Source organism: Gossypium arboreum, chromosome 6 (genome assembly GCF_025698485.1).
Source record: "Gossypium arboreum isolate Shixiya-1 chromosome 6, ASM2569848v2, whole genome shotgun sequence".
Taxonomy (NCBI): domain Eukaryota; kingdom Viridiplantae; phylum Streptophyta; class Magnoliopsida; order Malvales; family Malvaceae; genus Gossypium; species Gossypium arboreum.
The window spans coordinates 3,019,727-3,091,815 of NC_069075.1; the positions used below are offsets into that span (position 1 = coordinate 3,019,727).

Here is a 72,089-nt window from a genome sequence, read left to right on the forward strand (position 1 = left end):
AAAGATTGGAGCTGATGGAAGACACCAGATTTAGATACCCTGAAGTGCAGTGAAGCAGGTCAAAGCTGCAAGTCTGGTCTCCTTGAAGTTACAGTGAAGCTGATCGAGGATATAAGATCTTGCCTTTCTGAAGTCGCAGAAGAAAATACCACAAACCTTATCTCACTGAAGCGATAGAAGAGAAGATTGAAGTTGTAGATCTCACCTTTCTGAAGCTACAGTGAAGTAGATCGAAGCCATAAATTTCATATCTTTGAAGTTACATTAGAATAGATTGAAGCTACAAGGCGTATATCATAAGATGCGATGGAGTGAACCAAAGATACAAGATGCGATTGGATTTGAAAAGAGACTAACTAAACAAGAAGAGTTCCAAAGCAAGTCAAGACCTAGCAAGACCGGCAAGTTTGGTCTTCCTTGAAAGTCTTTGCTCTATTATCGTTGCTGCGACAATGAGCAAAGAGGGCAATATAGAAGCCCAAATTGCGGGCCCAATTATATGAAAACCCAACCAAACCTCTAAACCCACTAAAACCCTTAACCCATGACCCATTTACATCTACCCAAACCCAATTCAAAAGCCCATTAAGCCCCCAAAAAAACCTAACCCAAAAAAAAAAACAAAGAAAAAAAAAAAAAGAAAAACCTACCAAAAAAACCTAAAAAAAAAAAAAAAGAAGAAAAAAGAAAAACCTAACAAAAAGATAAAAAACCTAGCCACCTAACCACTTTCCACTTGCCCCATTTTCTCCCATTGTCTACCACCACCACCTACAAAATAGAAAAAAAAAAAATCATGTAAAGATGGCTATAAAAGCCATTCAAAAATCATGTAAAAAGAGAAAGGAGGAGGATTTTACAAGATTGAAAAAAATACAAAATCCTTCAAATTTTGAACACAAAAGAAACATCAATAAAAGGTTGCATCTTTTCTTTTTTCCTCTTCTTTCGAATCTTTTTTTTTGTGTTGTTTTCTTTCTTTATATATACATATATTGTTAAAAAATTTACCTTTTACTACCAGTAGGCGGTGGTGGCATGATAATCAACGATGGTATGACCGACGATCGACCGGTGTGACAGCCCCCTTGGCGGATTCCTTTCCCCCTCCTTCTCTCTTCTTTCTCCTTCTTTTTCCTTTCCCCCTCCTTCTCTCTTCTTTCTCCTTCTTTTTTAGGTATTTTATATATATTATGTATATATTTTTTAATGCCATTAGTTATATATTTCTTATGTATATATTCTTAAATACTATTATATACATATATATATATATATATATATATATTAAATACCATATTATGTATATATATTATTACAAATTATTACTATTGCTAGTATTATTATAACTATTATTATATTAGTGTATATTTTATGTACATATATATATATATATATATTTTTTTGCACATATCATTACAAATTTTTGCACATATCAATAATATCTACAATAAAAGAAAATATTAGGAAACGTACATAAAAAATATAAAATAATGATATAAAATAATGATATGTGCAAAAAAAAAAATATATATATATATATATGTACATAAAATATACACTAATATAATAATAGTTATAATAATACTAGCAATAGTAATAATTTGTAATAATAATATATACACAATATGGTATTTAATATATATATATATATATATATGTATATAATAGTATTTAAGAATATATACATAAGAAATATATAACTAATGGCATTAAAAATATATACATAATATATATAAAATACCTAAAAAAAGAAGGAGAAAGAAGAGAGAAGGGAGGGGGAAAGGAAAAAAAGAAGGAGAAAGAAGAGAGAAGGGAGGGGGAAAGGAAATCCGCCAAGGGGGGCCGGTCACGGTCGATCGTCGGTGGTCTGCCTGTCGTCCACCATCACGGCCATCGCCCAAGTGGTTTAAAAGGTAAATTTTTTAACAATATATGTATATATAAAGAAAGAAAAACAAAAAAAAGAAAAAAAGATTCGAAAGAAGAGGAAAAAGAAAAGATGCAACCTTTTATTGATGTTTTTTTGTGTTCAAAATTTGAAGGATTTTTGTGTTTTTTTTCAATCTTTGTAAAATCCTCCTCCTTCTTACATGATTTTTGAATGGCTTTTATAGCCATTTTTACATGATTTTCTATTATTTCTTTTTTATTTTGTAGGTGGTGGTGGTAGACAATGGATATCAAAAATGGGAGGAAAAATGGGGCAAGTGGGAAAGTGGTTAGGTGGCTAGGGTTTTTTTAGTTTTTTTTTGGGTTAGGTTTTTCTTTTTTCTTCTTTTTTTGGGGGGGTTAGGTTTTTCTTTTTTTTTTTTTTTTGGCGTTAGGTTTTTTTTTGAGGGGGCTTAATGGGCTTTTGAATTGGGTTTAATATTTAGGTTTTGTAATGGGTTTGGGTAGATGTAAATGGGTCATGAGTTAAGGGTTTTAGTGGGTTTAGACGTTTGGTTGGGTTTTGATGAAATCGGGCCCGGGCAATTTGGGCTTTTACAGGATGATCTTAAACAACTTTTATGGGGTGTGGTCGGGGAACGAAGAGGTGTTCCGGCTGGATGGGTGGGTTTTATTACTTGATTGCATTTCATACGCATCTATTTGTATGTTCTAGGTGCTTGACTATCTGACTTTACTCGGTCTTGTCTGTTTGTGAATTGGTGTGCTCGAGTGTTATGTTCTGTTGGGACGTTAATTCCAAGTTTCTTTCTGTCTCAGTGAATATCTGTAAATTTGATGCGATATTGAATTGAATTCCGTGATTTGTTTTTAGTCTTGATTTGGACTCACACTGAGCTCGAGTAGCTCACCCCCTCTTAGTGTTTCCTTTTCAGGTACATTTCTGAATTTTAACATTGGACTCGGTATGCGGAGGTCTCAGACAATCTCAATGGAAAATAAGTTAATTAGTTATCTGTTTGTGTTTTCAATTTCTACTTTGTTATTCGGTTTTGAACTGTAAGGTTTTATAAAACTGTAGTACAAGTTCCGTTTAAACTTTTATTCATCTATTTAATTTCGGTTTTAAATTTAACTGTAATTCTACTAATTGAATTTTAAACGATTCAAGGTTTCGATTCGACGTGACTTGTAAAAATTTACCTACGATCACTTCGGTGATCAATATGACATTTGGAATTTGGTCTAACCTTTTATACCGAGTTTAGAGTGTTACACTTGAATTGATAGTGAAAGAATAAATAAAAGGAGAAAATGTGGAGGCTTAAGATGGGGGAAGGTGGCAATGATACTTCACAGTACCAACAATTTTTTGGGAAGAGAAATTGGGAGTTTGATCCAAATGCAGGCACAGACGAAGAACGAGCTGAGGTTGAAGAAGTTCGTCTTAATTTCTACAATAATCGATTCAATGTTAGCCTAGTTTTGATCTCCTTTGGCAATTACAGGTATATCGTTTTGCCTTGATATAATAAAAAGTATAAAATATTAATCTTGAAGAAAATATAGTTATTGAAGTGATACTATTTCATCAAGCTATCTTTTCACAAAGTTATAGATATGTTTGGTGAGGAAGAAAATTGATATTCAATTTCTTAATTTTATGATTTCAATTAAAATATTATTTATTTTAACTCAAAATTTATAACTTTAGTTGAATATTTATTTTAAGGGTGAAGTTCGCTTTAATATAATTGAATTATTTGAACTTGAGTTTAAGTTTTATTAAACTTGTATATCAAGTTTCGTACTTAAGTTTAAATTCGATTAAACTTATATTTATTTAAGTTCGATGAATTTATAATACGTATTCTTGGATTATAATGTGTTCGTTATTTTGTTTTTTAATAATAAGGTTATTTTATAAGAAAATGTTACAATTTTATTATTATTCATAAATCAAAAGATGATATAGTGTTTCAAAAATAATTAGAATATCAATTTTTGGTTCGTTAATGATACATAACTTTTTTATTTAAAAATCTCATTATAGGTTATGATGATATCTGTTTTTTAACATAATGTTCAAAACTACTTATAGTTTCTTCTCAATCCATAAATAGGAAGATAATGCACTCTAATGTATTTAAACTCACGTCCTCCTACATTGACAACAATACCCTTATTAATTGAGCTAAAATTCAATCGAATATGTTAAATAATAATTTTTAAAATTTATAAATATAATATAGTTATAAGTAATATATTCCAATAAACTATACTGATAATTAAATATTGACGAGAGCAGTGGTATGTATTAATATGTAGAGTATATTTAAAATTAAATTAAAATAAATCTAAAGAAAATTTAAAGTCCAAAATAATTTAAAGATAACTTAGATATAATTTATTGAGAAAAAATGGAACATCAAACGTCAAAGTCTGAAAATAGTGAATAATACCAAAACCTTGGAAAAAGTTCCAGGAAATTATTGCTAGCTGTAAACTGCAGGAGGATTAATATGAATTAAATGCACTGAAAAGTTTTCTTTGAAAAGCAAAAACAATCATCAAATCATACAAAAATAAACAAAAATATGCCCAAATTAGTAAAATACTCGAATTAGGAATTTTTAATAAATATTTTGAAATAGATTTTATATGATATCAATTTATTCTAAATTAAAATAACTAGTATAGTTATGTGTTAAAATTTTAAAGGTTAAAATATATTTTAAATTTTTATATAATTTTTATACTTGAAATTTAGTCACTGTTTTTTAGTAATATAGACTTTTATTTTTTAGATTTAAAATTTGAGATTCAGTTATTATTATTATTAAAATTATTTTATTAAATTTTTAGTATGATATTTTAAAATTACAAAAATTTACTCGATAATCATATAATAATAAAAGTAATATTAAAAATACTGATCAAGACTTTTATTAAAAACATCTATTCAATCTCGTTGTGATATTTAATTTTTTTGCACTTTTAGTTTGACTTTTTTTCTTGTACTTTTAATTTTGTGGTTGAAATTATGGTTACAATTTCAGTACTATTTTAGCTAATTTTTGTTTTCTAAGTAAGTAAACCCCTCGTTCCTACATAATACATTATTTGAATAATATCAATAAATAATAAATTTAAATATTTAAAATACATAAATTACACACTCTACTGTGCACGAGTTTAATAAAAGTAATAAATTTAAACTATAAAAAATAAAGCCATATTAATTATTTTAAATTTAATTTTTATAAAATATTAAATATTTAAAATTTTTAAATAAGATTATTTGAAAGATATATATTATTTATAAATTTAAATTAATTAATTTTATTATTAACTAAAATTATGTAGGTGAATATATCAATAACAAAATTGTTATTTAAGTATAAAATTAAACCAAAATTTAAATCAAATATTAATTTTGATTAATAAATTATGTAGGGGTTGATTTTAAAGAATAATAAATAGTATTTTAAATAATTAAATATAAATATAAATAAAAATTGTCGTATTCAATAATGGCAAGCAGCAGTTTGCCTTAAAGTCTATATATAAGGGGGAGGTTTTTATCATCAAATGGTAACCATATTTTCATTCCTACTTTTTCCATTTAACTACGAACCACTAAATTATTTAGTGATAAACTGATCACTATCACTTACAGTTCCATTCTTGAATTAGTAGTGAAAGAATAAATAAAGGGAGAAAATGTGGAGGCTTAAGATAGGGAAGGTGGCCATGATCCTTACCTTCAGAGTACCAATAATTTTCTGGGAAGACAAACATGGGAGTTTGATCCAAATGCAGGCACAGATGAAGAACGAGCTGAGGTTGAAGAAGCTCGTCTTAACTTCTACAGCAATCGGTTCAATGTTCAGCCTAGTTCTGATCTTCTCTGGCGATTGCAGGTATATCATTTTGCCACGATTTAACAATAAATTAATCTAAAAATAGGATTAATCACGAAGAAAATATAGTTATCTCGTTATCATTCTGTTTCTATTTGATTTTGTTAAAAAGAGTTATTGAAGTGATACTATTTCATTAAACTTTCTTTTCACTTGGAAAAGTTGTAGATATGTTTGGTGAAGAATAAGATTGATATTTAATTTTATGATTTAAATTAAAACATTATTTGTTTTTAACTCAAAACTTAAAAACTTTAATTGAATTTTTTTTTAAACTCGAGCTTGACTCTAAATATAAACTAATATTCGATCGATCTTCAGTTCAAGCTCTATTAAACTTATTTATCAAATTTTGTATTTAAATTTAAACTTAAACTCAATTAAATTTATATGTATTCAAGTTCGATAGATTTCTAATGCATAATTGGGTTGTAATGCGTTTATTTTGACTTTTTAATAATAAGGTTATTTTATAAAGAAAATGTTACAATTTTATTGATTATTCGTGAATCAAATGACGAGATATTGTTTAAAACATAATTACAATATCAATTTTGGTTTGTTAATGATAAACAATCTTATTAATTCAATGTTTAAAATTATCTATAGTTTCTTTCTAAAATAATATGTTTCAACGCACTTAAACTCACGTCTTCCTGCATTAGCAATAAAATATTAAATAATAATTTTTAAAATTTATAAATATAATTTTAAATAATATATATTCGAATCAAATAATCAAATATTGAAGAGAGTAATTCTATGTATTAATATCTAGAGTATATTTAAAATTAAATTAAAATAAATTTGAAGAAAGTCATTATAAATTTTAAGTCATAATAATTTAAAGATAAATTACATATATAATTTATTGAGAATAAAAATGGAACATCAAACATCAAAGTCTAAAAAATGGTGAATAATACCAAAGCCTTGGAAAAGTTCCAGAAAAGTATTGCTAGCTGCAAACTGCAGGAGGACTAAAATGAATTAAATGAACTGAAAAGTTTTCTTTGAAAAGCAAAAATAATCATCAAATGGGATCAAATCAAAATTAAATGTGTAGAAACAAAATAACCAAATAGAGGAACATCTAGACTTCCTGCGAGAATTGTCAACACAATTAAAATATACCTAAACATGTAAATTATTAAATTACTGGAATTAGCAATTACTAAATAAATTATCTTGAAATTGATGTTATATGATATTAATTTATCCTAACTTTTGTATTATAATTTACCTTAAGATTAATAATCAACATTGCCATTCTCAGCTACAAATTTTACGTTAGTTGATTATTTATTTTCACAAATTAAAAGTTTGAAGGTTAAAATATGTTCTAAGTCTTTATATATTTTCTATATTTAAAATTTAGTCTTTGTTTTCATTTTAGGAGTCCTTTACTTTTTGAATTTAAATTTGAGGTTCAATTGTAACCATTGTTAAAATTTTTTACTAAATTATTTGGTGTGGTATTTTGAAATTGAAAAGAAAATTCATTCGATAATCATGTACTGATAGAAATAACATTGAAAACATTGATCATGAGTTTTTATTTTTAAAAAAATCCATTCAATTCTTTATGATAATTTTTTGTTGGAATAGTGTTCGTAAAAAAAAGTTGATGTGAACATTTTGATTGAAATAGTTATAGTATTAATTGTTTAGGCACCAAATTATATCAAAAATTAAATTATATAGACTAAATCTCAAGTTTTAGTATAGTTTATGGGCCAAAATTAAAATTTGGCCATTATTTAATACTATAAGAAATGCGATGCAAATCTAAAAGGAATGGGAATTCTCATTTTATTCAATAAAACGTTTAAGGTATTCAAATTATATATAATTACATAATATTTTAATAAAAATTAAAGATATTAACTATTTTAACTAATATTATAAAAATATAAAGACTAAATTATGTTAAAAATTAAAGTATAAAAACTAAATTTTAAATTTATATATATTAAAGGGATTAAAATTAACCATTTATCAAAAATATTAAAAAATATCATGATGGATATGTAACTTGTCAACAAAGTACAAAAGGAAGTTCCGAACCTTCCTTTTATAGATATATAGATATAAATCTTTTTTAATTCAATCAATTGATTATAAACATAATAGAGTAATAAAACTCACAACTCATGACTAATCGACGAAGCTGCAAAAAGCAACAGTTCAACATATAAAAAATATAACAGTATTGAGACTACACTAATACAAATAATTAAGAAACAACATATTACCAATAAATTTTAAAAAGTGATTCACATTAATATATTTTTCTAACTTATTATAGATAACAATTAATGCTCTATTTTTCTAATTATAAAATATGTGAAGAGATAACGTAGTTTAAATTGTGTTAAATGGGCATTTGATAAGAATTTTAACAAACATACTATACAACTCAAAACAATAGTTAGTGCTCTTCTTAACTTACATATTTTTACATATATAATCAACATTATAATATTTTTAATTTCATTAGTGGAGTTAAGATTTTATTTCATGTTTATCTATTTATTTACTAATATTTTAGATACAGCTTAAGGACACAAAGTAAACTTTTAATCTCGCTTGTGAAGTTAAAATTTTCACTAGCAATTTACTAAATAATTACTGGTATATGTCTATATTGAAAACTAATTATAGGTCAATATCTAATTTAAAAATACATCGAATTAATTAATAAAATTTTATCAATTTTTATTAATTAATAGAATATAATAAAAATGATTTTAATTATATTTTGTGAAAATAATTAAATTAGTTTATCAGATAACATCATGTGCATGGCACATGCCATTGAAACTAATAAATAATTTAAAAGTGTTAGCATTTTGATTTTTTTACTCTATTTCATTAAAAAAATTCGATATCATCATGTATATTATTTTATCATATTTAGTTAGATGGAAAATTAAAATTTAAAATTATTAGCATTTTGATTTTTTTTACTCTATTTCATTAAAAAAATTTCTACTTAGTGGTAACTATTGGGTTACATCATGGTGAAGGGTAAGCAAAAACTAACTCTATTTTAAAAATGGATTTTTTAAATTTCAAGTTAAATAATTTGAGTTATTTAAAATTTCAAGTTCACTTGAATAAATAATTTTAATTAAATAGTAACAATTTGTTTGATTATAGAAAATTAAATTTTAAACTCTAATTAAGCATATAAAAGCATATGATTAAAAATCCTTTAAATTATCAAATTTCTTTTCTAAATAATAAATTAGACTAATCAGTAATTTAATATCTTGGTCAGTTTGCCTAAACTTAGGGACTAGGTTTTGAGAAATCTTGAGAATACTTGGGATAATTTGATTAAAAAAATCAGTTGTAAAATTTAAGATTGTAACACCTTAAACTCGACCTAAATGTTATGACTAGATCTGAAGATGTTACCTTAATTCGTTTATTATTCCAAAAATATTTTCGATAAATCTGATTCTCATTTATTTACGCAAACACTTTTTCATTATAAAATCCTTAAGTTATTGCGTATAAATTCTTATGAAATCTCTTATTTTTGCGGCGAATTTCTTATTTAGTAAGGGTTTTGGAAAATACAATTTGTTTTTAGAAATTTCGATATTTTGCAGTCAAAATAAGTGTAATTTTGAAGAGGTTCAAACCGTTTAAAAAGAAAGTAAAATTCAAAAATCAAAACAGTCCCAAAAACATTCAGAATAGTCCATCAAAACCAAAACATCATAAATCAAATTAAAAATAACATAAATAATTAAAAAATATTTAATCGAGCTCCTGTCACACCGATCTACCTAAGTCTGAGGATTGCTTGAAAGTCAAACAAACATAGGGTGAGCTTCGAAGCTCAGTGTGTTGCATATAATACAATCAACAAATATCATTTCAGACATATCTCATAAATAGAAACAATATCAGAACATATCAATTGTAGATTTTTAATCCTATCTCTATCTACTACACACTATCTTCGATGATTTCAGCACACCATATAGGGTATTAAATACTCATCCAACCTACACAGCACTTAGTGTCGGTATGACACTTTTCATAATATTTGTAGTCTAGTTGTCAAATCATTAGGAGAATAAAAAAATTTAGATTTCAGTTTTTGATTTCAACTTTCACCATTCGCTATTTTTTCGGGTTTTCATCACACCTTGACAAATTTTGATACAAGTACTACTATGTGAAATCCCAAACCTAAAGCGTCAACTAGAGGTCTGCATGGGCTGGGTCGGGCCGGGCCCATAAAAAAATTTAACCCTCTTTCAAGGCCCGAGCCTGGCCCGGCCCGAAATATGGGCCTAGAAATTTGTCCAAACCCGGCCCAAGAAAAAATGGTAGGCCCGAGCCTGGCCCGGCCATATTAATTTTTTTTGCTTTTTTTATTAAATAAAAAACTTTAAAATATAATAAATTAAATACATTTAAAAACATAAAAACAAATATTAAAACAAAAAATAAATAAAAAATGAGACTAAAATAATTCTTAAAATAATACATAGATTAAAAATATAATAAAAAATAATTATATTAAAATTGAAAAATTGAAACAAATTAGAACTAAATTAAGAACCAAATTATATTAATAACAAAATTTTTACAATATCAAAATAACATTAAAAATAACAAAAATAGTAAAGTAAAAGTACTAAAGTTACTTAAAATTAAAAATAAAAAAATTTTAAAAATAATTTAATATTAAAATCGAGCCGGGTCGGGCTGGGCTCGGGCTAAAAAAATCTTACCCGAGGCCCGGCCCGTTTTTTAAACAGGCCTCTTTTTTTGTCAAAGCTCATTTTTCGGGCCTATATTTTTACCCAAAACCTCTCAATTTTCGAGCGGGTCTTCGGGCCGGGCCGGGCCAGGCCTCCCGCCCATGCACACCTCTAGCGTCAACTAAATCACCAATCAAACTATTTTCCAAAATCAATTCATTAAGATTGACATTTCTAATAACAAAGTTACAATGAAAAATTTCGACCTAAATCCCCAAATTAACTTCTTAGTTTCTAGGTCGTCGGAGAACTAACCATCTTGCCAACTTTACTTAAAAACTCAAACAATTAATAAACGAAACCTTTAACCCACAACTAACGAAAAAGAGCAGCCACTTACCACAGAAGAAACTTAAAAGCATTTATGCGATAAATAGATAGTATGATCTCACCTCGATGACGATTAGAATTGCAAAAGAAAAATGAGAAGAACTAAGTGTTGGACGGCACAAGATAAGTATGAAACCAACCAAAGAACATAAAAGTAAAAGAACAAGAACCATGGAACTAGCAAACTGCGGTTGGAAAGAAAGAGAGAAAGAAAGAAAGAAAACTAATAAAAGAAAAACAAATATGAGATTAAGGTTGGAATAAAGCAACAGAACGTGGGAATTTTGGAAAAGAAATTAATTTTAGTTTAATAAAGGAACAATATAATCCCTTTTAATAACTACTCAGATTCCCTCAGAATTTAAATTTACTTCGAACTCTACCATGCAAACGACAGAAAATATGAGACCAGTAAATTAACAAACTCATTCTTGTCAAAACTTGCGCGGAAATTAAACTTAAGTCAAAAGCTCAAAAGCCTATAACTTCAAACACACACAAATCACTTAACCACTTAAACAAATAGTTAATTATAGTAAAATTTAACAAATTAAATATCTAAATTTTTGAGGGGATACAATTATATATATAACGATAAAATGTATCTTTCTTTTTATTTTCTCAATCAATTCACATACTAAAGATTGGATGGAAAATACCTAGAAAGACTCAATATAGCTAAATCATGTTTGTTGAATGCAGTTTCTAAAAGAGAAAAAGATGAAACAAACCATTCCCCAACCGAAAATAGAGGATGGTGAAGAAGTGACACATGAAGCTACAAAAGCAGCAGTGAACAGAAGTGTGCACTTAATTTCAGCTCTACAATCAATACATGGCCACTGGCCAGCTGAGAATTCTGGCCCTATGTTTTTTTCTGCTCCTTTGGTCATTCCTCTTATTCCTTTCCATTTATTCATATTATATATCTATTTATATATTTCTTCTAATTTGCCTTGCTGAAGATCACAAATTTTTATGCAAATCTTATCCTAATCTTTGCAGGTCATGTCTTTATATATCACAGGGCATCTCAATACCATGTTCTCATCAGAACATCGCAAAGAAATTCTCCGTTATATTTACTGCCATCAGGTTATAAATTTGATTTTGTTTTTCCTAAATAAATGAAGGGTATCTTTGTTCTTCATTTGAGTATATATGACATATGATTAGGTGTATATGCATTAAATAGTGGACTAGTATTAATAAATATTAAAACTTGGATTTGCATGGCAGAATGAGGATGGAGGATGGGGATTATACATAGGGGGTCACAGCACAATGTTTTGCACAGCTCTCAACTACATTTGTATGCGTTTATTGGGAGTAGGACCTGATGGTGGCCTTAATAATGCTTGTGAGAGAGGCCGAAAATGGATTCTTGATCGTGGGGGTGTCACTACCATTTCTTCTTGGGGGAAGACTTGGCTTTCAGTATGTCATCTTTTTTTTTTTACAACGAGATTTACCATCAAACTTAATTCTTTTTATATTAAATATATATTTCTATTTAATTTGGTTGTAGATACTCGGTGTTTATGAATGGTCAGGTTGCCAACCAATGCCTCCAGAATTTTGGCTCTTTCCTTCTTATTTTCCCATTCATCCAGGTTTGCAATATTTATTTGTTTGTGGTTAAGTCAAAGTATGTATAATTTTGAGTATTAAAATTTTAGAATTCGGATCATTTTAATATTGAATCATTTTGAATTTTATTATTTAGATATTAAATCGGAATACAACATAAGATATGCAGAGTTAATTGTATATATTAACGATGATGATATTCTAATGCAGCAAAGATGTTTTGTTACTGTCGAGTAACGTACATGCCAATGTCGTATTTGTACGGAAGAAAATTTGTGGGTCCAATCACACCTCTAATTTCACAATTAAGAGAAGAACTCCACATTGAACCATATAATGAAATCGATTGGAGTACAAAGCGGCATTTATGTGCAAAGGTAAAATTTATAATCATAATGTATGACACAATATTTATAATTAAAATGTAAATGAAAAAATGTTTTATACATGGCATGCAGGAAGATCTTTATTACCCTCATACATGGCTTCAAATATTGCTTTGGGATAGTCTTTACATATTTTCAGAGCCTCTCCTTAATTGTTGGCCCTTTAATAAGTTACGAGAAAAAGCTCTTAAAGTAACAATGGATCTCATTCATTATGAAGACGAAAGTAGTAAATATATTACTATTGGATGTGTGGAAAAGGTAACCTAATTCAATTAGAATAGATTTTGAATATTTTATATATATATATATAGTGATTGTTAATTATTTAACTAATTAAAATTTGATAATACATTGGGCAGCCTTTATGTATGCTAGCTTGTTGGGTTGAAGATCCAAATGGAATTCACTTTAAGAAGCATCTTTCTAGGGTTGATGACTATGTTTGGGTTGGAGAAGATGGAATAAAGATGCAGGTTTGCTAATTATAAAAACACTATAAATAAACTTTCCATATTTAATTAATTTCTCTCTAAAAATAATTAAAGTAATTTAGTCCCTATTAATTTCGAGAATCAACAATTAATAATAATTAATCACAATATTAATATTTTTGTTAATTGTACATATTTTTGTTGGTATAATGACAACTTTAACTCTTAAAATTTAGTAAATTTTGAAAGTGAGCAATTAAGGACAATTAATCATGGTGTCAATGTTTCTTGTCAATTGTACATAATTCTGATCGGTATGATAACAAATTTATCCCTCGAAATTTATATATTCGGCATAAAATGTTGTCAGGATGTGTAAATGTTGCGGGCTAAATTTGTTATTATACTAATAGAATATTTGTACAATTGACGAAAAATATTAAAGTTGTGATTAATTATCCTTAGTTGTTCATTTTCGAAATTGATCAAACTTAATTTATTTTGAATTTTTTAAAAAAAAAAGAATCAATTTACTTAATATCAAAATTAAAAGAAATCATAGAGATCTTTTTACTGTATATTTTCAATATTTCACCATGCAGAGCTTTGGAAGTCAAGTTTGGGATGCTAGTCTGGTTCTCCAAGCTATGCTTGCTAGCAATTTATCTAATGAAATTGGACCTACATTGATGAAGGGGCATAGTTTCTTAAAGAACTCACAGGTTTAATGTTTAGGTTTCTTATTCACCTCTATTTTAATTTCTCCAACCTTCTACTTAGAATTGATGGTTGAAAGATTTGGTTGAAAATTTTAAGGTTAGGGATGATCCTCCAGGAGATTTTAAAAAAATGTTTAGACACATTTCTAAAGGATCATGGACGTTCTCTGATCGTGATCATGGATGGCAAGTTTCTGATTGTACTGCAGAAAGTTTAAAGGTAATTTTGTTTTAATTACAATTAAACACAATGCATTTTGATTTTGAAACAAATTTGCAATTGGAAATTATTGCTTAAAAGCCTGTTAATTGTTTTTGCAGTGTTGCCTATATTTTTCAATGATGGCACCTGAAATGGTAGGTGAGAAAATGGAAAGAGAGCATGTCTATGATGCTGTCAATGTTCTTCTATCTTTACAGGTATAGATTGTAATCCAAATACTGACGGAACTAGAAAATTATTTTAGAGAACTAGAAATAAATAATAAATTTTGTAAGATAAAATATGATTTTACCATCATATTAATTTATGATTTGACAAAATTGAAAGAGTTTTTATAGTAAATTTATCATTTTTCGAGGCCAAAACTCATACCTACCCGCTGAATACCAATAATTAATTAGTACATATCATATCATATAATAAAGATATATTAATGTCAAATTATTTTAATTTGTCCTTATATGATAAACATCTTGGTCTTAAGTATATTCTATGATACAAATTATTGCAGAGCAAAAATGGAGGTTTTTCAGCTTGGGAACCAGTAGGAGGTGGATTCTGGTGGGAGGTAATAATTAATTTAATATTTGTACCAATTTTTTAGAAAGTCGAAGGCAGAAAATTATTTTAGAGATAAAAAATAAACGATGAAATCTTAAAGACTAGAATATAAATTTATTATTATATTAATTTATGATTTCATAAAATTTTTAAGAAATATATATCTGAGTTAGCATTTTTAAGAGGCCAACATCACTGCTTGCACTTGTCTTTACTCAGGTGCATGTGTGTATGTAAATTTATTACCAATTAACTAAGAGCAATTCTTCACCTTGAATTATCTTTTCAGTGGTTAAATCCAGTTGAGTTTCTTGAGGATCTAGTCAAAGAATATGAGTAAGATTCGTTTTTCTTTTCCTTTTATTTGGTGAAAAGAGCTATTTAGTTTTCTTAATTTTAATATTGAACAAATTGAACTTTTAAAAAAAAAATTAGAGTAATTTAATCTCCAACAATTTTGAAAGTGAGCGATTAAAGATAACTAATCACGGTGTTAATGTCTTTAGTCAATTATGTAAAAATCTGATTGGTATAATAACAAAATTTAACCATCGATATTTATATATTTTGTTAATTTGATCTTAATTTTAAAATTCAACAAATTTAGTATCAATATTTACACATTTACAAAAAGGATCACAAGTTAAGTTTGTTAAATCATGATCAAATTGATACAATGTGTAAATTATGAGAGCTAAATTTGTTATTATATCAGTAAAATTGATGAAAAATATTAACGCTGTGATTAATTATCTTTAATTGTTCACTTTCAAAATTGATAGGGATTAAATTACTCCGATTTTTTAAGAGGGACCAATTTACTCAATATCGAAATTGAGACGGACTGGAGAAGTATTTTTTACCAATTAATTTCATTAGCCATTCAATGTAATTGGAAGCCCGTTTATATATTTTTAAATCAATGAAAACAAAAGAAAAAGAAATTGTAAATTCCAGGTATGTAGAGTGCACTTCATCTTCAATCCAAGCACTTGTTCTTTTCAATAAATTATACCCAGAGCATAGAAAAAAAGAGATTGAAATTTGCATCAGGAAAGCTGCAAAGTTCATTGAAGATATACAATACTCTGATGGTTCTTGGTAAGTACTTAATAAAACATGAAATTTGATGGGATGGATATATAATTCCTATATATCTGTGTGTGCGTGTGTAGGTATGGAAATTGGGGAATTTGCTTCATTTATGGGACATGGTTTGCACTATCAGGTCTTAAAGCTGCTGGGAAGAACTTCGAAAATTGCTTGGCTATTAGGAAAGGAGTTGATTTTTTGCTTAAAACCCAAAGAGAAGATAGTGGTTGGGGAGAGAGTCACCTTTCTTGTCCCAATAAGGTAATTAATATTTAATATAAATTTCCTTTTTGTTCATATGGTGAAATTATCTATTAGTCCCTGTATTTGTATAAAATTTGAGATTTTATCCTCTTACTTTTACAATTTAAAATCCTAGTCCAATCATTATCGTTGTTGCCAATTCATGCCAAAATTTATTAATTTAACATGTTTATTTTCTGTCGATCATATAACACATCATTGAGGATAGACTAATCAAAATTTCAAGTTGACAAAATTTGACAGAAAAATACTTGTGATTTTAATGATTAGACTGAATTTTTTTTTTTGACTTAACTAGACTGAAATTTTTAAATAAAAAAATTGAGCTTTAATTTGTATCATTTTAAATACAGAGATAAAACCTCAAATTTTGTCAAAATATAAGGACGAACAATATATTTTTACTTTCATATATATTTAATTATATAAATACTTTTTTTGGTCCTTGTTGATAAAAGGTATACACACCCATCGACGGAAAAGAATCGAATTTGGTAAATACTGCACAGGCTTTGATGGGTTTAATTATTAGTGGTCAGGTATGCTCTGCTTACAATTGTCATTTTATATTATAATCCTAATGTGCCCAAATAAAGAAAGGCTTATACATTATTTTTAATTTGATTATTATTATCTTTTTAATTAAATTTGGCCTCAATCTTTTAAAATAAAAATCGAATTTGACCATCAATATTTCAAAAATAGTTAAATTATTTTTTAACGAAAATATTAACTAAAATATTAAATTTTTAAACATGACAACTAGCATTGCAATTCAATTCGCATATACTTCATGCTATTTAAAAAATGAACTTTTATATACTTTTTGAATTTAGATTTTTTTCAAATACTTTTATAAATTTTAAATTATTTGTTGGCCCGACATATAAGATAAACGATATTATGTCAACACAAAATAAATGTAAATTACCATGTCAACATCATTAACAAATTAATGTTTTGAAGGTGAAATTTAGCATTATTCCAAAACTATATATATATTCTAACCTTAAATTTATTGCTACGTTGATTTTCTTTATCACTATACATATAACCATATGTTACTAAATAGGCTGAGAGGGATCCTACACCTTTGCATCGAGCTGCAAAATTGTTGATAAATTCTCAGCTACCAAATGGTGATTTTCCCCAGCAGGTAGGTTTCTTTATGGTGTACCTGCTTCTTTATGTATACACCATTAAGAGAAAAGGGAAAGGAAATGGGATAAAAGTGATAACCAGGCTTTTGTATTAGGAGTTAGATTGTATTTTGCCTTGTTATTAAAAAAATATAGTAAGTTAGTCTTTATATATTAGATCAAGGAATAAACTAATCTTTCTGTTATAAATTTCATCTATTTCTATTATTAAAAATTGGTCCCTGTAAGTTAGAATGAAATATACATGGCATGTAATTGTTTAGTTATTTTATCAGCCACGTCAGTTTTTAACAGTAGAAATTGATAAAACTTTTAACAATAAAGGAACAATTTGTTCTTTGGTCTAATCTATAGAAATTAATTTATCTATTTTTTGAGTAACTGGAACAAAATATAATCTGACTCTTAATACAAAGACTTTCATAATACTATTACTAGGAAATATATATGTATATATATAATATTTTTGTGATGATGTAATTTTTGGATCAAATGAAAAATGGCAGGGACTAGCTGGAGTTTTCATGAGGAACTGTATGCTACACTATGCATTATATAGGAACATTTTCCCACTGTGGGCTTTGGCTGAGTATCGCAACCATGTTTCACCTTCAAAATATGTATCTTTTGAATAAAAAAAAAATCTATAAGAATATTATATATAATAAAATGTGTGAGTATTTAGTATATTAGTAGTGTATTTTTTTATTTCACATATAGTCTTAAAAATTGACATGTATTTCGTTTTTTGTAAATATTTTTTTTAATATTTTACTATATCTTATAGGACACTTGTCAACCTGACAATGTACCAAATAATTTTTCTAATAAAATAGTACAATATATATAATTTTTACATTTTCATTGTATTTTAGTTTATTTCATCTTTGACTTTTATAAATATTTTAGTAAGCTTAATCTCCCTTATTGATCTCTGATATTTCAAATTTTATTTCTGCAAAATGATAAGATTGTCAAGGCTACTTAGAAGTATGAGAAGATGCCTCTTGAGCTGAAGTTCTCCTACAAGTAGGCTTAGCTATGATATTTTAAAAAATATTAGTTCAATTAAAACATTCCTAATTCATTAGTATAGTTTGCTATGATATTATCTATGCACTAATGAGCCAATAAAGTAAGGTTAGCAGCCTTCCACATGCTAGGAGTAGCAACTCTAGTACTATCAAATGAAATTGGAGGGGCGTATTGGTTAGGGTTTCATAATTAATTATTTATCCTTCTTTTAGAAGATTTGGTTATTCAAAAATAGATAGGAACAGTAGAGATTTATTAATAATTTTAGATAAATTAGTTAAGTTATTTTTAATTAGGTTGGGTGATTTAGATTAATTTGATGTTCAAATGCAAAAAAAAAACCCTCTAATTTAGCCATGGCTACTAAACTTGCTAGAGCTTGAGTTCAAACACCAAATGCTACATGCTAGAAATACCTATAAAGGTAACGAGGCTAGGGATATGTTAAGGGGAACTACTAAAGCATATTCAATAAACTAATCTACCCCTTTTATTAAAAAATATCAAGGGAAGAAATGCAGAGAGAAGGGAGAAGGGCTTATTTATAATTGTGATGAACCATATTCTGCTAGACATCAATGTAAATGATTCGGGTCTAAATTTTTAAGAGTTATTCGTAAAAAGAATTTAACATTTATAAAAGCGCTTGAATAAAGATTTTTTACGTTTTTAACTTAATTTGTAATTAAAATTAGGAGAATGCTAACATGTTTAGAATAAAATACATAATAGATAAATCAAATATTGCTTAAAAATGTAATAAAAACATAATTTTAAATTTGATATACAATATTTAAGAAGTCCGTACTTTAAAATAGATTTGACCCTTATTTAACCATTTTGAAAGGTTTGACTTTCATTTAAGCATTTTTGTAAATGTTAAACCCTTTAAATAATGATTTTGAAAAGTTTAATTCTTATATGAACAATCCTTAAAAAGGATGGACCCAATTTGAACATTTAACCAACGTAAAACTAGAAACTGAAACTATGAAAGAACTAGGTTGAGTAAATCTACAAGATTCTGACTTCAACCTTGAGGACAAGCCTTTTCTCCATGGAGTAATGTTGGGGATTTGGTTCTAATTAATTTGATTGGTTTTAATGCAAGTTGATTATGAATCTTAAAATTTCCTTAATAGTTTAAATAAAACTTTCCCGATTAATTATATCCAAAAGAGCATAGAATGCACGTTATAATTTGTCCTTAAAATGATAAATATCTTGTTTTAAGTTTGTTCTAATGATTGCAGAGTAAAAATGGTGGTTTCTCAGGTTGGGAGCCAGCAGGAGGTGGATTCTGGTGGGAGGTAATAACTATTTCAATATTTGGATTAGTCTTTATATACATGTCATTACATTTGCTATCAATAACTTTCACCTTAAATTATTTTTTTAGTGGCTGAATCCAGTCGAGTTTCTAGAGGATCTAGTTAAAGAACATGAGAAAAAAGCTCATCTTTTCCGTTAATAAATTTCATTAATTAACTAATGTAAAAGAAACCAATTTATAAAATTATATATTAATGAAAGGAGAGAAAAAAAACAAAAGTAAACTCCAGGTATGTAGAGTGCACTTCATCTTCAATCCAGGCACTAGTTCTTTTCAAGAAATTATACCCAGGGCATAGAGAACAAGAGATTGAAATTTGCATCAGAAAAGCTGAAAAGTTCATGGAAGATATACAATACCCTGATGGTTCTTGGTAAGTACATAATAAGGCCTTTTCATTTCTTCAAAGCATGAATTTGATGGGATTTCTCCATAACATTGACAAACATAAAATACAACTATATATAGGTACGGATGTTGGGGAATATGCTTCTTTTATGGGACATGGTTTGCACTCTTAGGTCTTAAAGCTGCTGGGAAGAACTTCGAAAATTGCTTGGCTATTCGGGAAGGAGTTGATTTTTTGCTTAAAACCCAAAGAGAAGATAGTGGCTGGGGAGAGAGTTACCTTTCTTGTCCCAAAAAGGTAATTAATATTTAAAGAAGGTTTTCTTTTCTTCATTTAATTGAAAGGATGGTATAATATAATATGATAAATGAATTTAGATTTTTGTTTAATCTGAAATTTTAAGTATGATTTACTTTCCACCACGCAGATATTAATATAGTACAATTTTACACATATACAAATAAATAAATTTATTCCATATGAAAATAATTGAATTGAATTTATTTATTTTTGTAAATGTTTACATATCACATGTGCATTAAATCAAAATTGATATACAATTTTAAAATTTATATCTGTTGAGGGTGGATCAGTTCATTTGGGAGATATTTTCGAAGTGTTATTACTTGAGTAGCCAACAAAACCCCCCAACAATAGAAGGTTTTGTCTTTGGGAAGAGTTTTATCTCCCGTGCTCTTCTGAGAGCTAACATGCCTTGAGAGACTGGTTCGTAGAGCAGGGAGCGCCTCGTTTGTACATGGGCGCACAGCCACCCGCCAAGTGAACACTTTCGACTCTATGAATCAAGCCCTCAAGATATACTAACTCTTAATAGAATACGAGAGGCAAAATTCTCTCTAAGAGATAATACTGTTGAAAGTTAAATTAATTACCTAACTTTCAAAAGAACCGACTCATCCACTACAATATTTTATCTAAATCGCACATTATCTCATATCACGCTTAATTCTCTCCGTAAATGACATATAATTATAAATACTTTTATTTTTGTTGGTTTTTGATGAAAGGTATATACACCCATTGAGGAAAAAGAATCGAATTTAGTAAATACTGCACAAGCAATGATAACTTTAATTGTTAGTGGCCAGGCATGCTTTACGTACAATTAACAATGATTTTATGACTTAATGTACCCAAAAACAAAGATTCTATATATTTTAAAATTATTGGTGTGTTGATTTTCTTAATCACTATAAGATATATGCATACGCTACTAAATAGGCTGAGAGGGATCCTATATCTCGACATCGAGCTGCAAAATTGTTGATAAATTCTCAGTTGCCAAACGGTGATTTTCCTCAGAAGGTAACTTTTTATATTTGTATATAAATCATTAGAAAAATGGAAAGGAAAAGAAATATTTAATTATATTTACTAATTTTGTGGTTTTGGATCAAATGAAAATGGCGGGGAATGGTGGAGTCTTTATGAGGAACTGTATGTTACACTATGCATTATATAGAAATGATTTTCCACTGTGTGGTATTTGGTGAGTATCGCAACCATGTTTGGCCTTCAAAATATATATGCTTTTGAATCATAAGGATGGATCGAGAATTATGTATAATAGATTGGTTAACCTACGATCCGAGTAAAAATAATGATGTAATAAGTTTCTTGAAAACCGCATAAAAATCGATGTAGCTTTGATTGGAATCTAAGGTTGAAGGGTAGATGTTATAGTATCTTGGATTCAAACTTCAATATATGTGTGTGTTTTTCTGAATTTTATGTAAAAAGTAAAAATACTCTTAAATAATGTTTATTACTTTGAAAAAATAATCTTTTAATAATTTAACAACTTGATTAAAAGGGGTTGAGAGAAGGAAGAAGGAAGAAGAAAGAGGAAGAGATCTTCCCTCAAAAAGAAAAATTCTATGAACTACATTTTGTACTCTATTAGACATTAACTTTTGATTTATTCTTAATAAAGTTTGAGTATCTTTTTAATAATTTTACTTTTGTTAATTAATATCTATAAACTATATAAAAGGAAGGTAGCAAGACTATATTTTTCTTTCTTTTTGTTTTTTTTTAATTGTGGAGTGAGAAATAAAGTTGATTGAGATTGAACTCAGTTGATTGAGATTGAACTCAAACTCTCGTGTTTACAATTTAATGTTTTTATCACCAGGTCAAGAGATTGTTGGCATACTCAGACTATCCTTTGGTAAGTATGCTAACTCTATTTTCACATTATAACAAAAGTATAATAGTTTAGTTTTGGTCCTTTTATTATGTCTAAATTTTAATTTTAATTTTTGTACTTTTATTTCTAACGTAATTTAGTTTTTATGTTTCTTTTAATTTTATAAGTTTATAACTGTTAAAGGTCGTTAAGTTATGTATTTTTAAGTGCTAAAATGTAATTTTATCATTTATTAACTTATCTCTTTATAATTTTTAAAAATTAAATTAAAATTTTATCATCTTTAAATAGTAAAATACAATTTAACTATTTACTTGTACAAGCCCAATTTTGGGCCCAATACTCAAAACCCCAAAACCCAAATTTCAAGCCCAAACCCCTAACCCAATAACATGACCCAAACACAAAAAAAAAAGAAACCTAAAAACCCTAGCCACCGCCCTATACTTAACTTTCACCATACTTTCGACCCCCACCATCGCCTCAATGCTAGTGGCACCTCCACCACCGCCTCGCTCCACTACCATTTGCTGCTGCAACAATAGGAGAGAGACAATGTAATATAAAAAAAAAGATTTGTAATGGCTATTTAAGGCCGAATCAAAAACGATGTACGTGGGATTTTGGGGGAAAAAAAATAAAAAGCAATTTTTGATTTTAAACACTAGCAAGAGCAGAAGACCACAGCAATATCAAGAGCAAAAATAGTCCAAACAGAGAATAAACATCTAATAGCCCAAGGTGATTTCATTTAGTTATCATCGTTATTTTCTTTCTTTTAACCTATTTTACTCAAAAATACGATTTATTATAAACATATAAAAAATACAAAAAAAAAGGTAAAAAATATACCTGAGGCGATTTTCGCCATCAGGTGTACGGTGGTCGAACAACACAAGACGGCTGGCCTCGGCTGATCCGTGGCGATCGGTCCCCGGCCGAAATCGCCTCTCCCTCTCTCTCCCTTTTTTTTTCTTTAGCAGCTAAAATGAAATTTTTAGAAGTTTTAGGCTTTTATAGCCTACCAAAACGGCACCGCTTTTGGTGCCTGTGCCAAGACCCAAAACGACGCTGCTTTGAAGCGACCCGACCGATCCGACCCGCTCCACTCGGGATCCTCGTGTTTTCGCTCTTAGGGGTTAATTTGCTGGGTCCTTCCGCTTTTCTATGATTTTCAATCAGGTTTTCCTGTATTTTAATTTGGCCCTATAATTTATTGCACTTTCCAATTTAGTCTCTCTTGGTGCTGCTGCGTTCGATCAAAAGGAATAATTGCTTCCACGGTCCCTCCGTGTTTGCGCGCATTCAATTGGGTCCTTTTATTTTAAATTCCCTTAACTTCATTGTTAATTCACTTTTGTCCATTTTTTTACTTTTCTCATTATTTTATTTTAGTCTTAATATTATTCATACTATTCTATTTCATTCTCGCTATCATTATTATATTTTATTTATTAGCATGGTATTATTATTATTATTATTACTTAGTATTATATACATATATATCATATAGTATTATTAATTTGTTTTAATATTATTATTTTGGTTAATGTATTTGATGACCTCATATGTATTCTTTTAAAATATATATATCTATATATTATACTCCTCATTATATATACCTATATTAACATTGCATTGTGCCTATTCTTTAAGCATTATATACATATATTTTTCTTTTATATATTATATATATTTTACGTACATACTTTTAATATTATCAGTATTCATTTTTAAAATATACGTATATATTTACGTAATATTGTTCATTTTTTGTCACATTGTTATTATTCCGATATGTATACACCATTACTATACCTATTTATTCTTGACGGTTATTTTTACTATTATTCCTAATATATATATTATGTACACATTTTTTAATATCATAGTATATATATATTTAACGCCATATTCTTGTTATACCTATTTTCACCTTTATTATGTTTTATACACAAATATATATATATACTATATAATTTTATTACGTATACATTTCTATATACTACGCATGCGTATCCTTTAATATTATATTATTGTTATTATGTATGTATATATTTCCTTATATATTTCTTATTACTTCTATTATTATGTATGTACCTAAATACATATATGTATATACCTTTTATCATTATTATCATTACCATTGTCATTTATTTTACTATTTTTCTTACATTCGTTTATTTATTTATTCGTTCGCGTGTTCGATTGTTTTATTTCCCTCACATATGTGTTTACATTTACATATTTCTAAGCTTCACTATTGTTTCATTTTTTTAATTGCTTTTTGACGCTATCACATCTATCATTGTGTCGTTATACATATTAATACCATAGCATTTATGTTTCATTATAAATCACGTTTTTACTCAATATATATTAAAATAACCCTTTCATAAAAGTGATATTCCGTATTTTGTAATTCGAGATAATCGTGCCCTAACTTACTGGGTTTCGACTTTTCTCATTTAACCTAAATAACGGAATATATTCTTTTTAAATCATTATACAAGTTAAAAATGCTTATTCTCGAAAATGTGAAGTGTTGTGCCCTAACTTACCGGGTATGATATTTTGTCATCTCGAAATAAGAATTTTGTTCAGAAATAAAGGCAATATTCGGTGTTTGAGAATTCGAGAAAACGTACCCTAACTTACTGGGTTTCGACTTCTCTCGTTATTCTAAATAATCGAATACCCTTTTAATGAAATACACAGATTTCATAAAAGGCAAGCTCGCTCTCGAAAATTTAAGATGTCGTGTCCTAACTTACTGGGTGTGACATTTTATATTTTGAGACGAGAGAGTCTTTAACACTTGAGCTTTTTATAAAGAAGGATCGTATTTTAAAATTCTTTCAAACTTTTTTTAATTTTCGATACTAAGACACTAATTAATCAACTAGGTACCAATTTTGGGCGTATCGAGGGTGCTAATCCTTCCTCGTATGTGAATCGACTCTCGAACCCATTTTCGATTTTCAGAGACCAAAATTATCGTTTAGGTAAATCTTAACTTTTATTAAAATGATTAACTTAAGATGATCCGATCACACCTAAAAAGATTGGTGGCGACTCCAGTTTTTTTTTTCATTTTCATTTTTAAAATCCAAGTCGATTCCCGTTTTTTTAAAAGAAAAAATGGTTACGACAGCTTGGCGACTCCACTGGGGACTTTTATAAGAGAGTCAAGCCACAAGTTGATTAACTCTTGTCTTTTATCGAAAATTAAAATTTGGTTTTGAAATACGATCCTTTCATCGCATTTCATCGCCTATTTTGTGGTCTAAATAATACCGCCACGTTGGTCCGATTCTTTAAATAGTATTGCATATTGCATTGCATGACCGTTGTGGTCACACCTCTTAAGTGGGAGCGAAACTATTCCTTCGTGAGGTTTTCACCTCCGTGCGGGATAGTGGATTGCTTTCGGATACATCCGTATCTATGTCTTCGTGAGATTTTCATCTCCGTGCAGCCATAGGGAAATGTATTCCCCTGAACTGAACTCGGTCTGTATGAGCCTATAATGGGTGAAGATCGAGGAATCTGCTGGTTCAGGTACTCTTATTCTAGAATCAAACCCCATGTAGCGAGCCTTAATAACCCGCCCTAGGTAGAGCCACTCCGAAATCCTAGTGGTTACCCGAGCAAGTGCTATATATATTATTCTTCGCTTGCTTTGAACTGCATAAACCATCGACTTGCTTTGTTTTACTTTCATTTGTATTTGCATGGCATTTTCATCATAAAAGGTGTTGATTCGTGTTCGGTTCCTAAATAGATAGCTTATCATGGAAAAGGGGTTTTTTGATAAAGTAGAAGACAACGCGGCTGTCCGGGTATGGACTGAGACAACACAACAAGAGAAAGGTGATAGTCTTACCAAGGGGTATGTGTCAGAGCTATGGAATTTCACTCGGATCAGCGTAACCCAAAATAATCTCCAAGAATTGAAAGAAATATGGAACCGTGGGACGACGAGTTCAAACAATTATTCTATTGTCATTACGGTGATTTACCTTATCGCTTCGATGTCAAGGTAGACGAGCACTGCTTTGAGCCCTTGCCCAATATTGGAATTCCGCTTACGCTTGCTTCACTTTCGGAAGGTAGATTTGGTACCTACTATAGAAGAATACACGACCTTGCTCCGCTGCCCAAAGATTCAAATAGATGAATTTATACCGGACCGCCAACGCCCCAAAGATTTTCAAAAAACGATGAACATCACGGGATGAGCGAACATGGGTGACAACCCGGATCAAACAAAAGGAGATTGTAAATGCATCCCATGGAGAAACCCGAGGATCTAATCTTAGCGCACCCGACGTGAAAAAAGGGTAGATGTCTTCGCCTTAAGCATCTATGGATCGGTCATCTTCCCAAGGCTTTGGGGCATGTAGACGAGGTCGTTGTTGACCTTTTGACAAAGCTTAATAAAGGAACCACACTGCACCCGCAATCTTGGCGGAAACTTTCAGATCATTAAATGCTTGTAGAAGAAGCGGTGAAGGAGATTTATTGGATGTGCATGACTTTTGCTATCCTGGCTCCACGACCATTTTGGAAAGTGGAAAAGGTCTCATATCGTATCTTCTCGAAAATTACTCTCCATTGAAAGAGTTAGTGGCTACACCGAGGCGAGATGATGTAATGAAGAAAATTGGATGGATGTTCTCCAAAATCTGCAAGAAGAAGATGTTGAATGGAGAGCCCGTGGATGGTCCCCGATGAAATATTATATCGATGCGGAGATTTTGATTGGGTTCCTTGTTGGGAGTGTGGGGAGCCGTCGGATACGCTCCTCTCGCTTGCATTGCGACAATATAGATCCGCATAGCTTTACACCACCAACATACGGGTTGGCCCAAAGGCGAGTTCACGTTCACAGGAATAATTACAAAAGAAAGTTCGCGAGATATCAAATGCCTGGAACCAGACTCGTAAAATGAAGAAGTTTGCTGCAAATCCCATGACTACTCCTGAGTACGACCGATGGTGGAATCAGAGGATTAACGACAACATCCCTACATCAGATCAAGGGAATCCTCAGTCGGTAGAAGAGCACTTGAAAGTAATCCCATCTGAGCTGGAAATCATCAGGCAAGATTTCGAGAGAGAGAGTCTAGAGCTAGAAAAAAGGATCGAGCATTTGGAAGAAGAAAAGATGCAGTTAGGGTTAGACGTCGATGCCCAGAAATTAGAAGTCGAAAGACTCGTAAAGGGAAGAACAAGGTCAAGAGGACTTAGACAGGTTTAAAACGGACTATAAGAAGTGCGAGATCAATAAGAACCATTGGGTTAGGAAAAACATCCCAACAATGGCGACATGAAGTTAGAAAAGAGCAAAGCAAAGCCAACCATGGGAGGAAAAATTTCGCGATACTCAAGCTCGAGAAGGTGCTCTAAAGAGAAGTTTGGTAGAAAGTCAAAATGAGAAAGAAGGGTTAAAGATCCGTATCGAGTTAGAGAGGTTATTATATCAAGATCGCTCAGTAACTCTCGCAATCGAGTTGAAAGCTAGTCGAATAGAATCAAGAATTAAAAAGAATATAGAGGAACTCAAAACAATACGCAAAATCGTGAACTTCAGATAGAGCTCCTCGAAGTAAATAACGAGCGATGGAAGGAGCAACTTCATCAATCCCAAGACCAAGTCAGGAGTAGGGACTACATCATGGGCGAGGCTTTGACTCAAGTACGAGAAGTGGCTGACCACTTGCAAACGTTAGCAGTACAAGCCGATATGCTGAGTTTAAAATACGAGTCAGAGACGGATCGAGGCCAAAAGCTAGCTTGGCTTCTTAGACAGGTTAAGGCCTTAAGTATCAGGGCCAAGCCTTATATGTAATCTATTTTATGTAAAGAAACTTGTTTTCTAGAAAAGTTACTCTAATGAAATCGAATTGGAATCAACGCTGTTTTTGCATCCATCTCATTCATTGCATTCATGCATCAACATTGCATCATACGCACTAAAACTTACAAGAAAACCTAAAAATCATGGCAGTTACCCTGGAACATCGTTACGGTACAAGAGGGAAAACAAAAGCAATGGATCAAAGGTTAGAAAGATTGGAACAGATGCAAAAAGAGATGTAGGATCAACTACAAATACGTATGCAAGAACAGCTGGCCAAAATCCAGCAAGATGTAAGGGACCAGATGCTGGAGTCCCAAAGGAGTATGATGGATCAATTAATGCGTCTATTGGCTGGTGGATTAGAAAAAGGGAAAAGCCCCATAATCAATAATGGAGATGACAACGAAGATCCCGTCTACCCTCCGGGGTTTGTCCCAGCGGACGTTCAGACACAACCTGATGTGTACCCAAGAAGGCCATCAGTCACTATCAGGCCTCAACCATTTCAAACCGGTGTCTCAAGCACAGATGAATTATCAGACTGGTTCGGGCTCTAATCCGGGGGATAATCCGACCAACCCTGTGGTCCTCAATCTCGATGAAGTAATAGAAGCAGAAAAGACAAGGGTAGAACTCCCGAGAGAGCTTGAGGAAAGATGTAGATGGTTGGAAGAAAAATTTAAAGAAATGGAAAACACCGACTATCGTGGTGGAATCGACGCTAAGGAATTAAGTTTGGTTCCAGACCTGGTACTCCCTCCCAAGTTCAAGACCCCAGAATTTGAGAAATACAACGGGACTAGCTGTCCCGAAGCCCACATCACTATGCTCTGCAGACGCATGGCAGGCTATGTCAATAATGACCAACTATTGATCCACTGTTTCCAAGAAAGTCTAGTTGGAGCCGCTTCTAGGTGGTACAACCAACCGTAACCATATCAGTTCATGGAGGGATTTAGCGCAGGCTTTCATGAAGCGATCTGAACCACGTGATGTACATGGCCCCGATAGAGTCACATTACGTAACATGGAGAAGAAACAAAATGAGAGTTTCAGGCAATACGCCCAAAGATGGAGAGAGGTAGCAACGCAAGTTCAACCACCTCTTCTGGAGAAAGAAACGACCATGCTCTTTATCAATACGCTGAAGGCTCCATTCATTAACCACATGCTTGGGAGCGCTACTAAAAGCTTCTCAGACATAGTAATGTCTGGAGAAATGATAGAGAACGCGATAAGATGTGGAAGGATTGAAGTAGGGGAAAATGCTAAGAGATCAACCCCGAGAAGGAAAGAGAACGATGTGAACAACATGAGTATGTATAATAAGCCAGTCACCATGAGCCAACCAAAGATGGTGACTACCAGCCATCATGGCTTCGCAAGACGGACTTCAACCCAAGGCCTAGCACGGAAAGAGTCCAGTTTACTCCTATCCCGATGTCCTACAAGGAATTGTACCGAGCTTATTCGATGCCCATGTAGTGTCGCCTTCTATCTAAAGCCAATGCAACCCCATTCCCCAAATGGTACGACGCAAACACCCAATGCGAATACCATGCAGAGCCACAGTGGCACTCGATAGAAAATCGCACCACTTTCAAGAAGCTAGTTGAAAGACTCATCAACATTGGCATCGTGAAATTTGATGATACACCTAGTGCAGAAAACCCATTACCGAATCATGGGGATAAGGGTATAAATGCCATAATCAAGAGTTCGGGAAGGAAATTAAGATGAATGTTGCGAAGTGAATACCCGCTGAAAGAAGTGTGGAAGAAAATGGTGGAAAGAGGTTTGATGGCGCGAGAATTCGGGGTTAAGCCTCGAGAAGCGAAGAATTATTGTGAGTTCCACGACCAAGAGGACCATGAGATCCAGAAATGCAGCCAATTCAGGGCTTTAGTACAAGGATTGATGGATAATAAGGAGCTGGAATTCTTCGAATATGTCAGAACCGTGAAAAAGCGATATGTGTGTGCCTCTGAAGAAGGGTCGACGAGAAACGCTTGCAAAATCAACCACCCATTGGTTATCATATCACGCTTAAGAACTAATGAAGATGGGACCCAAGTCGCACCCAAAGTCGTGATCCAGAAGCCCGTTGCTTTCCCTTATAAAGATAGCAAGAAGGTGCCATGGAATTACAGCTGCAATGTGACGATCCCAGGAAAGAAGAGCCCGGCCAGTGCTTCACAAGAAAACCAAGACGTAGGTTTTTTTACACGCAGTGGGAGACGTTATGTTCCCGAAGGCACAGGAACCAAAATCGCCAAAGAAAAGGTCCCGACAGTAGAGCAAAGGAAAGAAAAGATGGTCGAGTTTGAATCGTCAGTCAATGAGTCAGTAACCGAGAATGAAGCCAGGGAATTCTTAAAATTTTTAAACACAGTGAGTCTGGCGTCGTTGAACGACTACATAAGCAACCAGCTCGCATTTCGGTCTTGGCCTTACTCTTGAGCTCGTAAACGACGGAGCGCGTTAATGAAAGTCTTGAACGAGACATACGTCGCGATGACATCTCTCACAACAAACCGGACCGCCTGGTCAACAATATCACCGACAATTTTATTTTCTTTAACGACGACGAAATACCACTAGGAGGCATGGGGTCCACAAAGGCCCTCAGACATTACCACGCGTTGCAAGGATACATTACGGAGTATCGATCGATAATGGATCAGACTAAACGTCTTACCCTATCCACACCGAAAAGGTTGCCCGTGGATAGTTCCCATATGAAGACATGCCTAAATGTAGTAAGGGCGTTTGACTGCATCGAAAGAAACGTAATGGGAGGATTGAATTACCCTTCAAATCGGTCCTAGCACGCACGAGATAGACTTCTTAGTGATGGATATTAAACCCTCTTACAATTGCCTATTGGGAAGACCTTGGATCCACTCGGCAGGGAGGCGGTCCGCCATCATTACATCGAAGCTTAAACTTATAACGGAAGGTCGATTGGTGACCATAAATGCGGAAGAAGACATCATTGCATCTGTTACCAGCAACGCACCATATGTGGAGACAGATGATGAAGCCATAGAATGTTCTTTTCGATCGTTGGAATTCGTAAATGCGACCTTTGTTGTCGAAGGAAATAAAGTCCCAACACCTGCACTTTCCAAAACCACAAGAATGGGACTACAACCGATGGTTGGGAAGGAGCCTTGCCGTGGAAAGGACTTGGAAGAAGCCTACAAGGAAGGGTCAAAGTACCTATGCTCACGGACAACGGGACCGCTTTGGCTTAGGATTCAAGCCGATGCAAGACAAAAGAAAGAGGAGCAAGAGAAGAAACGAGTAAGGAGAAGAGCGCGTTTGAACGGGAAGAGATTAAATGGAAACCAATGACCTTTCCCCATATATCCGAACATTTGTGCCGGAGGAACTATTTATGCCGAAGGAAGATTGGCGAGCCAAGAGTCCATCAAGAAATGAGGAAAACTTCGGAGAAGAGAATTAATGCCACGATCGGAAGAGATTCAAGGAGGAACGAGAAAGGAGAAGAGCGGAGAAGAGAATGGGACCTTTCCCATATATCCGAACATTTGTGTCGAGGCATTCGCCTTATGAGCCGAAAGTGCTTTGAATAATTGGATCGGAAGAGATTCCCGTAGTCTTTAAAACTAACACGAGTAATGCCCAAAACACGCTTATTACCCTAGGCCTAGGAGTAATAAGTGTCTTTTGTGAAATAGGCCTATGTTCAAATCGTTATTTCAATAAAATGCATCCTTTCGCCTTGTTCAAGGCAAATATTCTTTCATTCATACTCATACCGTACATGCCATTGTTCTTAGATTCTTTTGTTCTTTGCATCTTCCTTTCTACCTAAAACAGGTCTCCAGATATCAACGATGTGAGTGACCTTGCTATTAATTCGGAGTCTCCCTTTGAGCGCGATATGTGTCTAGAGGGATCCGAGGATTTTGGAGATGACAGTGATTGTAACTTATCCCCTGATTTGTTGAGGATGTAGAACGCAAGGAGAAACAGATTCTACCCCACAAAGAGACCGTAGAAGTCGTGAACTTGGGAGATGAACTAGAAAGAAGAGAAGTAAAGATCGGAACTTGCATCACTACAGAGACAAAGCGGGACCTTATTGAGTTACTCCAAGAGTTCAAGGATGTCTTTGCATGGTCATATCAGGATATGCCCGGCTAGCATCGACCTTGTGGTACACAGCTCCCCATCAAAGAAGAATGCAGCCAGTTCAAGAAAAGCTTCAAGGATGCGGCCCGATGTTCTCGTTAAAATAAAAGAGGAGGTCAAGAAGCAATTTGATGCTGGTTTCTTACAAGTAGTTAAGTACTCAGAATGGGTAGCCAACATCGTCCCCGTCCCTAAAAAAGATGGGAAAGTACGGATGTGTGTAGACTACAGAGACTTAAACAAGGCCAGCCCGAAAGATAATTTCCCATTGCCTCATATCGACACCTTAGTGGACAACACAAGAAAGTTACTCACTTTTCTCCTTCATGGATGGTTTCTGGGTACAATCAGATCAAAATGCATCCTGAAGACATGAATAAAACCACATTTGTGACCATGTGGGGAACCTTTTGCTATAAAGTAATGCCGTTTGGATTGAAAAATGCGGGAGCAACATATCAGAGAGCCATGGTTACCCTATTTCATGATATGATGCATAAAGAAATTGAAGTTTATGTCGACGACATGATCGCCAAATCTCGGACTGAAGAAGAACATGTGCAAGTCTTAAGAAAATTATTTTTGAGGTTGAGAAAATTCCAGTTGAAGCTCAATCCTGCAAAATGTACCTTCGGAGCCAGGTCAGGAAAACTGCTAGGATTCGTGGTCAGTGGAAAAGGGATTGAGATCGACCCAGACAAAGTCAAGGCCATACAAGAATTACCTCCACCACGTACTCAAAAGGAAGTCCGAGGATTCCTAGGAAGATTAAATTACATCGCTCGGTTTATTTCACAACTAACTGAAAAATGTGACCCCATATTCCGTCTCCTTAAGAAACACAACCCTGGTGGTTGGGACGAGGAATGCCAGAAGACTTTCGACAAGGTTAAGCAATATTTGTCCAATGCCCCAGTATTGACACCACCTAATCCAGATAAGCCATTGATACTGTATTTGACGGTATTTGAAAATTCTATGGGATGCGTACTTGGCCAACACGATGAATCGGGAAGGAAAGAAAAGCGATATATTACCTCAAGAAAAGTTTATCGAGTGTGAGACGAGATACTGCTCATTGAAAAGTTGTGTTGTGCCTTGATTTGGACAACCCAAGATCGAGACAATACATGTTGTACCATACAACTTGGCTGATCTCTAAAATGGATCCTCTGAAGTACTTGATGGAGTCAATCGCCTTGAACGGAGAATGGCCCGATGGCAAATTCTACTTTCGAATTCGATATAGTCTATATGAACCGAAGGTCGTAAAAGGGAGTGCAATAGCAGATTTCTTAGCCAAGCAGAGCCCTAGAGGACTACGAGCCTCGAACTTTGATTTCCCAAATGAAGATCTAATGTGCATAGCAACCATCAAGAAGACCTCAAGAGGGTCACCCTTGAAGCTAAACTTTGACGGAGCATCAAATGCCATGGGTAACGGAATCAGGCGATTCGGTGTCCCCGAGTGGAGATCATTATCCATTCACTAGTAAATTAGATTTCGACTGCACGAACAATATGGCAGAATACGAGGCATGCATCATGGGAATACGTGCGGCCATAGAACGTAAAATCAATGTGTTAGAGGTATATGGAGATTCTGCCCTAGTGATTTATCAACTCAAAGGTGAATGGGAGACAAGAGACCCCAAATTGATCAATTACCGGAGGTTAATCCTTGAGTTAATTAAAGAGTTCGATGATATTGTCTTCTACTACCTCCCACGAGAAGAAAATCAGATGGCTGACGCCCTAGCAACTTTGGCTTCTATGATCAAGGTGAACCAGCCAGAAGATGTGGAACCGATCCAAATGAGCATTTACGAGGCCCCGGCTCATTGTTACAACCTTGAAGAAGAAAAGGAAAATGATGATCACCCTTGGTACCACGACATCCTACGATATGTGAAGAATCGTGAGTACCCTAACCAAGCTACTGAGAATGACAAGAGAACGTTGAGAAGATTGGCCAGTGACTATGTCTTAGATGGGGAGATCCTGTACAAAAGAAGGAAGGATCAGGTACTATTAAGGTGTGTAGACGCCATTGAGGCCAAGAAAATCTTGAAAGAAGTCTATGAGGGCATCTGCGGGACACACGCTAATGGTTTTACAATGGCCAGGCAAATTATGAGGTTCGGTTATTATTGGTCCACCATGGAAGGAGATCAGATTAACCACGCCAAAAGATGTCATAAGTGCCAAATCTATGGAGACAAGATTAATGTGCCTCCCTCACATCTGCATGTCATGACCTCGCCATGGCCTTTCTCGATGTGGGGCATGGATGTGATTGGGCCAATTTTGCCTAAAGCTTCAAATGGGCATCGTTTCATCTTTGTGGTCATCGATTATTTCACCAAATGGGTGGAGGCCTCTTCATACGCCAATGTCACTAAATCAGCAGTTAGCAAGTTCCTAAAAAAGGAAATCATCTGTCGATATGGAATGCCAGAAAGGATCATATCTGACAACGCATTGAATTTAAATAATAGCACGATAGCGGATGTCTGCAGTCAGTTCAAGATCAGACACCACAACTCGTCACCAGACGCTCAAGATGAACGGTGCGGTCGAAGCAGCCAATAAGAACATCAAGAAGATTGTAGGAAAGATGACGGAAACTTATAAAGATTGGCATGAGAAGCTACCATTTGCCCTCTATGCTTATCGAACGTCTATCAGAACTTCTACTGGGGCAACGCCTTTCTCATTAGTTTATGGAATGGAGGCAATTTTACCTATCGAGGTCGAGATCCCTTCCCTTAGAGTTTTGTCAGAGGTAAAGTTGGATGAAGCAGAATGGATCCAGTCCCGATACGATCAGTTGAATTTGATTGAAGAAAAGAGGCTACGGGCTATTCGCCATGGTCAGATGTACCAAAAGCGAATGATGCGAGCTTACGACAAAAAGGTTCGTCCCAGAGAATTCCACGAGGGAGACCTAGTACTGAAAAAGATCCTGCCCATACAAAAAGACTTCAGAGGAAAATGGATGCCGAATTGGGAAGGGCCTTATGTGGTGAAGAAAGCCTTTTCTGGCGGAGCATTGATATTGGCTGAAATGGATGGCAAGACCTTATCCAATCCCGTGAATTCGGATTCGGTTAAGAAATACTTCGCCTAAAAAAAAAAAAAAAAAAAAAAAAGAAAAAGAAAAGGAGAGAGGCCAGGGTGAAAACTCGCAAAGAGCATCTTAAGACCAAAGGGATTTTGAATTGAAAACCCATAAAGGGCAATTCAAATTTTGATCAAAGGTGGGGCATGCGATGGTCTTATGGTACCTAAATTAACAAAGAGGAGAGATGTTACATCTTGGGGCATCAGCAAGAGTACTCTAGATCCCCTAAACGCATATTGGGCAAAAAAAGGGAGCCTTCAAGAAGTCAGTACAGAGAAACTCACGCTGCGATATCTGGGGCACCTATTCCCTTTTATCCATTTTGTATTCCAGCAATGTTTGTTGACTGTAATTAATATATTCCCTTCAAATGTTGTTTCTGATAAATTTCAGTTTTGTCATGATCTTTTTCAAGCATTTTGCATTGAAATGATGATTAATGGACTAAAGCCATTTTCACAAAAAGAGTTCTGCATATTACTCTGAAAGTTTCTAAATAGTACAGAACCCAAACAAGACTATTATTTAGAACTAACCAAACTCAAAGATTGGAAGCATCCGAGAAGAAAGAGTTTAAATTGGGACTACCTCTTGGGTTTTCTATTCAAAATTTAAGTTTGAACAAGAAGACAGGATACCATTTCAAGAAGGAACCTTGATTAACTAAGAGCAATGGCAACCTAAACAGGATTCACGCCACAACATGCTGCACTCATACATTCATAGATCATTCATAAATGCATCTAATTAGGAACATTTGATTCATTTTGATCATAACACCCTAATTCTTTGACATGAGCATAATACTGAACCGATTCTCTGTGTCATGTCCCTAGAATCAGTAAATTCCTAGATCTTATCACCCTAAGCAGTAGGGAAACAGATCGAAGATAATGAGCTTTAACCCCCTAAGCAGTAGGGTAACGAGCCAAATTTACAGACCTTAACCCCCTAAGAAGTAGGGTAATAGGTTGAAAATTGCAGATCTTATCACCCTAAGCAGTAGGGAAACAGATCAAAGAAGATGAGCCTCAACCCCCGAAGCAGTAGGGTAACAGGCTGAAAATCACAGATCTCACCTCCCTGAAGTTGCAGAGGAGCAGATCAAATACGTCGAATCTCGCCTCCTCGAATGCAGTGAAGCAGATTCAAACCACCAAGCTTTAACCCCCTAAGCAGTAGGGTAACAAGCTGATGTCATAAGGTCTTAAACCCCTAAGCAGTAGGGAAACAGACCAAATTGCAGATCTTATCCCCCTAAGCAGTAGTGGTGTAGATCGAAGACGAAGAACCTTAAACCCCTAAGCAGTGGGGTAACAGGTTAAATTGCAGATCTTATCTCCCTAAGCAGTAGTGGAGCAGATCGAAGACGAAGAACCTTAAACCCCTAAGCAGTAGGGTAACAGGTTGAGTATACAGATCTAAAACCCTAAGCAGTAGGGAAACAGATCAAAGATGACAAGCCGTAATCCCTTAAACAGTAGGGTAACAGACTAAAAATTAAATATCTTCTTCCTGAAACAGCAGTGGAGTTGATCGAAGCCGCAGCAGATCTCCTTGAAGTTTCAGTGGAGTTGATCGAAGCCACAGAAGATCTCCTTGAAGTTTCAGTGGAGTAGATTAAAGTCACATGTCTTAGCTCCATAGAGTTGCAGTGGAGCAGATCAAAGCAAACCTCACCTTCTCGAAGCTGCAGTAGAGCAGTGAAACGGAGTGAGGCAACAAGATTGGAATGAAGCTACACGGGAAAAGGACCACTAGACAAGTCCAGACATAGTGAGACCGGGCAAAATTGGTCTTTCTCAAGTCTTTGCTCTGTTCTCGTTACACGACAACAAGCAAAGAGGGGCAGCTGTACAAGCCCAATTTTGGGCCCAATACTCAAAACCCCAAAACCCAAATTTCAAGCCCAAACCCCTAACCCAATAACATGACCCAAACACAAAACAAAAAAAGAAACCTAAAAAACCCTAGCCACCGCCCCTATACTTAACTTTCAGCCATACTTTCTGACCCCCACCACTGCCTCAATGCTAGTGGCACCTCCACCACCGCCTCTGCTCCACTACCATTTGCCTGCGGCAACAATAGGAGAGAGACAATGTAATATAAAAAAAAAAGATTTGTAATGGCTATTTAAGGCCGAATAAAAAACGATGTACGGGGGATTTTGGGGGGTAAAAAAAATAAAAAGCAATTTTTGATTTTAAACACTAGCAAGAGCAGAAGACCACAGCAATATCAAGAGCAAAAATAGTCCAAACAGAGAATAAACATCTAATAGCCCAAGGTGATTTCATTTAGTTATCATCGTTATTTTCTTTCTTTTTAACCTATTTTACTCAAAAATACGCATTTATTATAAACATATAAAAAATACAAAAAAAAAGGTAAAAAATATACCTGAGGCGATTTTCGGCCACCGTGTACGGTGGCCGGAACAGCGGCGCACGGCGCTCCGGCGACCGGCCGGCGATCGGTCCCCTGGCCGGAAATCGCCCCTCTCCCCTCTCTCTCACCCTTTTTTTTCTTTAGCAGCTAAAATGAAATTTTTTAGAAGTTTTTAGGCTTTTATAGCCTACCAAAACGGCACCGTTTTGGTGCCCAGGCCAAGACCCAAAAACGACGTCGTTTTGAAGCGACCCGACCCGATCCGACCCGCTCCACTCAGGATCCGCGTGTTTTCGCTCTTAGGGGTTAATTGCGCGCGGGGTCCTTCCGCTTTTTCTATGATTTTCAATCAGGTTTTTCCTGTATTTTAATTTGGCCCTATAATTTATTGCACTTTCCAATTTAGTCTCTGCTGGTGCGCTGCGTTCTGATCAAAAGGAATAATTGCTTCCACGGTCCCTCTGTGTTGTGCGCGCATTCAATTGGGTCCTTTTATTTTAAATTCCCCTTAACTTCATTGTTAATTCACTTTTGTCCATTTTTTTACTTTTCTCATTATTTTATTTTAGTCTTAATATTATTCATACTATTCTATTTCATTATCGCTATCATTATTATATTTTATTTATTAGCATGGTATTATTATTATTATTATTACTTAGTATTATATACATATATATCATATAGTATTATTAATTTGTTTTAATATTATTATTTTGGTTAATGTATTTGATGACCTCATATGTATTCTTTTAAAATATATATATCTATATATTATACTCCTCATTATATATACCTATATTAACATTGCATTGTGCCTATTCTTTAAGCATTATATACATATATTTTTCTTTTATATATTATATATATTTTACGTATATACTTTTAATATTATCGTATTCATTTTTAAAATATACGTATATATTTACGTAATATTGTTCATTTTTTTCACATTGTTATTATTCCCGATATGTATACACCATTACTATACCTATTTATTCTTGACGGTTATTTTTACTATTATTCCTAATATATATATTATGTACACATTTTTTAATATCATAGTATATATATATTTAACGCCATATTCTTGTTATACCTATTTTCACCTTTATTATGTTTTATACACAAATATATATATATACTATATAATTTTATTACGTATACATTTCTATATACTACGCATGCGTATCCTTTAATATTATATTATTGTTATTATGTATGTATATATTTCCTTATATATTTCTTATTACTTCTATTATTATGTATGTACCTAAATACATATATGTATATACCTTTTATCATTATTATCATTACCATTGTCATTTTATTTTACCATTTTTCTTACATTCGTTTATTTATTTATTCGTTCGCGTGTTCGATTGTTTTATTTCCCTCACATATGTGTTTACATTTACATATTTCTAAGCTTCACTATTGTTTCATTTTTTTAATTGCTTTTTGACGCTATCACATCTATCATTGTGTCGTTATACATATTAATACCATAGCATTTATGTTTCATTATAAATCACGTTTTTACTCAATATATATTAAAATAACCCTTTCATAAAAGTGATATTCCGTATTTTGTAATTCGAGATAATCGTGCCTAACTTACTGGGTTTCGACTTTTCTCATTTAACCTAAATAACGGAATATATTCTTTAAATCATTATACAAGTTAAAATGCTTATTCTCGAAAATGTGAAGTGTTGTGCCCTAACTTACGGGTATGATATTTTGTCATCTCGAAATAAGAATTTTGTTCGAAATAAAGGCAATATTCGTGTTTGAGAATTCGAGAAAACGTATTCTAACTTCTGGGTTTCGACTTCTCTCGTTATTCTAAATAATCGAATACCCTTTTAATGAAATACAGATTTCATAAAAGGCAAGCTCGCTCTCGAAAATTTAAGATGTCGTGTCCTAACTTACTGGGTGTGACATTTTATATTTTGAGACGAGAGAGTCTTTAACACTTGAGCTTTTTATAAAGAAGGATCGTATTTTAAAATTCTTTCAAACTTTTTTTAATTTTCGATACTAAGACACTAATTAATCAACTAGGTACCAATTTTGGGCGATCGAGGGTGCTAATCCTTCCTCGTATGTAACCGACTCCGAACCCATTTTCTCGATTTTCGAGACCAAAATTATCGTTTAGGTAAATCTTAACTTTTATTAAAATGATTAACTTAAGGTGATCCGATCACACCTAAAAAGATTGGTGGCGACTCCAGTTTTTTTTTTCATTTTCATTTTTAAAATCCAAGTCGATTCCCGTTTTTTTAAAAGAAAAAATGGTTACGACATTACTCATTTATAATTTTATAAAATATAAAAGTCGAATGCGATAATTTTTTCAAAGTGGCCCCTATCAGCTTTGGTGCTACCCCTAGATGTAGTAGATATGATAAGATGATAATTTTTTCAACACAAAACCTTAGCCAATTGCTCCTTCAAATTGTTAGCCATTTACTATTTGCTAAAATCTTCTTATTGAACATGTGTGGTCCACCCAAAACAGGTTAGGTATAGCTAAGAGATTTTTATTTCGGGTCAACTCAATTCAAATAATAGAAAAATGGTTTTTCAATTAAAATTTAACTATAAAAAAACGGTAAGCTACCTAAATAGTCAACCAAGTTTCAAAACATTCTAGTTTTGGTCACCTCAATTCTTTTTGTTATTTTAGTCACTCTCGTTAGATCAATTGTAATTTGTAGCAACTCCATTAAAATATTTTTGGTCATCAGATGAAATGCTAGTATAATAACAAAATTAAAGTTTAAACATTTTGTTAATTTAGTCTTAATTTTAAAAATTTAACAATTTTGACCCTTAACATTTATCCATTTTGTCATTTAGGTTTTGATTCTAAAAATTAAAAAGATTAAAAAAATTAAAAATTTTAATATATATAATTCAAAAGTTATTAAAATTTATAAAAACCAAAAATATTATAAAATGTTCTAAAAATGACTTAAAATTGTTAATGTTGAGGTAAAATGAGTTGAGAGTTGCTAAGTGGCACTCGACAGTGCCAATTGCAGACTGCCACTGAGTTGGTTTAAAAACTTGCCATATTTGGTTTGAAAATTTAATGAAGAAAATTTTTGAACCTGGTTATATGCAACATTTTTGAAGATATTATGGTCCATTTATGGAAAACCAATCCTAGGCATTTGGAGGTTGGATTAGATTCGAGTGAATCAAATCAACCCTTGAAACATGGAGGATCGATGAAGACCTTGTGGTTGCTATGGAAATCAGATCTTCGATTGATTGTACTTTAATTATTGGGATTGTGATAGCTATTCCAAGGGATTACTTTTTATTCACTTAGATTCTATGTTAGCAAGCTGAATTTGATATATACTTTAAGGCTTGTATAGGTTTTGTAAGAGAGCTTATTGAGTGCATTCTAATTTGTTCATTGAGGAATGGCTTTGTGAGAGAGTGCAAATTGAATTGTAAACATTGTTAATTGTTTACTACCCAAGTTCTTAGGGGGAGGATTTGGAGATGAGTATTCTAGTATTTAGGTACAAGATCTCTATACTTTGGAAGTGATAGAGTATGAATCGCTTGTTGTATTTATGATAAAAGATAGCGAAGTTGCTCCCTGAACTAGGCTCCTCAAACATAGAGAAACTAAATTGTGTAAACAAACTTATGTATTGTTTCTGTTTTGTTTGCACAATTTTCTCAACACTAAAAATTTCTATTTTCCCTCCCTTAAAACTAATCAAAAAATATTTCTCCCCCCTTCATCCTTCAACATAATAAAATTGTAAAAAAAAATAAAAAGTTCTTCACCTTACATTGATCTTTCATCAAGGGCATGGGTATATATAGCCTTTTAGTGCCACCAATGTTAACGACACCACAAAAAAAAATCAAATAATAGGAAAAAATTCATACGAGTGACATCAATGCTTATGGAACCACAAAAAAAAAAAAAATCAATTCTCCCATTTGACATTGGTCACGCCATTCCCTATGGCACCACCAAAAATATTAAGTATTCTCTGACACGGGTGATGCCAAAGAATATGGCACCACAAAAAAAAAAAATTCAAATTTGGTGACGCCAATGGCTATGGCGCCACCTATTAAAAAATAATTTTTGTCCTATTCTCCCCTCATATTACAGGCATTTTGGACACATACAAATATTGGTGCCGCCAATGACAATGACGACACCCAAAAATATAACTTTTTAATCCCTGTCGCTAATGATTGGATAAAAATGACAGGTGGTGATGCCAATAGCAATAACATCACCACCTTTACTATTCAAAATGAGTCATTTGCGTACATAATTTTTAAGTAAGTCATTTTTATAAATAATAAAAAAATTTTGGTATTTTTTTAAAAAAAAAACCCATCAGTGGAATCGTGAAAACAATTTTCGTTTACAATATTTCGACTTCTATGCATTGGAAAGGCTTGTGGGCATTATTTGGATACCATGGTGATGTTATTGATGCTTTTATTCCAACTAAAAGGTGTAGAAATGCTAAAAGGTTTGGGTTTGTGAGATTCACTAATGAAAGGGATGCTCAAAGGGTTATAATGAGGTTAAATGTTTTCTTTTTATTGGGGAAGAAAATCAGGGTGAAAATGGCTAGATATAAATGGTATAAGAAAGCTTTGGAGAAATACTTCTGATAAAAAATATCAGGAACAGAGTGTAGAAATAGTTCAAGAAGTAAAAAGTGAAGAAATGATCGATAATAATGTAAGAGGAGATATGAAAACTGAGAAAAGAAAAGTGCAAGGTCATGTTGAAGACGAACTATTATGGAATCTACAGAAATGTTTGGTGTGCTAATTGATTTCGGTATGTGATTCAAAAAGCCTTAATGATCGAATAACTAAATTTGGTCTTGGGGAAATAATTGTAAGAACTGATGCATCTGTTAAGGCAAACTGAATGGTCCTTTTTGAAAGATTTTTTAATTAAAATCGAGCCATGGTCAGAGAAGTTGAAGATAAATGAGAGGGTGTATTGGATAAAAGTTTTAGGAGTTCCATTGCATTGTTGGAACTATGAAACTTTTAAACGAGTTGCTGGATTATGAGGGAAGTTGGTGTCAGTAGGCAAAAATCTAAATAAAGTCCACAATTTTGAAAAAATTGAGCTTCTGATCTCTATTACTCAATCGAATTTGGTTGATGAATTAGTCAGCATGGAAATTGGAGATGATATTTTCCCTATCAGATTGAGCTTAGGTATGGGCGGTAGGAAAACAGGAATTTCTAACCCCGAATGTAGCACCCCAAACCCGGCCCAGAAGTTATAGCCGGATCCGGCATGCCACATCAAAAACGTAAAAAAAAAAATTTCCATTCTAAGTCTAGAAAATCGTACTTGATGTTCAAAAGATTAATTCATTAAGGGTTAAAGTGAATGGAAGCTGTGCACCAGGTAGGAAACCGGAAAAGAGGTGGTGAGCCCATCGGACTGCTTAAGTACCAACCTCCCTTCGGATCCAATCCTAGACATGCATACCGCCATTGCCACACCTTAACGTCATGGATATTTCTAGGAAACCGATTAGATTAAGTCATTTTTAGGAAAAGTGATTAATTTTGAAAAATACTTTCATGCGGAAGCTTTGCTTGTTGTCGTGTTATTTTGAAATCAACTGTTGTTTTTGAAAACGCGCCCTAAAGCTATCTAATTTCAACAGTTAAAATAAGTATTACCTATCTTAGTAATACATATTAAAAACCATCAAAAATAAATAAGCGGCCTTATTACATTTAAAAGCCCAAAACCTCAAACGTAATTAAAAGGATGTCCAGTTCACCAGAAGAAAATCAAACTTTCGAGCGGGTGGCCACTCGAATTCCCTCATAGCTCCAAGCCCACTATGGTTGGGGATTTCTGCGTGGATGAAAATAAAAGGGGTGAGTTTGGGGAAACTCATGTGTAAGGAAAACCCATTCAAAGTCCAAGTCACTCAAGCCCATTGGGCCTAAGCCCATTCAGTAATAATGGTATCTGGGCGAGCCCTTTTCAAATTACAATAAACGGGCCTTAGCCCTTATTCAGATAATGTGATGGCCCATAGGCCCATTTCAAAATACATGCAACATCAATAACATATGCAAGCCCATTTGGGTAATAGTGGTCTGGGCCGAGCCCTTTTCATTATAATAAACCGGGCCTTAGCCCTTATTCAGATAATGAGATGGCCCATAGGCCCATTTCAAAATACATGCAACATCAATAACATATGCAAGCCCATTTGGGAGACTACTCAACCCACCAACCACTACACTCCACCCTACCAGCCATACACTCCATGTGGGAATAGCTCAACCCACCCATTAACACTCCACGATTCTGACCTTCTTGTCGTCATTATCAATAAATTGAGGCAAAGCCTCCAAGACGTGGACAAGCCACTTTCAGTACTTCCTCCGTCAATATCTCAGTCCCATGCATCAGATAATAACAACATAGCATGCAGTAAATAACAACAGTCAAACATGCATTAAGGTCAATTTAACCCTAGGGGTATTTCGGTAATTTATCTACTAGGGGTAAAACTGTAAATTTTCCACTTTTAAAGGTATTTCAGTAATTTATCTATTTTAGGGTTTTTCATGCATATTCCTACCTTTCACGTACTACAGAATCACGTACCGAGGGTTCTTACCGAATTGGGCCCGTTGGCCCATCATTCCAATTTTGGCCCATTAAGCCCAAAAATATCGAGGGCACAGATATCATGCACTTTGCAGTCCAAACATTGCAGCTTACCAAAAACATTAATCGATTTACCTCACGAGCATTCGCACACTCGCAAATCTACAAAATACCGGTTTTAGGCATTTCGGCTTTTCGACTTTTGCCGATCCAGACTAAGAAAAAGGGTGTTAGTTACACACCTGTTTGCGACGATATGATGACAAGATCCACACACGAACCGCCTACAATTGGATTACTAACACGTTAATCTAACTATTCAAATACAAACTACGTATTAACCCCTTACAATATTCGGCCAACCACACCTACAGATCATAGTAAGCTTATAAGAAATCAATAAGCAACTCATTAACAAATTTTTGTTAATATTTACCACATAATCATAATTTCACTGCAAGCTGTCTTCCTGAGCAATAGTCACTAAATCATTTATAACTGGAGCTACGAAACTCCAAATCAAGTGCCGTTAATTTTCCTTGAAAATAGACTCATATATCTTCTATCCATAAAATTTTCAGAATTTTTGGTTTAGCCGATCAATACCAGATTTTTCTCAAAGTTTCCCATGTTTCACTGTTTGACTAATCTGACCACCCTTCATTACGAATCAAATTTCTCATTGTACAGAATTCAAAATATGTTCTTGTTTATTTCATTAGAAACTAGACTCAATAAGCTTTAATTACATAATTTATTCAGCTTCTAATTCTTCTCCCACAATTTATGGTGATTTTCCAAAGTCACGTTACTGCTGCTGTCCCAAGCAGATTTATTACCAAATCACTCTTTCATACACCTATCTTGCATGCATGTTATTTAAACATGTATATCACCAATCAATCATCACATATCTATGTTTTTACTTAAGCATAATCTCCATTTCATCATTTTAAAGCACAACATGTTAGCCGATTTTTCCTTTAGCATCTAAGGCACATGCATGCTCATTTGTTTGGCTCAACTTCACCTATCTTCCATTTTTCATCAAAAGAACATGAAACAACAACCATTTCCTTCATTTTAATTCATGACTAAATGCTCACAACACAACTAAAAATCAAAATATGCTTCAAGAGTTAAGATAGAATCAAGAAGAACTCATGAACATCAAGATAGAAGCAAACTACCATGAACTTACCTTCAATTTTCTTCCCCAAGTGACCGAACATTTAAGAGCTTTCTCCTCTCCTTTCTCTTCTCTAACTTTAGGCTAGGATGAACAAAGATGGACAAAACTTTGTTCTTTTCACCCTTTTTTCTTTTAATAAAACTTCATATTTCATCCATTTAATTCTTTAATACAAAAGACATGAATTTCTTATCAAGAAACATTTACCTAAACCATTATCATGAAACATTTACCTAACCCATTATCATGGAATATTTACCTAATCCATTATCATGGAACATTTACCTAACCCATTATCAATTTGTATCAATTTGTACCATAAATTATGGATATCAAGTACTCATATTGTCTACAACAACATGATGGCTAGCCACTTCATGTAAAATGGGAGGTTTGTCATGCAAATCCTCCTATTTTGCACTCCTATTTATTTGGCCACCTTAATTTAGCCTATAGCATTTTCAAACATTTTCACATAAGTCCTATTTCATAATTTCACTCCCTTTTTCTTATGGAACAAAAATTAACTAAAATTACCGGGTTCTATCTTAACCTTGGGCCTTCTAGAGCCCCACAAACATAATTAAACCTATGCCAACAGTCACAGGATTCCCGAAAATTGGGGCGTTACACCGAAGAATTTATTTGTCTAGTGGAAGGCAACAATAGCTGTCAGGAAAATGAAAAAGTTAGTGGTGACTTTTTGGAATCAAATCTGGATTTAGAAGAAGAATTGAACCGGGTGCTTCTTCGCAGGAAAAAAAAAGAAAGGCTTGAATAAGAAGATTCAGTCTATGTATGAAATTCAAAGCGGCTTTTTAACGTCAAAGGAGAGGAAGAAGAGGGACAAAGCCCTACATAAGGAAAAAAGAAGGGCGTTTCTAAGGAGGATGAGAGGATTGTAAATTTATCCCTTTCAGATTCAGATATAAGCAACAGAATGAAGGTGATTCTTAGGGAGGCAAATAACAATTGGGCAATAGGAAAGAAATTGGGGTTTAGTGTTCGTGGAGATGAAGAAGATGTTATTGAAGAAATTATGAGAGTGGAGATTCAGTAACAAAGTTTCGAAATTTTTGCGAGAGAGAAGCTCAGGTTTTAATGGTAAATATCGAGAGTTGAAGTACTCGACCAGTTTTTGGTGTAGGTGAAGGAAGGTAATTCAGGAGATGTATGGGACTTTGAGGTAATAAGATGTTTTAAGAATGCTAACTTTTAAGAAATGTCGATAGTGTAGAGTGTATTATTGGAATATGTAAGGGATGTTTGATTAGCTTTATGGAATGGTTCAGGGTTTTTGAGATGGGTGCTTGGGATTGAATTGTCAATGATGGTTTGGGAAATTTTAGGGTGTGGTTTCATTAATTTGATGTTGGATTCTCAATTTTTTTATTGGATAAAATCGAAAAAGAATGTGCATGAATGTATAGAAGAAAAAAGGGTTTTTGGGAAGTTAAGTGGGATTTTTATTAGTAAACTGTTTATTATGATGTCTTATTATTTGCTGGAGATTTTTTTGGTGTTTATGTCTGAAAAAGAGTTGGATTTGTTTCAATTATTCATACTAGTTGAATCATTTTTGTTGGCCTCCTCCTCATGGTTGTTTTATGTTCATTGTATGTGGGTTTGCATAAGAGGTTTAAGTTGGATTGATTCGTGGAGTGGCTGGTGAATTGTTGTGTGGGTGGAGGAGGATTTGGGTTTATGTCTGGGATCATTCTTCTTTAGGTTGGGTTCAATTTAATGTAGCTAGGGCTATTATGATTGTGATTGTGGCTTGTGGTGGGGTATGTTGTGGGTTGTTTAGGGGGTGGTTTCGGCTTTATTTTCTGGTTGTTGTGCAATGGAGGTATTGGAAAGGGCAGTTTTAATGACAATTAAAGAGGGTGCAGTGATGGTTATTGTGTTGATTCGGAAGGACTGGTCTTTTTAATTATGGAATACAATTCAATTACTATTTCGGATTGGTTGTAATATTGTTGTCTTCGGTCGTGGTCATTTTTGGGAAGCTATTCGTGAAATTGAAGTCGCATGTTGTGGTTTGAATGGTATGGCGGTAGATTCAATGTTAGCAGGTTTGTCGTTGTTTATCTTGTTTTGAGCATATTGGTTTCCTTGTTTTAGGGTTTGTTGTTATCTTTTTTGGCATTGTTTGGTTGTTGTTGTTTCCTTGTCAAAATGGTTAGGTTGGGTGACCCCAATGCCTTTTCTTATAATCAATTGATTGAGCAAAAAAAAAAAAATTAGAGTTCCCATTTTGATGTGGATTTATGCATGGAAACTATTTATAGGCCAATAATGAATAACAATGTAATCTAGGTTAAATTTTACTATTAGTTTCTGTGCAAAAGTTATGTATTTAATCCTTATACTTTAATTTAATCAAAATTAGTCCCTATACTTTTTGAATTAGTTAATTTTAGTCATTATACTTTTCAAAATTTAAAATTTTAGTCTCAACTCAAACAATAGAAGTTAAATATATTTGGTTAAATTCAATTACTATTCTTGTATTATGTGTACAGGTCTAGGTTTAGTCCATAAATTAGATTATTCTAAGTTTCTATATCATTAAAATTATACACATAGTACAAGGATTAAATCCATAACTTTCACCATGAACTGATGACAAAATTTAACCTATAACCTATTTAATTAGTATATTGGGGATATATGCATCGAAACTAATTATACGCCAATAATAATTGTACAGGCCCAAATTTGCCCGGCCCAAAATCAAACTAACCCTAGCCCACAACATAAACAAATTTTTCAGAAAGCAAACCCTAGCCTCTGACCTTCCTGCAACGCTGCCACCAGCCTCCTCTGACAGCACTTGCAAAGCCAAAACAACAAGCAAACGAAAGCAGAGACAACGGCAACAGTAGCAAAATATAGAAAAAGCCTTTGTATTCGACTATAAGAAACCTCAAAAGCACAATGTAATGGTGGACAGACGATTGAATATATAAAAAAAAAGGAATTTTGAAACAAAAGGAAAAAAAAAAAACAAAAGGTGTTCTTTTTACCTATATGTTATTTTGATTTCTCATATTTTTTTCTTTCTATTTTTTTTCTCTTTAAACGCGAAATAACAAGAAGAATAAAGAACTCACCCGGTGTTCTAGTTTTCTTCACCGTGAGAGGTTGAGGAAGCCATCGCCAGGATCTGTGGCTGGAAACCTAAAGGTTTCTTGGGTTTTGGGGGGTTTCCGTTAGTTTTTTGGGGATTTCAGTGTCGAAAATTTTTCCTCCGGCGACCGGCGGCCGCCACGGTGGTCCGGCGCCGGAGCCCAAGCCTAATGTGGGAAGAGCTTGAGAGGATTTTGAGGGAGAGAGTTCAGTTTTTTTTGTGAAAAAGGAAAAATGAAATTTTTGACAAAAATTTTGATTTATATAATGGTCCAATACAACGTAGTTTTGGAGATTAATATCAGAGGCCAAAACGACGTCGTTTTGGCCCCTGACCCGAAATCCGACCTAAGAAGGCTTAGGATCCGCGTGTTTTAGACCAGATGGTCTATTTGCCATCTAGGTCCTTCCGCATTTTTAAATGTTTTAAATTCATTTTTTTCTTATTTTTAATTTATCCCTTTAATTTTGTCTCTATTCCATTTCGGTCCATCTGATAGTCATGCGCATGTGGACAAAAGGGATATTGTCCTATTCAGTCCCTGTCCTTTTAGCGTGCCTTATTTTGGGCCTTGCTTCTTTTAATCATTTGCAATTTATACTCCATATTTTATTTCGATTTTATTTTCATCCTTAGTCAGTTTAATTCTTGTTTCATTTTACTTTATTTTTAGTCTTATTTTTTTTTTAAAAGGGTTGTTTTATTTTTATATATCTGCTTCATTTCATTTGTAAAATCGAATCTACACTAAATTTTTTATTTACTTAATTATTTATTTTTATAGCTGGTTTTTATAGGTATTCTTTTATAAATGTTTTTATGTGCATACTTTTATTCCATTTATCTATTATTTAGCTAGTTACTTGTTTATTATTATTATATACGTTCTTTTAAAAATATAATTGTTTATAATCTCTTATTTAATCCAAATTTTACTATTATCATTATTATATTCTTCATTGTCACTTTTTTCTTTTGATACTTTCACGTTTGTCATTTTTTATATATCATGCATGTTCTATTTTCTATCTTTATTCTTTTCATATTATTATTTACATTGTTGTTGTTATTATTATTCCTGATTCTATTATTATTCACGTATTATCATCATGCTTCATTTTCATTATTATTATTACTATTATTATTATTATTATTATTATTATTATTATTTTTTTTTTTTGAACATATCATGTATTTTAGATTATTATCAATTTTAAGTATTTTACATATATTATTTCTTTTAAACTATTATGCGTATTATTCATTTTGAAATTTTTATATATATCTTTGTATTTAAACCATCATGTATCTATACAGATGTATTATTTATTTTAAACTTCTTATATGCTATTTAATTATATCGTTTTATATGATAACTGTGTTAAACTCTTTTATTATTTATTATAAATGTTTCTACTACTATTAATTTTAAAATTCATATGTTATTGATATTAAATTTTGTGTATATCTTTTTCATGTTAATAATTTTAAATTATTTTTATTGTTATTTATTTTGAACTTCCTATATATTACTTATTTTAGGTCTTTATCTTAAAATTTTCCTTTATATTATATTTATATATAAATTTTCATTTAAGCTATTTTGCATATCGTTTATTGTAAATTTCTCATTCATATTATTACTTATTTTAAGCTCTCTTATATGTATTTGAAAGAGACCCTTTTATTTCGCCTTTGTGTTTATTTATTTTAATCGTTTATTAATTTAGATTTCATCGTTGTTATCATCGTTGTTCTTATTATTGTTATTGTTATTATCGTGTCATTGTCTTATGTTAGTTATTTATTGTTTGATTGTTCATATCAATAGCTAAAAATCAAGTGATTATTGTGAATTGTTTTCTTATTAGTATATTCATATTCTTATTACTTATCAACATAATAATCTTATTCGTAGATTACCATTCTAAACAAAATAACTCACGTCGTTTAAATATCATACTCGCTATGGTTCAAAAACAAAAATTTTCCAAAATAAGGCAATGTTTCGCGTTTTGGAACATCGATGAATTGTACCCTAACTTACGGGACTTCGGTTCTCTCGTTGCTTCTAAATAGCTAAATATCCTTTTGAGTTTTAAATACACTGAATTCCAATTTAAATTAAAGACAACCTTGCGCTAGGGAATTCATGGTATTGTGTCCTAACTTACGGGATGTGATACTCCGATATCTCGAGATAAGGAAATCTTCAACAATCGTTTTGAGCTAATTCAAGAATTTTAAAATCGATGTTAATAAAAAGGATCGTACTTCAAATCCATTCTCGATTTTCAATTTTCGACATTAAGACACTAACTAGTCAATTCGGTACCAATTTTTGGGCATGTCGAGAGTGCTAATCATTCCTTGCACGTAACCGACTCCCGAACTTATTCTCTTGAGTTTCGTAGACCAAAATGTCGTTTTAGTAAATTAAAATTATTTTATTAAAACAAAAGTGATTCGGTCACACCAAATAAAGATAAGTGACGACTCTCAATTTTCGTTTATCATTTTCAAAACCAAAGTCGACCCTGTTTTGAAAAAATGGTTACGAAAATAATCTCTTTTGGACATTGATATAGAACCCAACATTTGTTTCATTGGTTAAAGACGTTGACCACAGATCTAAGTTGGTAGGATGAATTCGAAAATTTTACCTGTGTGGTTGTATAGGAGAATGCAACTGTAAGTGCGTGAAACTTTTTAGATTGTATTGTATAAAAATAAATATTAACATAACTTCTTTTGTATATCTTTAGTGAATTTTTTAATTATATAATCGTGAGTTAAAAAGTGTCGTATCTATTTTAACTTCTTTTCTTTCTTAATTACAAGTAGTATTATTTTAATAATATCATATATAAAATTTGTAGATTTCATCGACAATAAATGTGAATTTATGAATTTAGTTGAGTGCTAAATGTATAAAGCTGGCCCAATTAATGGGGATTTGACAAATGCTTCAATTGTAATTACTATAGGTACGTAAGTACATCACATTCAACCAATTCAACGCTCATTAATAAGATTGTCGGTAGGGTTCAGTAGATAAAATTTAACTTTCACAAATTTCATAGCGGTGGCAGAGCACTGTAGTATATATAAAAGAAAGATATAAAACTAGTGTTAATATAGGAGTTAGTGATCATTTCAAATTATACAACCAAACAAGAAAGCAATCTGAGAATTATAAAATCCAAAATCCAAATCATAGTAAAGGTTATATAAAGTACAGACACATCTATGTAAGACAAAAATAGTGATATAACAACAGTGACGGGTCTTCGTATTAAATTTTGAGGGTTTAACTAAAATTTTTATAACTTTTAAAGTTTTAGTGAAAATTTTCAAAACTTTTGAAAAGTTTAATTAAAATTGTTAAAATTTTAAACATCTTATGAAAATATACAAAAAAATATTTAAAAATTTAATTAAAAATTTTAAAATATTTTAAAGGTTGAATAATAATTTTCAAAAGAAATTGAAGGTATAATTAAAATTTTCAAAGCTTTTAAGGCTTTTAAGCCCTAACAGGGTTCCGTTTCTAGACAAAAGGCCAATAATGAAATAAATATAATAATCTAAATATTTATACTTAAATAATATTAAGATAGATGTAAGTTAATAAGTAAAATATCTTTAAAATAGTAGTAAAATTAATAATAAAATATGACTCATACAATATCTAAACAACAATAATAAAATAGTAACAATATAATAGCAAAATTGTGGCAAAACAATAAAATTTTTTTTTTGTAAATTCAGGCCGAGCTCGAGCCAAAAAACTTATCTGAGGCCTGACGCATTTGAAAACGAGCCTTATTTTTTTGTCTAGGCCCATTTTTTGGACCTATTTTTTTACCCAAAGTGCGGGCCTTTGGGCTGAGTGGTTCGACCCATGATCGAGGTCTAGTGCATAGTAAAACATTAGAATTGGAATAGATAAATGGAGCAAAGCATAATTTAAACAAATACTCATATCTAAATATTTAAAATAGTTATATTTTATATATGAATATTTTCTATTAAATATTGTTGCTACTCTAAGTTGCATGTTTGCTTAAAATAACAAATGCAATGGAAGTGCTAGACTGTTGTGGCCACTTTTATTTAATACTATGAAAAACTATGCAAACAAAACAAAAATGATACCAAGCTTTGTTTACACAGTTCGGTTTCCCTACATTTGTGGAGCCTAACTCAGTGAGTAATTCCACTATCTCTTATCACGAATACAATAAGTGATTCACACTCTATCATTTTCCAAATATATAGAGCTCATCTTTGTATCTAAAGACTAGAACACTCACCTTCAAATTCTCTCCTTAAAAATTTGGATAGTTAACACTCAATCATATTTATAAAAATAGTTTGCACTCTCTAAAAGCATTCTTGTGTCAATTTAGAATTCCGATTTTTATGTGGATTTATGCATTGAAACTAATTATAGGCCAATAATGAATAAAAATATAATCTAGGTTAAAATTTACTATTAGTTCCTGGACTTTGCGAAAGTTCTATATTTAGTTCCTGTATTTTAATTTAATCAAATTTAGTTTCTATACTTTCCAAATTAATTAATTTTAGTCCTTATACTTTTCAAAATTAGAAATTTGTCTAGACCCAAACAATAGAAGTTAAATATACTTGGTTAAATTTAATTACTAATCCTGTACTACGCATACAGGTCTAAATTTAAGACCATCAAAACACTATCTAAATTAATTTAGGACCAAAACTGGATTGGATAGTATGGTCATTTTAAAATACCATCAAAACTGGACCAAACCGGGTTGGTAGTAAAAGTCATCGTCACAGATGACCAGTCAATGACCATCGTCACCGGAAATCAAATCAAGGATGATCAGTTTTTATTATATGAGATGGTGTGTCGAGCAATACTCAAGGGCGGTTCGCATGGACAGATGGGAAACTAAAGCATTTGATAAATGATAAAAGTAACATGTTTTAATCTCATTCTTAATGCTTTTCTGGATGATTATTTATGCAAAATGATGAATTTTATGCTCCTAATCCTTTAAATTCATGTTTATATACTTAGGAGAGCATTTGGGAGCAAAAAGAGCGGAAATCAGATAATTAAAGTAGATTTCAACAGCCACAAGGGATGGGCTTTCGCACACGGGCTGGACACACGACTCTGTGAGCCACACGGGTTGCCACACAGCCATGTGCCAGACCGTGTTGATTTCACGATTCGTAATCCAAACATGCAAAAAAAATAATTTTTAGGCTTTTTGGGCATTCTAAAACTTATAAATACCAAATAGAAAAAGAGAATAGGGAGCCATCAGAGATTATTGAAGAAAACAACTCGAAGAACACCATTGAAGCCAACTCTGAAACAAAATTCCATCAATATTGACGACTTCTTTTTTGTACCATCCTAAACCCGGCTTAGACGTTATGGCTGAAACTCGTAGTGTCACATGGAATGGTTTTGGAAACAAAATTGTCTTGTCAAAGCATTATCGTTTTATTATTTCCAAGTTTATCAAATGCATTGTTAATTTAATTCATTTATCAAACTTATTACAGTGGAAGTTTTGCAAACCAATATACCTTTTAGAAATTCAGTTTGTGATATTAGGAAAACCTCGTTTTGGTGAAAAATCTGTTACCATTAAGCATTTGATCAAGCATGCAGAATATCGAGCAATTAAATCCCAAAATCAAGTTAAAAACCAATAGTCTGAAGAGTCCCCAAATTTTACAACACTCAACAAGTCCAAATTTCAAAATAAACCAAAAGTACCAAGTCTTATTAATTTTACGATAAGGTGGTCATTGCTGAGTCTCTACCACACCGATCCGCCTGAGTCTGTGGATTACCTGAGCAGGGACAAACAAAGGTGAGTTTACGTAAACTTAGTGTGTAACCTAACAGAAATAGACACGTAATCATACATAGTCATATACACAGTGAGAAACAGATACAAATACAGAATCAGGCTCAAGCCCATTTAAGATATAGATACAGTAGACAGAATCGAAATCCTACCCTCATCCTCCACACACCATTTTCGACCATCCCAACACATCATTTGGGGTTAAAACACCCACCCATCTCTACACACCATGTTGTGCCATTACGACACGTATCAGATACAGTGCAGCAAACTCCTAAATAATAGGCGATTAACGCTGAACAGATACTTCCTCCGTATATACAAATCCCACCCCAAAACATATACAAAGCATATAAACAGAATTAACAGATAGAACATGCATAACATACTTATAAAAACAGATAGCAGATTTACATGGCATAGACATGCTCAGAACAGTACTTCAGTCTAGCAGAACACATAGTTTTAGGGTTTAGTAAGTTTTTACCGATTCTACGGTAGTTCCACAGTCGAATAGGACGACCCGTACGACCCTACAGAAAATTTCAGTAATATGGATGCACATGCCCTGTGGTTTGCCTGTGTGGGCTCACACGCTCATGTGGCCCATACGTCTAGATTAGCCTTGCCCGTATGGTCAACACGGCCTGGCCCAATAATCTACACGCCCGTGTGAAATGACCGTGTAGCCTACACAGCCACACTTGAGCCACCACACGACCGTGTCTTGCACACGGTTATGACTTCGTTGATCACACGACCATGTCTCACACACGGCCATCTACATGGGTGACCACACGCCCGTGTGGTGTTGATAGTGGCCATTTTCGGCTTTTTTCGAAACTCAGTTTCTCACTTTTCGGGTAGACACCTGGTATCGATTCGATGCAAAAACGCTCTTAAGACCACCAGAACCTAAAATTATTCAACAAGACACTAATTTAGTCATTTAGAACCAAACTAAAATCAAACCCAAATCAAACTATTCATCCAATAAGCTACAAAACCTTACCTTCAATCGAACAACGGTAAATCCCAAGAAACTAAGTCCCCAACAAATGATTTCGAGCCCCTGAATCTTCCCCTAATAAGCATTAACAACACCCATCAATAAAGGATTAACAAGCGAAAAACAATTACTCTACCCAACTTACCGGTAATGCATGAAAGACACTGAACTAAAGAGATGCTAAATTTTGGTAGCCGCTAGGAAGACGAAAAACTAAACTGGCTCAAAAAAGAAAGGAGAAAGGGAAAAGAGAATAAAGAAGAATACACGTCAAAAATTTAGGAATTTGGGTGGAGAGGGGAAAAATTTAAAAAGAAAAGAAAACAGATAATATCAAGAATCCCTAAAATTCCTCTCTACTAACCCTCTAACAACCACTACTCAGAAACCCAACTCCACCAAAACACTTGCCCATAACTGAACCAAAAATAAATACCCATGCTAACGCAGGGATTCAAACATAGGACCTCCAACACACCAATTCCCTTACCACTGATATAAACCCACTGATCAAGGATAAGGTTTATTCTGATATGGGATTACAAACAATTTAATATAATCTTCCCCTAATAACCCAGCAGGCTTATTCTGATATGGGATTACAAACAATTTAATATAAACCCACTGATCAAGGATAAGGTTGAAATCCAAAAATAACAAAATTTGTTAAAGCTAGTGCTTGAACTTAGGACCTTTCACACACACCTAGAACACTTAACCACTGAAGTAGATACACACTTGTGTCACATTTACACAGAAACAGAAAAATAAAGCTCAGGGCGTTACAACTCTACCCCCTAAAAGAAATTTCGACCTCGATATTTATCTGATCAGAATAGATGAGGATACTGCTGATGCATTGAGTCCTCAGGTTCCCATGTGGCCTCCTCAGTACCATGATTTTGCCATAGAACCTTCACTAACAAGATAGACTTCCTCCTCAGAACTTTAATGTCATGATCTAGAATCTAAACCGGCTCCTCCTCAAAAGTCAAGCCCGATCTAATCTCAATCTCTTCAACCAAGACAATGTGAGATGGATCAGATCAGTACCGCCTCAACATCGAAACATGAAAGACATTATGGATACGATCTAACTCTGAAAGAAGCTCCAACTGATAAGTGACCGGCCTCACACGTTTCAGAATCCGATACGGCCCAATGAACCTAGGGCTTAGCTTGCCATTGCGACCGAATCTCAAAACTTTCTTCCACGGAGAAACCTTAAAAAAGACGAAGTCCCCCACAGAATACTCAATGTTATGCCTCTTCAGATCTGCATAAGACTTCTGTCTATCAGAAGCCGCCTTTAGGCACTCCCGAATCAACCTAACCTTATCCTCAGTCTCAGAAACCAACTCAGGATCCAATACTCGTCGCTCACCCAACTCAGTCTAGCATAATAGAGTATGACACTTACACCATACAGAGCCTCGTAAGATTCCATCTGGATGCTAGACTAGAAGCTGTTATTGTAGGTGAACTCAACTAGCGGTAAATAATCCTCCCAACTACCTAGAAAATCAATCACACAACTCCAAAGTATATCCTCTAGTATTTGAATCACCCTGTCAGATTGACCATCGGTCTGAGGATAGAACTCAGTACTGAAGTCTAATCTCGAACCTAGAGCCTCGTGCAATTTTTTTCAAAATCGAGATATAAAGCGAACATCCCTATTAGAAGCAATAGACACAAAAAATCCATGCAGTCTAACTATCTCGAAGATATAGAGCTTTGCCAACTTCTACAGAGAGCAATCAGTCTGAACAGGAATGGAGTGAGTAGACTTGGTTAATCGATCCATGATGACCTAAACAAAATCCTTTTTAGTAGGTGTCAAGGGCAACCTATTAACAAAGTCCATCGTCACACGCTCCTATTTCTATAAGGGAATCTTAACGAGTTATGGCAAACCCGAATGCAACTGACGCTCAACCTTAACTTGCTGACATGTTAGGCATTAAGCCACAAAATTAGTAACCTCACACTTCAAACCCGTCCACCAGTTTATTTTACAGAGATCCCGATACATCTTATTACCACAGGGATGCATAGTGTAAGGGCTACTATGCGCCTCCTTCAGAATTGACTACCTTATATCTGAATTATTCGGTACACTGGTCTGTCCTCGAAAATACAGAATACCATAACTATTCAGCCCAAAATCTGAAGTAGTATCACTCTCAATCTGTCGAAACCGCAAGCCCAAAGACTCATCCCCTAACTATTTATCTCAAATCTGATTAATCCAAGTAGGCTAAACCTGCAACTCGGCTAACAGACTCCTATCATCAAACAGACTAAGGCAAGCAAACATCACTCTACGACTTAGAGTATCAACCACCATATTAGCTTTACCAGGATGATAATCAATGGTGCAGTCATAATATTTGAGCAGCTCAATCTATCGCCGCTGTCTAAGGTTTAACTCCTTCTAAGTAAGGAGACACTTGAGACTCTTGTGATCTGTGTAGATGAGTCACCTCTCACCATATAGATAGTATCTCTAGATTTTTAACACAAAGACCACAACAACCAACTCAAGATCATGCGTTGGATAATTCCCCTCTTGTGTCTTAAGCTAACGAGATGCATATGCCACAACCTTACCATTCTGCATCAGAATACATCTCAAACCAACATGTGACGCATCACTGTATACCACAAACTTTTTACCAGATATAGGCCATATCAGAATAGGAGCCTGAGTCAGAATAGACTTGAGCTTCTCAAAGCTTGCTTGCTGTGCATCAGTCCAAACAAAAAGGACACCCTTTTGTAGAAGCTTAGTAAGAGGAGCTGCAATCAAAGAGAACCCCTAGACAAACTACCGATAATATCTCGCCAAACCTAGAAAGCTACAGATCTTAGATATGTTCTTAAGTCGTTTTCAATCCAGCACAGCCTCGATCTTACGAGGATCAACACGAATCCCTTTAGCAGAAACCACATGCCTCAGAAAAGTCACTTCACGTAATTAAAACTCACACTTGCTCAATTTAGCATAAAGTTACTTCCCACGCAGAGTCTGAAGCATAACTCTAAGATATTCATCATGCTCATTCTCTGTCTTCGAGTATACCAGAATATCGTCGATGACAACCACGACGAACTGATCCAAATAAGGCTGAAACAATCGATTCATCAGATCCATGAATATGGTCGGAGCATTTGTCAAACCAAAAGGCATAACTAGGAACTCGTAATACCCATAACGAGTCCTAAATGCTGTCTTATGTACATAAGCATTCTTAAACCTCAACTTATGATACCCAGATCGAAGATCAATCTTCAAAAACATAAAAGCCCCTCGGAACTGATCAAACAAGTCATCGATCCTAAGAAGCGGACACTTATTCTTCACGGTCAACTTATTCAGCTGTTGATAATCAATGCATATCCTCATGGTCTCATCCTTCTTCTTAACGAATACAACTGGTGCTCCCCATGGAGACAGACTAGGATAGATGAAACCACGGTCCATAAGTTCTTGAAGTTGAGACTTAAACTCCGTAAGCTCTTTCGGTGTCATACAGTAAGGGGCAATGAACACCGAAGCTATATCCGGTAGAAGCTCAATTCTGAACTTGACTTCCCGATTCGGAGGTAAACCTGGTAACTCCTCAGGAAAAATATCTGGAAAGTCTCTCACTGCTCTGATATCCCCAACAAAAGAACCCCCAGAACAAAAAACACTGACGTAATCCAAGTACGCTTCACGCCCTTTTCAAACCAGTTTTTCAGCCACAAGCGCGGAGATCACATTGGACACATAGTCTCGACGCTCACCAATCACAACCATCTCCATATCATCCTTGGTCCTCAGAATGACCCTCTTAGATGCACAGTCCAAACTAAGCCAGTGCTCAACTAACCAGTCCATACCCAGAATTAAATCAAACTCCCCAAACAGTAGCTCCATCAAATCTGCCAGAAATATCTCCCTTTGCACCTCTAACGGCACGTCTCTATAAAGTTTACTAACCCAAACAGACTGCCCCAATGGACTCAGTATAGTAAGCTCACTAGTAGTGCTCCCAACAGTAATTCTCAAGGTTTCAGATACAATATTAGCTACATAGGAGTATGTAAAACCTAGGTCTATAAGAGCAGTATAAGGCACATCAAATATAAGGAACATATTGGTGATGATGTCTGGAGCATCTCTGACCTCTCCGCTGCAAGCAGCATAGACAAGTACATATTCTATGTGCTTTCTGCTCACGGCCCAAACCATTACCACCCCTAGCCTCTTTACAAGCTCTAGGTGGCTGCTGAACTACCTTCTGAGGCTGCGCAAAACTCTGTGCTGATGTTTGCATCTGATCTACCCGCTGTGAGCACTCTGTAATACGATGCTCCAATGACTCACATCTCAAACAAGCCCCAATCCTTTTCCAACCACAATCACCGCATGACTGCAACCTAGTAGGAGCAACAGGGGCCCCCACTCTTACTGGCCCATCAGATCTAGCCTTTTTTTAGGCCTCTGTACAGAACTTGAGGGCTCCAAATCCCTCTTGTTTTTACCCATTTCTCTGTCCCTATTCTGGTGCTCCACGTGCTTAACATCCTCGGCAATCTTTGCCTTCTCTACCAGAACAACAAACTCTCACTCCATCTGTAGAGCGATCAGTACTCTCAGACTGTCTCTTAAACCGTCCTCAAACTAGACACACCTCTTGTACTCAGATGCCACCATGCCTCGAGCGTAGCGATTCAGCTTCAAAATTTTAGCCTCATACTCGGCCACAGATCTATCCCCTTGTGTGAGATTTATGAACTCACGTCTACGAGCATCCACATAGCTCGCTCCTACATACTTGCCCTGAAAGTAGTCTTGAAGAAGTCCCAGGTCAAACGATCAGGCTGAGTACCCTCTTCAACCGTCAGCCACCACTGATAAGTCTCATCGTAAAGCAGAGAGACTGTACCCTTCAGCTTCTGCTTAAGAATGTAGTCCAGATCATTCATAATCCTTTCTATAGCCTCCAACTAATACTCGGCCAAACTAGGGGGGACTCCAGTGACACCCCTAAACAGCTCAGCTTTATTAGACCGGAGTCGTTCAGTTACTGACCCACGACCCCAAGCTCCAGAATGGGGTCCAACAACCCTCTTCAATATTCTCAGCGTGGCCTAGAATAGTGCGTTGTCCCCAACCGAGCGACTCTGAGACCCAGTCTTAATGGCAAACAAAATCAGTGTCTCACTCGTATCCAAATTTGGTATACTGCCCAGAGAGGAAGACTCAGCTCGAGCCCCCTACGGCCTCTTCCACGACCACGAGTACCATCTCTACGAACTCTACGAGCATTCATTGTCAAAAAATTTATGCATCAGTTTCAGTATTCATTAATAGATATTTTATGTACAAATTGTCAGAAGCTTAGAAATGTTTTCAGATGTTTCAGTTTTCTAATTATCTCAGTATAGTTTCAGAAATGTACGAAACCTCGGATTAGTAGCTTATTTTTATTTTGTTGAAAAGTTTCACTAAAGATTTCCATAAACGTTTTATTTTGGGATTGTTTAGCTTATTAATTTTAAACATGACATTTTGGTCATCACTCTGATTTTTGAATACTTCTCGATTTAGAAAACTATTACCTTAAAAGTTTTTCGCTGCTATATAAATACTTAAAATGTTTAAATAAAAACTATAAATTACTAAATAAAGTCAATTTAATATATGAACGTTTTTCTTAAAACAAAAGAACGATTTTTAAACAAATCGATTCAAGGAAAAAGAACGGCTTTACAAGATCACTTTGGTGATTGAATGTAACGCCATTGACTTAGCAGAAACTCCTAGGCCGGGTTGAGGGTGTTATGTTTCATATTCTCCATTAGAATACAAGTATTTTGGACACATACAAATACTGGTGGCGCCAATGACAATTGCGACACCCAAAAATATAATTTTTTTAATCCCTGCAGCCAATGATTGGATGAAAATGACAGGTAGTGATGCCAATGGCAACGGCGTCACCGACCGAAACTGTTCAAAATGGATCATTTGTGTATATGATTTTCAAAGTAGGTCATTTTTGGAAGTAATCAAAACTTTTGGGTCGTTTTTATAAAAAAACTGTCAATTTAGAGTTTGCATTTAGATGTGGATATATGTATGGAAACTAATTATAGGCCAATAATGAATAACAATATAATCTAGGTTAAATTTTACTATTACTTCCTTTACTTTGCAAAAGTTATGTATTTAGTCCTTGTACTTTAATTTAATCAAAATTAGTCTCTATACTTTTGAATTAGGTAATTTTAGTCTTTCTACTTTTCAAAAATTAAAATTTTAGTCTAGACCCAAACAATAGAAGTTAAATATATTTGGTTAAATTCAATTACTAATCTTGTCTTTGTTTATGTGTCTAGATTTAGTCCATATATTAGATTATTCTAAGTCCCTATATCATCAAAATTTGAAATTTCAATCCTGACACAAATGACTGTCATCCATTAATTGAATTGTTAGTGAGTAATTTGTAAAAATAATAAGCTGACATGACATTACACATATGATATCATGTTTCCAACATTAGATTTTGGAAATAGAAAAATTTAACTGAATGAATTCAATAGTTATCATTTGGTGATGATTGAAATTTTAAATTTTATAAAATTCAAAGACTAAAAATGATAAATTAAATTACAAGGATTAAATCCGTGACTTTCACAAAATACATGGACCGGTGACATGATTTAACCTATAACCTATTACCAAAAAAAAATTATATTCAGTTGAGTGATAAATGTATTAAGTTGGCCCTATTAATGGGCATTTGACAGATGCTTCAGTTGTTATTGGTATAGGTAGTACATCACATTCAACTAATGTAATGAAAGTTAAGGTTGATAGTTCAGTTCAAGGTTCATGCCTCATTGAGTGTAGCTAATAAGATTGTCGGTAAGGTTGTTTGAATTTATGCCAAATTATGGTTTTGATATTATTATTTTTAATTTAATTTTTACTTTAATTTGATATAAATTTATCTTATGTTATGAATATTTTATTATTAAGTGGATGTTTATCAAAATCAAGATAAATTTGATATATATGAAAACTCTAATGTTCATTAACAGTAAAATTCTATGTAATTTATACTTTTTATATCTATAAATATAGAGTTTAGAAAAACATTAAATGCATCCCTATTGATAAATAAAATTATGTTCTCTTTTACTCTCCCATTTCTAATTATTTTATTCTCTTTATTATTTATTTCATAGTACGTTATTAGTAGATTTTCGTCTAAACTTTTTCTTCTTAATTACTTCGCTAACCCCAAACAAAATTATGAAAAAAAGTTCCACAACCCAGCTAGAATCGAATCCAAGCCTTAAAATATTAAATCTCTTTCCTCATACGAAATGTTTTTATGTAAAGAAATCTATAAATCCAATAGCTGCTATAGAGAAGAAAAAAACCAATGCTGGTGGGAAAGATTCAAACCAAAACCTTTAATGCTCCTTACACGAGTCTATTTTAGTATATTATTAAGTTTTGGTTTAGGAATTTTATTGACTTCAATTTATTTAAGGTACAAGTTTAATTATCTTAAAATTAGTGGTGTTGAAAAATAGGTATTAGGATCTCGTTTTTGTAAATAGAGCTTATAAATATTTTTATTAAATATTTGTGGAGTTATGGTTTTGGTGAATTGAGTTTTAGATTGATAATTTTACCGAATTAAGATACAAAGACTAAATTATAAAAGTAATAAAAGTTAATCGCTATGAATTTTTAATTAACTGAAGGATCAATTGACGAATTAAACCTTCTTTAAAATGTTAAACGGTGGTGGATGACACTTAACATCCACCAAGTTAGGTTTATGTTTAGTTAAATAATTGTTAATTAAATTAATTATAACTTAAACTACATGTATAAGTCAAAAATTGGAAGAAAGCAATCATTCTTTCATCTTTTCCTCTCAAAACCCGAATGTAAGAAAGGAGAAAATCCTTCGTCACGTTCAAGCTTTGGCCCCTGGTAAGCCATTTCAAGTTTATTTCTTGTAATTTTTATATTTTTGAGGTTTACGGTGCTTGATTTAGTTAGCTCGTATATCTGATTTGTGAAACTGTTAAAGTTTTCAAAAGTGATTATTGTTAAATCTTGAAGTTTTTGGTGCTAAATTGTTATATTTTAGCTTTGATATGAAAAATGACTAATTTATAAGGATAGAATTGTTAGTTTTGAACATAGGGACTAAAGTGTAATAAATTTAAAATTGACATGAAATTTCTTTAAATATGGATATTAAAGGGCTAATAAAAACTCAAATTTGTAAGTTATGACAATTTCAGTTTTAGGGACTAAATTGAATAAAATACAAAATTTAAGGAACTTTGTCTACCGGGGAAAAGAGAAAATTATTGATTAGTCCTTGTAGTTCAACTAGTCTACTAATTTTTTCAGATAAGTTCATGTGGTATGAACATATTTAATTTGTTATATAATTGAATTATATATGTATGGATGTTTAATTATACTCTAAAATCTTTATGATTTAGTAAGAAAGGTGAGATATTGACTAATTTGTAAAATATTGCAAATGTGACAACTATAAACTTGTATGAAGAGTTGAAGGGATACGAAATGTGTTATAGTACACGATATGTATGTGATTATGCTACAATGCTATAAATGTTATGGATTCAGTGTTAATGCTTGTGTGAACTTAGAAAACTATTAGGTTACAATTGATATGCCAATAGGGTTAGTTGTGCTTGTATGGGTTTGCACTTCGGTGCCAACCAAAAAAAAAATTCCCCATTTGACATTGGTCATGCCATTTCCTGTGACATCACTAAAAAAATTCAATATTCTTTTACACGGATGATATCACCTATTAAAAAAATATTTTTTCCTATTCTTTTCTCAAAATACAGGTATTTTGGATGCGTACAAATGCTAGTGTTGCCAATGTCAACGGTGACACCCAAAAATATAATTTTTTAATCCCTGTCTCCAATGATTGGATGAAAATGATAGGTGGTGACACCAATGGCAACAGCGTCACCAACCTTTACTATTCAAAACGGGTCATTTGCGTACATGATTTTTAAAGTGGGTTATTTTTGTAAATAATCAAAACTTTTGAGGTTATTTTTATATAAAAAAGTCATCAATTTAGAGTTTCCATTTTGATGTGAATTTATGCATCGAAACTAATTATAGGCCACTAATGAATAACAATATAATCTAGGTTAAAATTTACAATTAATTTTTGTACTTTGCGAAAGTTATTTATTTAGTTTCTGTATTTTAACTTGATCAAATTTAGTCTTTATGCATTTTGAATTAATTAATTTTAGTCCTTATGCTTTTCAAAATTTCAAATTTTAGTCTAGACCCAAACAAAAGAAGTTAAATATATTTGGTTAAATTCAATTACTAATCCTATACTATGCGTACATTTCTAGATTTAGTCCATATATTAAATCATTCTAAGTCCCTATATCGTCAAAATTTGAAATTTCAATCTTGACACAAATGATTATCATCTATTAACTGAATTTTTAGTGAATAACTTGTAAAAATAACAAGCTGATATGGCATTACATATGTGACATTATATTTTCCACAGCAAGTTTTAGTAACAAAACTTAATTGAATGAATTTAATAGTTATCGTCTAGTAAAGGCTGAAATTTTAAATTTTAAAAATTCAAATACTAAAAATGATATAATGATTAAAAAAGTAGATGGACTGATGACAGAATTTAAGCTATAATCTATTACCAGAAAGATATCTATATAATCTATTTAATTAGTATATTGGGGTTATATGCATCGAAACTAATTATAGGCCAATAATAATCTCTTTTGGACATTAATATAGAACCCAACATTTGTTTCATTGGTTAAAGATGTTGACCAGAGTTCCAAGTTCGTAGGATGAATTCGAAAATTTTACCTGTGTGATTGTATAGGTGAGTGCATCTGTAAGTGGGAAATTTTTTAGATTGTATTGTTTAAAAAAAAAAAGAAATATCAATATAATTTCTTTTGTATATCTTTAGGGAAATTTTTAATTATATAATACAGTCATATCTATTTTAACTTTTTATTTTTAATTACAACCTAATTAGTAGTAGTATTATTTATAACATTTGTAGATTTCATCGACTATAAATGTGAATTTATGTATTCAGTTGAGTGACAAATGTATAAAGTTGGCCCATCATTATTATAGGAATAACATCACATTCATTTAATGTTAACGGTTCAATTCAAGGCTCATTAATAAGATTGTCGGTGGGGTTGTTTGAGTTTACTCGAAATTATGGTTTTGATATTATTATTATGCTTCACTTTAATTTTTGTATTTAAATTTGATATAAAATTATTTTTATTATAAATATTTTATTATTAAATGAATGTTTATTAAGATAAAAATAGTTTAACATACATTAAGATTAATGTTCATTAGGAGTAGAATTCTATGTAATTTATTATTTTTATGTTTATAAATATATACTTTGAAAAATTAATTAATACATGTGATGAATAAAATTGGTTCTCTTTTGCTCTCTTTTTCTTCTTAATTATTTTCTGTAGTCCCCAAACAAACTTTTTCCTCTTCTTAATTATTTCCTTAGCCCCAAAGAAAATTATGAAAAAGTTCCATAACCAAGCATTAAAAACTAAAGCTCCTTCCTTAAGCATTAAAATATTTTTATTATTTTATGTAAAGAAATCTGTAAATGATGCTGTTGCATAGAAGAGAAAGAAACCAACGCTGGTGGGAAGATTCAAACCCAAAACCTCTAATGCTCCAAACACCTTATACCACTTGATTACTCCAACACTTTGATGCCTTATGCACAAAGATTTTATAAAACCCTATTGATATATGATCAAATTTATTCATTTGAGGATTGAAAATCAGATCTATTCTCTGGGATCCTAAGTTGCCAGATGCCAAGATTTTCAGGAAGGTTTTTTTTTATAAATATTTTATATCTAGATTAATTTTAATTTTAATTCATGATTAATTATGATTTATTTGATTAATTTGTTTTATTCCTATCTTTTTAAGGATGGTGAAAGATTCTATCTTAGTGTTGATTTTGATCATTGGTATTAGATTTATCAAGTAAAATTTAGATTGGTAAGGAGCTTATTTTTTTTTAGGTCTTGAGCTTCATCCATTCAGCTACATCAATTTTTCACATATATTTTACTTCAGTATTAGTACTATATTAATCAGATTCATAATTGGAATGTTTGTAATTTTATTAAAATTTCTTTTGAGATTACATTTTAATTGGAAATATTGGATTGAATCGAATTTGATCTATTCATAATGGTTTAGAACCTAAACTCATTTAAGTTATTAAAAGTAGTTACAAAATATTGGTAGTTAAAATATAAAGAAGTTTTGTTCTTATAAAAACATCTGCTTTGATAAATTAGAAAAATTGGCATTTGGCCGTTTGAACAAAAGTAGGTTTTTGCCATTGCTATTTATTTGAAGTGGTTAGATATTTAATCATTGATGAAATTAATTGCACTCGAATATTGAGAAATAAATTTTTCTTAGATAATGCAATACTTTCAATGAGAATGATGAGAGCCTTTCCTCTTCTTGAATGAGCATAAACACTAATGTCCAAAGCCTAGGCGGAGTAATGGTATGTAAACAAACATAGATAACATTGTATCCAATACATTAAGGTTTAACCTATTAACTAATACATTCAAACTTATATAAACATACATAGATAATACCTAATCAAAGGATAAAACTTAACTTTTAAAACTTTACAGGTCATAATGTCAAAAGTATCAAATATTAATTTAAGAACATACTAACTAATCTAGGTAAATGTGATATGACCCAAAACACTTGTTTACATACAAAATAGCAAAGAGGTGACTTATGAGACGAGTGAGAGAAATTGGATGCTTGACCTTGATCTCCTTGATGAGTGCTAAAAGTAACATATTTTATTTTATTCTTAATGTGATTTTTTTGATGATTATTTGGTTTAAACGGTGAATTTTGATGCTCCTATGTAATAGCCTGAATTTCAACGATGGCGAAAATAGTAGTTCGAGACCATCAAATCCGACAAATGAACTCGTAGATTATATTATTTAATATTTACGAGCCAAATGTAGTTTTCAAAAGATTTTTGGAATAGCAAATTGTGTTTTATAAAGATTTATTTGGTCAAGAAATTGAGAAAAAGAGGTATCGAGATCTCGATGTTACAAACTGAGCCATAAATATTTTTATAAATATTTACGGAATGTCAATAAGGTAGTATTAAAATTTTGTTAGAAAATTTTGACGTTTGGGTGGTCAATTAAATAAAAAGGATTAAATTGGAAAATGTGTAAAAGTTGCTAAAAGGATTAAATAGCTCAATTGTCAAATGAGGAAGGACCTAAAGTGAAAATAAGCCCAAAGGAGATATTTTGGGCGGAAATAGCTGAGAAAAATCAGGAAATGGGTGAAATAAGGGCAAAATTGGAAAATTGCCAAAATTAGCTAAATAAAAATGGGACTAAATTGGAATACCTAGAATTCTCTTCATTTCTCTTAATATTCATCAGCTGAACAACAACCATGGAAGGGGGTTCAAGCTGGTTTTCATGCTCTAGCTTCATGTAAGTTTAATTCTTGCTTTCTCCTTGAAATTTCTATGTTTTTGGAATTTTACAATTGGGTCCAACTTACTATTTCATTAGTTTTTGATTCCATGGCTAATTTTTAAAGTTTTTATGGATGAGTGCTGAAATAATATGATGAATAATCATAGAATTGAAGCTTTAATTTTGGTATATGATGATTTTAACAAGTAAAATTGATGGAAATTCATTTTAGGACCTAATTAAGAAAGAGTTTGGAATTAATGTCTAATGTTGAAGTTTTGATTTTTAGGGGTTATGAAGAAGTTTAAAATGATAGACTAAAGTATTAATTGAGAAAAATTAGCTCAATTGAGGGGTTAATTGAGCAAGGACTGAATTGTATAAATGTGAAATTTGGGGCAAAATGGAAATTAACATTTTTCACTAAAATTGTTTTGGACAGCAGCAGTAGTGTAACTTTAAAAAATCACAAAAATTGTATAAATCGAATTAGAGGATGAATAAAATATGAAATTAAATCTTATTGTAATCTTATTGAATCTATTTTGATTTTGAAAAATCATAAAAAATTGGAGAAAAATAATTAGGGGCTTAAATTTATATGTTTAGAATCCTTAATGAGCCTATTTTCCATAGAAACAAACAACAACATCATTTGAATCTTGTACGAGGATATAATTAATTTTTAGTGAAGAAGAGTCGGAACTATCAGAACAGGGGTAACTTTAAAGAATAAACTGTACTTATTGGCTAAACCAAAAATTCTGAAAATTTTATGGTAAGAAGATATATGAGTCTACTTTCAGGGAAAATTATCGGATCTTAATTTGGAGTTATATAGCTCCAGATATAAATAATTTAGTGACTATGACACAGATGGACATCTTGAATATTCATAAAAGTAAATAATAAAGATTATAGATAATGTTACTTACAAGTGTGTTATATACATTAAGGATGTGGAATGGAGAGGAGGAGGAGGAAAATATATATGAATATCCAGCTAGCATGGCTAATTTGCATGTTTTAGGCTTAAGGACTGAATTGAATAAAAGTAAAACTTTAGGGGGTAATTTTGTAAAAATGTAAAAAAGACCAAATTGAAGGGAATGCATTTTTTTATTATCTAAATTAATAAATTGAATGAAATTTTCAATTTAAGATCGGGTTAAAATTGGGGAAATGATAAATTACCAAAATGCCCCTTAATCTTGATATTTCTGCAATTTCGCCAAGTAAGTTCGTGTAACTTGAATTATATTCTTAAATGCTTGAAATGCATGTTTTTTTATATGAATATGATTTGAATGTTCATTATATAGAAATTTATGAAACATTGATATATTTGAAAAAAAAGGGGAAAAAAATCCCGGTTGAATGGAAGGAAAATTCGATGGATCTCTGAAAAGGAATTGACGGTAAAAAGGATCTAGCCTGGACGGGTGATCCTATCCTAATATAGCCCTCCCGAAGAATATGTGGAAAATGGATTTAGCCCGGACGGTAATCCGAATTAGGGTCTGAATTTAGCTTTGGATGGTAATTCAGATCCAAGCTCATTAGAGTAATTGTCGTTGCTAGGATTTAGCCCGGACCGGTAATCCCGACAATACTCTATGAGTTTATATTCTGAGGATTTAGCCGGGTGGTAATCCCATTTGTAATGATGAGGTTCGCTGGAGTGTGCTCTCTGATATGAAATGTGTAAGACCATGGTTGAAAGATACCATGGCAACGTGCTATGAAATGTGTAAGACCATGGTTGAAAGATACCATGGCAACCTGATATGAAATGAGTAAGACCATGGTTGAAAGATACCATGGCAACATGACGGGAAAATAAATAAGACCATGGTTGAAAGATACCATGGCAACGTGATATGAAATGTGTAAGACCATGGTTGAAAGATACCATGGCAACGTGATATGAAATGAATAAGACCATGGTTGAAAGATACTATAGCGACGTAAAAATTTTAGCTTAGCTTGGTCGCTAATTGTGGCGATTTATTGAAAAAAAGTTTGAAATTTGACGTTTGATTTTTGAAATAAATAGGGAGTCACCACCGATCCTTTTTCCTAGGTGTGATTGGACACCTATTAGATCTCTTATTAAAACGAATAAAAGGCTGAGTTTTGGTCTACGTTAAAATCCAGAGAAAATTTAGGGTTCGGGAGTCGGTTACGCGCGAGGAAGGTATTAGCACCCTCGCGACGCCCAAGATTGGTATCTTATTAAACACATGTTGTCTTGATTTTCAAAAATACGAATTCAAATTGACATTTAAGTGTGATCCGATTGAATGAAATGAGAAGTTGCAAGTTTTTTTGTTTTTTTAGAAGGACGTCCCGTTTTTAACACGAGCCGGTTAATTTCACCCAACATAGCGATGAAATCGAAGACTTAATGTTAAATTCGGTACATTTCCTTATTCTTAAAATTAAAATGTAAAAAGTTTTTAAAATGATAGTAAAAAATCCAAGAATATTATTGTCAAAAAATGCGAATAATGATGTGAATAATAAAATATATAAAATATAAAATATTAAAATATCAAAATATTAGAATAATAATAATTAATATTGACAAATAAAAATAAAATAGAAATAAAAAATGTACATAATATATATATATATATATTAAAAATAATAATGATGTTTAAAAAAACAATACTATTAATAATACTACATCAATATGTACATATATAAAAAATAAATACGTGATAATATTAAAATATGTACATAATATAGTGTTAAAAATACATACATAATATAGTTAAGATATATACATAAAATAGTATAATATATATATATATATATATATATACGTAATATAAATTTAAAATATACCTAATATATTAAAAGAATATATATAATATAATATTAAGAAATATAATAATAACAAAAAAAGGAGAGAGAGGAGAGGTGGGTGATTTTTAGGCTACTACAAGGCCGCCATCGTCTCGTCATGGGATCACACGCGCCACTGCACACTGCAATGGGACCTCAAAAACATTTTTGGTAAAATGGGTAAGCTTCTTCATTTTATTTTTACTTTAGTATAAAAGAAACAAAATAAGATTGAAAGGAAAACAATAAGTAAACAAAGAACTTAAAATGAGAATAGACAAAGAAACCTCTTTTGCTTTGATCTTTGATTAATCTCCAAAAAAAACTAACTTCTCCAAAAACTAGCCTTCACAATAACTCTTCTCCTTAATTACTTTAAAAAGAAACCTCTCTAAAAATCCTTTACAATAACTTTCTCTCCCAAAAACTCTCCAAAAAAACATCCCCTCCATATACAAAATATGAGAAGGCTTATATAGCCATTTACAAAATATTTTTTTTATTGTTTATGTCTTTATTTGTAGGTACAAGTGGTGGTGGAGCAAGTGTGGTTAGTGGAGTAGGTAATGGAGCAAGTGTGGCTAGTGGATTTGGTGGTGGAGAAGGTGTGGCTAGTGGAGTTGGTGGTGGAAAAGGAGTGGCTAGTGGAGTTGGTGGTGGAAAAGTTGTGGCTAGTGGAGTTGGTGGTGGAAAAGGTGTGGCTAGTTGAGAAAAGTTTAAGTTGTGGGCTAGGTTTTTTTATTTTGATTTGGGCTTAGGGTTTGGGCCATTGGGGTTTTGATGTAAATTGGGCTTTGGGTAGTTAAGATTTTGGGTTTTGGGTTTAATATTTGGTGGGTTAGATAAGGCTAAATTGGGTTTTGATGTAATTGGGCTAAAATTGGCCTACAACAGCTGCCCCTCTTTGCTTATTATCGTGAAACGAGAATAGAGCAAAGATATAA

General features: G+C 32.7%; 2 protein-coding genes and 1 long non-coding RNA gene across 5 annotated transcripts; all 3 read left to right on the top strand.

The window, feature by feature from the left end:
• The first annotated feature begins 11,629 nt into the window (after positions 1-11,629).
• Positions 11,630-18,220, top strand: LOC108484216 (lupeol synthase-like). Of its 3 annotated transcripts, XM_053029428.1 has the most exons (17): positions 11,630-11,821; positions 11,939-12,028; positions 12,173-12,370; positions 12,462-12,546; positions 12,734-12,900; positions 12,982-13,170; positions 13,272-13,385; positions 13,946-14,065; positions 14,160-14,282; positions 14,384-14,482; positions 14,797-14,853; positions 15,136-15,182; positions 15,804-15,947; positions 16,022-16,199; positions 16,661-16,741; positions 17,275-17,358; positions 17,869-18,220. In XM_053029428.1, exons 1-17 carry the CDS (start codon positions 11,630-11,632, stop codon positions 17,995-17,997), a joined length of 2,097 nt encoding a protein of 698 aa, XP_052885388.1. In that variant the 3' UTR covers positions 17,998-18,220. The 3 variants fall into 3 exon arrangements, with proteins under 3 accessions (XP_052885388.1, XP_052885389.1, XP_052885390.1); XM_053029429.1 differs by lacking the exon at positions 16,661-16,741; XM_053029430.1 differs by lacking the exon at positions 15,804-15,947 and having other exon boundaries at positions 11,637-11,821.
• Positions 18,221-19,277: 1,057 nt separating this feature from the next.
• On the top strand, positions 19,278-28,672 carry LOC128294068 (lupeol synthase-like). Its single transcript, XM_053029798.1, has 5 exons — positions 19,278-19,707; positions 19,960-20,103; positions 20,199-20,376; positions 21,322-21,405; positions 28,385-28,672. Exons 1-5 carry the CDS (start codon positions 19,658-19,660, stop codon positions 28,670-28,672), a joined length of 744 nt encoding a protein of 247 aa, XP_052885758.1. The 5' UTR covers positions 19,278-19,657.
• A 34,885-nt stretch (positions 28,673-63,557) lies between these two features.
• On the top strand, positions 63,558-64,834 carry LOC108485976 (uncharacterized). The gene is made up of 2 exons (XR_001871389.2): positions 63,558-63,679; positions 64,582-64,834. It is a non-coding gene; the product is annotated as an uncharacterized LOC108485976 (long non-coding RNA).
• The last annotated feature ends 7,255 nt before the right edge of the window (positions 64,835-72,089 follow it).

Excerpts from the sequence above, each read along its gene's own strand:
- LOC108484216 (XM_053029428.1), top strand. The coding sequence starts at position 11,630 with ATGCAGTTTCTAAAAGAGAAAAAGATGAAACAAACCATTCCCCAACCG. Across the intron at positions 11,822-11,938 it reads TGTTTTTTTCTGCTCCTTTG|GTCATGTCTTTATATATCAC; the intron begins GTCATTCCTCTT and ends TAATCTTTGCAG. Across the intron at positions 14,483-14,796 it reads ATGTTCTTCTATCTTTACAG|AGCAAAAATGGAGGTTTTTC; the intron begins GTATAGATTGTA and ends AAATTATTGCAG.
- LOC128294068 (XM_053029798.1), top strand. The coding sequence starts at position 19,658 with ATGGTGGTTTCTCAGGTTGGGAGCCAGCAGGAGGTGGATTCTGGTGGG. Across the intron at positions 19,708-19,959 it reads GAGGTGGATTCTGGTGGGAG|GTATGTAGAGTGCACTTCAT; the intron begins GTAATAACTATT and ends AGTAAACTCCAG. Across the intron at positions 21,406-28,384 it reads ACGGTGATTTTCCTCAGAAG|CTGGCCAAAATCCAGCAAGA; the intron begins GTAACTTTTTAT and ends ATGCAAGAACAG.